This window comes from Sinohyriopsis cumingii, chromosome 2 (genome assembly GCF_028554795.1).
Source record: "Sinohyriopsis cumingii isolate HCF-2022 chromosome 2, ASM2855479v2, whole genome shotgun sequence".
Classification (NCBI taxonomy): Eukaryota; Metazoa; Mollusca; class Bivalvia; order Unionida; family Unionidae; genus Sinohyriopsis; species Sinohyriopsis cumingii.
Window position 1 is genome coordinate 51,066,055 of NC_142962.1, and position 72,089 is coordinate 51,138,143.

At 36.5% G+C, this 72,089-nt stretch overlaps 1 protein-coding gene and 1 pseudogene across 8 annotated transcripts; one reads left to right on the plus strand and one right to left on the minus strand.

Moving 5' to 3' along the window:
- The first annotated feature begins 25,122 nt into the window (after positions 1–25,122).
- On the plus strand, positions 25,123–60,097 carry LOC149804832 (uncharacterized). 7 transcript variants are annotated; one of them, XM_089945078.1, is made up of 3 exons: positions 25,130–25,393; positions 35,954–36,691; positions 37,187–38,967. In XM_089945078.1, exons 2-3 carry the CDS (start codon positions 36,465–36,467, stop codon positions 37,488–37,490), a joined length of 531 nt encoding a protein of 176 aa, XP_089801204.1. In that variant the 5' UTR covers positions 25,130–25,393; positions 35,954–36,464; the 3' UTR covers positions 37,491–38,967. The 7 variants fall into 7 exon arrangements, 4 of the variants coding, with proteins under 4 accessions (XP_089801219.1, XP_089801204.1, XP_089801200.1 ...); XR_016416800.1 differs by lacking the exons at positions 35,954–36,691; positions 37,187–38,967 and adding exons at positions 54,930–55,816; positions 56,859–60,097 and having other exon boundaries at positions 25,174–31,578; XM_089945074.1 differs by having other exon boundaries at positions 25,174–31,578.
- Positions 39,111–41,883, minus strand: LOC149804833 (uncharacterized; annotated as a pseudogene). The gene is made up of 3 exons (XR_016414172.1): positions 41,186–41,883; positions 40,616–40,798; positions 39,111–40,489 (listed from the first exon to the last, which is right to left on the minus strand). The product of XR_016414172.1 is annotated as an uncharacterized LOC149804833 (transcript).
- Positions 60,098–72,089: the final 11,992 nt, after the last annotated feature.

The following is a 72,089-nucleotide window of genomic DNA, read 5'->3' on the forward strand; positions in this document are numbered from 1 at the left end:
TAACGTTAATAAGTTTGGTTATCTTAAATTCAAAACCGGAGGGTATCCAAGAAAAGATTATCATAATCACAGATTTATTAATGAGTGTTTTCATGGACCAATCAAGAATGGTCTGTGATCGATCACATCGATCGGAATCCACTTAATAATTATGTTGATAATCTTCAAGCTATCACTCAGAGTGAGAATTCTGCAAAGGGGAATACTGGTAAATTTAGTAAAAATTTTAAAGCAGCTAAATCAATTAATGTGGAAACAGGAGAAGAATTATATTTTCAGTCTATGAACTCTGCTGATAAATATTTTGATATTCATCGAGCATCAGTACGCAGAATTGCAGAGGGAATAAGTAAATCAGTGTTTTCATATAAATTCGGTAGCTGGATCAAATTTTCTTATTTTCCTCTGATATTAGATAAATAAAATTATTTATAAATAATGAATCAGAAAAGTATTGATTAAATAATTAAATCCATTGAAATATTAAAAATCAAAGTGATACCATTATCAGATGAATTAGATACTGATAAGATCATCACAGATTTTGAAACCATAATACAAAATAAGCAAGAAAGTAGATATACTCTGTCGTCCGAGTATAGATTCATCAAAAAGATTCAGTCTGCTATGTATAGATCATTTATTAACATTGATGAGACCGAGATAAGTGATTTTACTCCACTAGCGCGCACCGTTGAAAAGATTCGATCAGCGTTATCTGATGAATACGAATCTAAACAAACATGATTGATACACGTGCAAGACAGCTAAGAAAGCTGATAGACAGTGAAAATCAATGAAAAAATGTAAAAATATATATTTTTTTACCCACATAATTTAAGATTTTATTAACAAATTTATACTCAGAGTTTCTCCACGTAGATCAAGTAAATGTTCCGATTGATCATTTAGTGAAAAGTTTACTTGCTGCAGCAGATTATTATGACATCGAAGATAAACAGGATTAATTGGTTCTTGTATGATTAAAAATCTTAGTGCTTCTTTTGGTGAAAACGAATAAAGAACAAACCCTTGTTTGGCTTGATCCTACACCGATGCATCAGCTATATAACTGTTTTCGACGATATCACAATTGAGATTAACCGCGACGACGTTAGTTATATTAACTATTTCAGGTGAGATGTGTCTGCCGGTACCATCCTCAACGTTATCACGTTTAAGAATAGCTGGTGATGGTGATTTTTTTCTCCATGCAGCGTGTAATTCAGAAAACTTTTAATCGATTGTATCAGTGAGAGATTTTTCTAATTTAGATACCTTATAAATTGGAAATCTAAAATTTGGTAACATCTCCTCGGTTAGTGAATACGCGTTTAAAAAATTTGTTTTTTTAGTTGATTTATCATCGATTATTATCTGGATTATTCTCTCGTGTATATATTTTATGTCATGTATGATCTGATTTAACATTTCTATATGTCTAACAATCTCATTACATGACCTTGATGTATCAGAAATACATTCATCAAAATATTGCCGTAATCGTTGTAATTTTTCATTATAAACCTGATTATATGAATTTGATAAATCATTAATCCTAACTAAATTATACGTTTCATCAATATATCTACCAAATCTTGGAAACGGTATCCAACTCAAAGTCCAAATCATATCATCTTTTTTTCTGAAGATAAAATCAAATTTTGTTGATTCTATTAATCGATTTAATCTATTTTCAAATTCTATCAAATCATGATAAGATTTTTTATCTGTGACAAAGTCAAATTTTTTAGGTTCTGGTGGTCTTGGTCGTTCTGGTGGTTTAATTTGAGGCCAACATAATACGGTTCTTATTGAGCTTGCAGAAATATCAACCTGGTAATCTGAACTTATTTCAATAATTGATTTTAGCGTTGGTTCGTGTACAGATATTTTTATTCCAGGATCCTGTCCAGTTATATTTTTTATTCTGTGTATGAGCTCGCTATTAATTTCCTCGATCTGATAGTTACCTGTTAGTATTCCGACCACGTTCCAATCCGGAATATTTTTATAAGCAAAAACAAAAGAATTATTTGATTGTAATCTACCAAATGATTTCGATCTGATATTTGGCCAGCTGTAGTAGACGCGTAAGTGAGCTAACGCTATTTCGCTGATAGAAATAGGAGTAGGAAAAATAATACTAAACTCAGGCTTAGTTGAACTAGCTGATATCATTGTTGTTTTTTGTTGAATCGTGTTCGTCGCAGTCTGTTGCAGTAGCTCGGTCATTATTTATTTTGGTATCTTTAATCGTTTGATTATAAATTTTAGTTATCAATGCAAACTCCGCCTCAGATATGATTCCATCACTAAGGCTTTCTGATAACAGCGAAGATAATTTTGAGTACACTACCATTGCCGTGTTTAGTTTATCTTTATACTCAGCTAATTTTGTATTGGTGCACGAAGATACCTTCGTTGTTATGATGTTAAATACACCAGTCAACGTAGTGGTTGCAGAAACAACTATGGTAACAGTTACCGGAGCCATCATTGTCAGCGCAGATAATATTATTTCGGCACCAGCAGCAACAGCTGATACAGAATAAACGGTAACATCAATGATAACTAGTCGTCGTTGGTATTTTTTTATTTTTACCTGGTAGACATCGATGATACTATTCAATGAAGCCTGCCACGCACGAGCCTGATTATATCTGTATTTTGATGCGCTCATTTATTTACTAATTGATTGTTTCAACTAGAAGTTCTATCACGTATGAATAAGATGCTTTAGTTAAACTCTTATCTTCAGGGTTTAATATAATCATCATTGTGATTTTTTTTGTAATTCAAATAATTCTGGTGTGGTTATGTTATTAAATTTTATTGGACTGGTTACTGTTAATCTATATATACCAGTAACAGTTGGAGTATATCTTAACGCAGCATCTGTTTTCGTCCACGTTACAGATAAAGATGATGCTACTACACGAACCACATTTATGTTAACTATAGGAGGTATACCAAAAGATTCTTCAGTTGCTTTATTTGCTCTCAAAGTATTTGTTCTAAAACTTGTAAAGGTTCCTAAATGAGAATCATATTCTGCGCGTAAAAGATTAAAATTACCCACGTGAGTATTCATCTCGTTTAATTATATCACCTATTTTAACATTACTTGTTTTTAGCTTACCGTGTTCATCTTGAAAGACAGCAACCTCATCAGGTTCTGCCTCTGCTAGCGATAAAGGATTGTTAATATCGTCTTTTGTTGCGTATTTAGATAAATCACCAACATCAATTTTTTCTTTTCCTAATATATTTTTTATTGTTCTTGTTAACAAAGATCTACCAAAAATATCAACCATTATTTGTAATTGTTTGATTTAATTTATCTGACGTGTACTCGTGGACTGTTTTATGATATGGTTTATCAGACTCGGATATCGCTGCGAGAATATTAATTGCTTCATCACCACATATCGGAGGATCAGTTAGTGTTTGTGCTGGTAACGTAGAGTACCACGTTGGGGTATTTAACTGAGCTACATAATATAAAAACTCACGAGGTGGAGCTAATCCGTACGAGTCAGCGTAAATGATTTCATGTGGATTAATAGCGTAAGCAACCCAATGAGTACCTGGTCCGGTGCTGTTATCAAGATTTATGATCCCTGTTTCATATTTATTTGGATGTAATGGTAATCGATCTCGCATAAATACTCCTCTGAAAAACTTTGCTTTTAGTTTTTTAGCAGCCTTAATTAGATCATAATTAGATATCGGCGTTATTATTTTCCGTACCATGACGGAGGTGTTCCTGGTAGTCGAAGACCTCGTCCTTTTTTTTGCTATATCTCCCACCGAGCATTTTTTCATAGCCATACCAGATGTTGTCCCGATAGCACCTAACGCAGCAGCTTTTGCTACAGCTGGTGCAGCAGCGGCGAATAGCGCTGGTAACGTAGCTAATAGTGGGAAAAATCCACCTATTTTAACCATATATTTTATGGCACTCGGAGATAAAGTAATTTGTACTCCAATGCTAGATGATTTAGCCTTATCAAAATGTTTCTGCTGTCTTTTAGTTATCGATAATTTATTTGGTCCACTTTGAATCTGACCATTTTTTTAGTGTTAATTTTACCCCACATTTTTTTGCTGTATCTGATTGAAGCTTTTTGGTCTGACTCGGAGTCAGAGTCACACTAACATGTTCATATGGCATTTTAGAAATAACATGATTGATTTAAATTACATTTTCTCCACAGGAGCATCAATGACTCTCATTCTGCTATTAATACCCTCAAGAATCATAGTTCTATCGCTAAGTATAACAGCAACCGCTCGAAATTGAGCAGCAGCTGCGTTAACTACTCTAGCTTTAAAATGTATATCAACGACGGACTGTTTTATCAGATCAAGATGTTCCAGTGAAAAATAATAAATCGGATAATAATTTTTTTAATCCATTTGAGAGATCTGTAAACCAGTATCAATATTTTGATCTCGTCCTAAATAACTCCATAACCTATGATATCCACGTGCTATTGAATTATTTTCATAACTCAATGAAATTTCTTCAATTGGTTCTTGATGTCCATTTATTCTCAGTGAAATTTCACTAGCATTAAAATTATCAAAAATCATATGACTTCGAAGTTGATTATCTAGTCGATCAGCGAGCTGAAGAGCTATAAAGATATGTCTTGGTGCAGAAACACCTTGCTGTGATGCTATATGCCAAGTAAAATTACCATTAATATTACTAGGAATACTATCTGTGACTGTTGTTAGCCATGACATTACTGATTTACCACCCTGATTCATAAAAGATAATAATTTTAGTTCTTCATCTGTTGATGGTGTCATTGATGGCATCCACAAAGTGAGCTTAGTTAACACAACTTTACCATCATCACCTACACCAGTACCTGCTTCTCTCCAGATAGCGTCGTTGCTGCTACCCTTTCGATAAAAGACAACGGTGTGTTTAGCGCCAAAAATAACTTTTCTAAAATCTCTACAAAATCCAAATATATGTGATAGTGGAATAGCACACGAAAATCTTCTGCGAGGATTTAATAACATAGTTCTGCGTGTATTAAATCGAAGATTAAAATCTTCATTAACTTGCTGAATTGCTGTAAAATCAGCACCTGGTTGAGCTATTGTTCCAGGTATTGCAGCAGCCGTAGATGCAGCAGCTAATCGCACCTTGAGATGTGGTTCATGATCAGCGTGATCAGAATTATCTTTTATAAACATCATACTAGCTCCAGCTGATCTAGTATAATCATCAGAATATCTTGCTAGGCCAATAATTGTTGTTGCAACATCAACGTTATCATTAATTGATTCAATCTCTTTTCCATCGATCATATACACGGCACTCTTAAATAATGCCATGATACCATTATTAACGAATCCGATTTTAAAATCATTTCCAAATGTCTGAATATTACCAGCAGCAGGAGTAACTCTTATAATTTCACCAACAACCTCGATAAATGCCTCACATGGCAAAAAATATCTTGTTGTATCTTGTACTTGTAATTCAATTCTACTACTACTATTTGATGTTATTGCGTCATATGAATAATACTGATAATCTCGTACTGATTTATCTTTTTTGACTGGTTCATCCATATTAAAGGCATCATCAGTTGTTTGCAAAAACATTTTATAATAAATTATTTACCTTCTAAAACGAAGATTACCTCCATACATGCTAGTATTTGCTACCTCATTTTGAGCCAACGACGCTAGTTTTTGATTAGCTGAGTCATTTATTATTTGACTAATATCACCAGGCATCTCAGTGGTACTCTGTAATTTAACAGGTTTTTTCGTCTTATTAATCTTAATATTCTGTCTCTGATGGCGTCGTATGCTTTGCTAGCAACATCACCAACAGTGGATATGGCTTTATCACGAATGACACCTATTGCTTTCATTGATATTTGCTTAGCTATATGACCAACTTTAGGAGCTATTCGTGTGAATAATTCACCTAATCCTGATCCATAATTGAATTTATATACAGGTAACCTAGAGTTTACCACACGAATTTGCACCGGTCTCTGATGACTTTTATGCACAATAATTTTATTTATTACTTAATCTTTAATCGCTGTAGTCGTCAACGAGCTCATCAATAAGATCACGATAAATAGTTACATCAATAATATTTCCTTGAAATAATCTTCTGCAGATATCAGTCGCTTCATTAATTATCTCGTGCGAATTATTTCCAGCTCGTTTTCCCCCTATTAAAACCTCTAATCGAGATACATCGTTAACAACGTTATCAGGACAGATATTATAACCACTACCAGTAGCACCAGATGAAGAACTTGAACTTGGTGGTTGTGATGGAGAACTTGAACTTGATGGTTGTGATGGAGAACTTGATGGTTGTGATGAAGAACTTGAACTTCATGGTTGTGGAGTATCACTAGATGAAGATTTTAATTTTGGTGGTCGTAGTGTAATTAACGGTGATATAACCCTTTCTGTTAACCCATGTTTTGATTCTAATGCTTTTTTATTGAATTCTTTAAAATCTGGATCATTTAAATCAAATTCTTTATTTTTAGAAACAAAATATATTACCGGAGACCACATAATTTCTGGTATTTTATCAAGAAATCTATCGTGTACATAAATTTTTTTATTTTTATATCCATATGCAGCTATTGCACGAGCTTTATTTTCATCTTGAATATCAGTTTTAGTATTTGGTTTAAGCATCATAGAATAATATGCTAAATCCGACTCAGGAGGCTTTTGTCTTAGTGAAATTTTTTTTTTGTGATTGTTGAACTTCTTTCTCCAGGTGGGGTGATGATGATGATGATTCTTCCCTGAATTTTTCCATCATTTTAATTTTCTCTTCCTCCATCTCTTTCAACCTTTTTCCTTTTCTTCCATTGCTTGTCTTTCTTCCCTAATTTTTTCATATCTCATTAATGCTTTTTGTTCTAATCTTTTTTCTCTTTCTTGCCGTTTAATTCTGCAGCTATTTTTTTTTTGATCTTCTGATTCAAGTTCAAATCCATGAATATAATTACGTAATATAGCTTGATCAACTTTATCATCATTTATTCTATCAATATTTAATTTTGCTTTAAGAACCCAATCTCTCCATGATGCAGCACTACTAACACTTCTCAAAAATTGAGAATCAATATATATTTTTTGTCTTGCATTTTTCTGCGTGCAAATTTACCAAAATGAATTGCGTCTTCTGTATCATCTAATGGTTCATTCAGAATTTCATTCATAAAATCCTTGTTAAATACTCTTCTATATTTAACTTCGGGTTCATCACCTGCTTCAGGTTCATCTCTAATTATTGTTTTAATTTTAGGTCTAGCTCCTACAGGTTCATCTCCAATTATTGTTTCAGTTTGGGTTTCACCCTCAGCAATTGTTTTAAGTTTAGGTTTAGGGTTTTTGATTATAACTTTGGGTTTTCTGATCTTAAATCCTTGTCTAGGTCACACAGGTACAGCAACAGGTTGAGGTCTAGTTTGCTCCTCAGTTCTTTTTAACACAGGAAGGATACCATGTTTTCTCACCTCAGGATCATCCACATCACCTAACAGAACTTTTTCAGTGGTTTCAGTTACTGGTTTAAATTATTCTTGAGTTGCTTCAGCAAATCCTTCTTTTGTATCCTGAATAGCTTGTATTTTTTGTTTAACTGATTTTCGTAATGGTACATATTTTTTTAATGTTTCTAATCGCTCTCGTGCTATTCTGGTTCTTAGTGATTCTCCTACGTCCATTAATTATAAAATAATTATTAATTTCAATTTATATATCCTAGATTAAAAATTAAATTTTTTGTAAGCATCTGATGTTAAAATCTTCTGACTCATATCAGTCAACATTACTATATCAGCAGGGAGGCGGCTACCCATAGTTGGTCGTATAATGTTAAGCAGATAATAAATAAAAACGTATACAACTTTATTCTGCAGCTATTATTTCGAACTAAGGGTTTATTTACAGGTTGGGGTTCAACAGCGATAAAACCCTCCCAGGAAGCCTTTATTTGGTGAATGGAGTCCTTCTACGGATGAAATTTCTGTAGAGGCTTTATTTTTTTGTCGAAATCCTTAGTGTCTGTTTGGTGAATGTCCCGGAACCCACAAGCAAAGATGTCACCCTCCAGAAAACATTCCTCTTCTAAACCCCAAGGAAAGAAAAGGAAAGGACTGCCTCCACGTTTAGTCAAACATGGGGACATGTTATCTGTCATGTCCAAAGCTTCTCCACCCCTGCGAAAAAAAACTCATTCAATCGGCCTCCAAAGAGGTCATCGATACCGTGTGCGAATGTTGTTTGAACGTCTTGAAAGGCACATCCCTTTGTCCAAACATCAGAAACAATGTTTAGGTAAACATCGTCACGTTCTTCGCCAAATGGTTCAAAAGAAAATCCCACTTCGTCAAAAGAAGAAGATGTTGGTCCAACGTGGAGGAATTTTACCACTCTTGTTAGGCCCGTTGCTGAAAGGAGTCTTGGGAACCGTGTTGGGAGGACTGGTGGGAGCAAGATAAAAAGGACCTCTGAAGTCCCAAGATATCAGAATCGACCCCTGGCATCACATGGAAGGACGAAAACTAGCTTTAGTGCCTTACAAACGATGGATGGAATACCATCGTTGGCAAGAACAACGCACCCCGCATTTACCTCCCAATCCCAATTTGAGCGAGATGTCCCAGTTGCAACACGAATTGCAAACCTTGATGGATCGCCAAGATTTGTCCGAAACAGAAAAATCGCAAAAGTACGACCAACTCTTGCAACGACTGCAACTCTTTCACCAAAAAGCTTTAGACGAAACAGCTCTTCCCACTCTGAAAGATTTTAAGACCTTGATGAAAAGTCCATCCCCCACACCATCACCACCACTACTACCATCCCCAGAGGTCACCAGAGACGCTACCCCACGAAGGCCTGAGGAAGAAGAGATACGAGAAGTGTTTCAAACACAGTCAGCAGCTCCCCTTTCTAGTAAGATTGCAGCATCCTTGTTGACCCCGTTCCCCACACCCCAACGAGAAGAAAAGACAGCTTGTTTTAAAAAGATGATGTCCACTCCTCCTTCGACAGAAGTGAAAAACAAAGAAGGGAAACCAGAAGTGAAAAAAGAAAAGAAGACCAAAGCCATTCCATTGCCACCTACACCACCACTACCTTCGACTTCTACTCCCGTAGCCCATCGGACACGTAAATCCGTTTCCAAACCACCCTTTCGTCCCACCCAAAGTAGCATCCTCGAAGAGTGGGCGCCTTATTAACAAACCAAAAAAAATGGAGAAGGTGTTAGCCAGCATTTACTACGATCCCTCCCGTCCTGCAGGTTACGCAGGAGTTCAAAAATTGTATCGTGCTGTCAAAACGCGACTGAAAAGTCTCCGTTTACGTCAAGTGCAACGATGGTTACAAGAAGAAGCTACTTACACTTTACACAAACCCATTCGACGCAAGTTTTCCAGAAGTCGCACCCGAGTGGAAGGCATCGATCATCAATGGCAAGCCGATTTAGCCGATGTTTCTCATTTGGCCAGCTACAATCGCGGCTACAAATATTTGTTTTGTGTCATCGGTGTCTTTTCGAAATTTGCCTGGGTCGTGCCCTTGACTTCCAAATCCAGCAGCGAGTTAGTGCGAGCCCTGCAACGAGTGTTGAAACAAAGCGGTCGTCACCCTCTTCGATGTCAAATGGACAAAGGTACCGAATTTCTGAACCAAGCTTTCCAAAAAGAATTAAAGAAACGTGACATTCACTTTTTTACCACCGAGAATCCTGAAACCAAAGACAGCATCGTGGAACGTTTTCAACGCACCTTGAAAGAACGCATGTGGAAATATTTTACGCATCACCACACTCTGAAGTACATCGACATCTTACCGCACCTGGTGCAATCGTACAACCAATCTTACCATCGAAGCATTGGACGTGCCCCGCAAGAAGTGACTCTCGAGAACGAAGTGCTTGTGTCTGAGCGCCTGTTTGGTACATCCCCGACGAGAGCTATCCCCAAGAAAAGTGGAGTGTTGGCCGTAGGAGATTGGGTACGCATTGACAAAACCAAACGCACTTTCGACAAAGGTTACTTACCTAACTGGACTACCGAATTGTTTCGTGTCACTGGACGCGTGCATGGCCGGTATCCTACCCTCTATAAATTGGAAGACATGAACGGGGAAGTGCTCAAAGGAACGTTTTATTTACCCGAGTTACAACGTGTCACCAAAAAAGAAGACGACGTGTACGACATCGAAAGCATTCTCGAACGCAGAACCCGTAAAGTGGGCAAACGACGTGTCAAAGAAGTCAAATTACATCGGAAAGGATATCCATCCAGTTTCGATTCTTGGATCGACGCTTCGCAAGTCATCGACTATAAAAAGAAGTGACCATCATGCCTTTTCATACAGACGCAGCTACGTCGACCGCTCCATCACCCAGTTCTTCTCTGCAAGATTTACAGAAACAACCCTTGTGGGTGTGGTGTGAAGAACGTGTGCCTAAAACGCAAATCGTCTTTTTCTTCCAAACCTTCGTGGTGTATTGTGTCATCGGGGCAGCCATTGTCAATTTGAGTTTGCAACCAGGAGACAAACAATTGTGGACCATCTCATCGAGCAGTTGCATCGGTTACCTTTTTCTCAATCCCTCCCTAAAATTCTCCTCCTAATGTCAGCAACGGGAACCTTGTGTCCAGTGCCAGTGTCAGTCACCACTCCAACAACAACAACAACCCCATTTTGGGCGGAGATACGCCTCTGACGTCCAGTAACCCTTCGGACAGCCACAGAACTCTGGAAGTATGAGTCACCAAAGCCAATTTTACTTAACCTTACCCAGTGACAGTTCCATGGAGGTGTTTCCCAACAACACGTTGTGCTGTTACACGGCCAAATTACCTCAGGCCATCCAATTAGATCACGAAGCCCATTGGGAAGTGGTTTTGGTACACACCTCCGTACCGTTACTGCGTGTCATTCCTCTCAAAGTGAATTTCTGCCATGGCCACTGACGAGGAAGGTGGAAACACTTATCACGTTCACCGCGAATGTGTACATCCTCATTATTTGCCTGTCAGCAAGTCTTATTTGGACACGGTCAACATTGCTATAAAAGGAGATTTGGGACAAAATATTCCATTCACCAAAGGAAATGTCACGGTGAAACTCCATTTTCGAAAACGGTTCTCTCACGAGTTGTAAGTCATGTATCCGGTGTACCGTGGGGTTGCTCGACAGCGAGGACACGGTTTAGGAGATATGTTGAAATCGGCTTTTCGTTCGGTGGCCCCAGTCTTGAAACCGATGGTTACACGCGGATTGCACGCCTTGAAAGATGCGGCACTGACACAAGGCAAAGAATTTCTCCAAAATGTCATCATCGACAAACAAAACCCCAAAGAAGTCTTCTTGAGGGCAGGCAAAAATGTCTTGTTGCAAACGGTTAAAGACCTTTTGGGCCGACGAGAAACACCTATAAATGCCCTGCACGCTACCGAGTCAAGCATTCTCGCTTCCCTGACTCCACAGCAAGGACAAGACAGAAAGAGACGACGAAGAAAACACCCTTTCACCAGACTTCACACTTCTAAAGCTAGAAAGACTAAGAAAAGAAGAACCGTTCGAGACTTAGACGTTTTCGATTATTGAGAAACAGAAAAAAATGATGCACCGAGAATCTTGCGCTTGTTCCAAGTCGGAACTGGATCTGTTTGCCATGCCACCCACCATGATGACCATGCAAGAATCCCAGTGGGTGGAATTTCATCCCGTCTCCTCTTTGACGGATTCCGCTCCCGTCGAGTTTGAAATCAAAGGACAACCCGAAGATTACATCGATCTGAATAGCAGTTACCTGTCTTTAAAAGTCAAAGTGATCAAAGCGGCGGAGAACAACAATCCTGGAGCCAATGATAGAGTAGCTCCTGTCAACAATTTCATGCATTCCTTGTTCAGCGAAGTGGACTTGTACTTGAATAACAAACTGGTCAGCAACAGCATGGATACTTACCCGTATCGTGCCTACCTGGAAAATCTCTTGACGTACGGAAAAGAAGCCAAGAATACTCATCTGGATGCTTGCGTGGTATGGAAACCTGACACGGCAGGTATAAACACTTTAACGACACAGCCCTGACAGAAGATGGGAATCCTCACAATGTGGGGTTTAACACACGTTGAAATAAAATTCTGCAAGGGCGAAGTTTAGAACTGATGGACCGTTTGCATTTGGACATGTGGTTACAAGAAAAGTATTTGCTTAACGGGGTGGATGTCCGCCTGAGACTGAATCGTAGCAGTGCCGCTTTACATTTGATGGCCCATGCCAATGAATACAAAACTATCATTCAAGAAGCCCGACTTTAAGTGCGTCGTGTGGAAGTGTAACCCAGAGTGGAAACGACATCAGTCAAACGTTGAGCAGAACGACCGTCAAGTATCCGATACGAAGAGTGGAAGTGAAAACGTTCACCATTCCCGCTAACCATCATTCCATGATCGAAGATCATCTGTTCCAAGGACAGTTACCCAAACGTTTGATCGTTGGTATGGTCAGGAATTCAGCTTTCAACGGAACCTACAACGAAAATCCTTTCCACTTTCAATACTTTGGCGTGTCCAAGATCGAAGTCAGTCGCGATGGCAAGACCTTGTGTACCAGACCCTTGGAGCCTAACTTTACCCAGAACAATTACTTGAGATCATACTTGTCCCTTTACGAAGCCACGGGATAGTTAGGAACCAACAGCAGTCATGGCATTACGTACGAAGATTATGCAGGAGGCTACGCTTTGTGGGCTTTTGATTTCACTCCAGACCAAGGCAGCGACGAGGGACATTTCCACCCTATAAAATCCGGCCAGATTCCATTGGAAATTCAGTTTGCAAATCCACCTCCAGATCACACGGCGAACGTCATCCTGTATGCAGAATTCGACAATACCATAGAAATCAACAGTTTGAGAGAAATCAATCTAGATTACTTTACTTTTTACTTGTCAGACATTTTCAAGCAAAAAGTCAGGATCGAATTGATCACTTATCATTAGCTTTGAAGAAAAAAAACCACACAAATAAATGGATACCTGGGAACTGTATTATCTTTTGAACCACAGTTCGTACACTGCTTCTTGGAATCCTGTCGTCTGTGCTAAAGATGAACTCTCTCATCGCAAACCTCAAGACCATCAAGCTTATGTGATCAATACGGATGACAGTCATCTCCCAGGAACCCACTGGGTAGCCGTCTACTTTCCTCAAGAAGGATGTGTGGAATATTTCGATTCGTATGGATTGCCCCCTTTGGAAGACGATATCATTGACTTTATGAGAAGAAATGCTCAGACCACCCGATTCAATAATGTGAAATTACAAGGCACAGATTCCTTGGTGTGTGGACAATAATGTGTGTATTTTCTGCATCATCGCAGCCTGGGCTATTCCTTAGAACATTTAGTGACTCATTTTGATCCTCGTTCTTCTTCTAGAAACGATGTGAAAGTAGATCGATGGTTTTGTGACCAGTATGCTTATCTTTTGTCTCAAGCTAGGAAACGTAGTGTCCATCAATGGCCTAATGACTTCCAACAGTGGAAATCACAATTTCATTCACAACGTTGTCAACCCTGTCCAAAATAATGTGTTAGTTGAAAAAATGTTTGTGATTTAAAAAATGTTTGATGTTATATTGTTTGGTTATTGTTAAAAATTGTATAGTTGTTTGTTAGTGTTAAGTGATTTTGAATTTAAAAAATGTTGTTTTGAAGAAAAAATGCCTTTGTCTTTTGTTTGGCTATAAGAATTTTGATTCATGCTGTTTGACTTCTTACTATCCCTCCCATGACACTCATTGAACGGTCCGACTCGAAAACCGTGTAGGGATGTTTTCTTTCAGGTCCGCGCTTTGACTATTAAAACCAGGGTAGTTTCCAGTCTAACCATCCATTGTCGACTCATCCTCCTACGAATATGTGCTCCAGACTGGCTAAGCTAAACGAAGCCTACGTGAATTTGCATAGGGTCAGACACAGTCTGATACCGAAGCCGGAAGAGATAGAGAATGTGAGAATGTTAAAAGTCACTGAACACCTGATAGAAGAGCTCTTCAGAGAAGAAATGAACAGGGAGAAAGAAGAATGGACAGAGAAGTACAGACTTCAGAAACGGCAGAGAGAGCAGCAAGAGCAGCAACAACAGCAGCAGCAACCTGAACCTGACAGAGGCTTTGTCGATTGTCGTATCGACACCAAAGAGTTCTTCTTCTCTTTCCGAAGAAGCAGACCTATCGTCAGAAAGCCTATCATCAGAGGACGTCGCATTCTTAGAATATAAAAGATCACCCTAGCTTCAACTTCACGCAAGCAAAAAAACAGCTCTTTTCAGGGCTACCCCAATCTCTAGAAAAGAAATAAGAATCGATTTGCCAATGTGTGTATGTAGAGTAGTGTGAATATAAACACTTACTCTTTTCTGGTGTGATTGTATCTGTGTGTGTGTGTGTGTGTGTGTGTGTGTGATTGTAAGCTAGTTAGTCAGTTAGTTGGATTATAGTGGTTTTCGTTCTTTTGAACATGTACCACTTGTTTATTCACGCACTGCGTGATTTTTAATTACTCCTGGGGGAAGGAAAAGGAGCCTCATCCCCCAATCTTTTATGTACTCAAAGAGTACTTTTTAATTTAGCCACTCAGGTGTAGGACTAACTAGTCCTTAACAACCTGACTGAAAGGCTAATAAACATGAGTGGGAATAGTCACACCACACACTCGTGTTTCTTAGCTGGAAATAGCTGTGGAAGCTTGATTTAAAAGTTCAGCCAGATGTTGTCTAAGAGACAAGGAGACTGTTAGGAGTATTTTTTTCTTCTTTCTTTTTCTTTTTTTCTTCTTGATTTCCTTATCTATTTTGATTCCTTATCTTATTGGTTTGGAATGAAAACTTGTTTTATGGTTGTTTGTATGTTATTATGGAGTCCTGTTTTAATTAATTCCTATTTTCCTATTTTAATTTTTGTGGCCTTAATTGGTTTTTATTATTCGGTCTATGAACGGCTGTGTCAGTCTGTGAACCCATGAGACCGAGCCGGCCGTCATAATTCCCAAACAGTGATTTGTAATATTTTTGACTGGTCTTTGATTTACTTTCTTAGATTTTTTTGATTAGATTGGATTCGTGTATAAAACTAATGATATTTTTGAATGTTAGATTAATACTGGGGTTTGTGTTCATCAAGAATTCTGGGTATGTTGCAGGGGACCCAATAGTATGCTGTTTAACTTTAAACTTAGCCCTTTCTTTTTCAAGTGTATGGCAGTTGTTAAAAATATGCTCTATGTCTTCTGGGACCCTGCAGTGGTAGCAGTTAGGGTTATGTGGTTGTGGTCCTATGTACTGTCCGAAGCTGTTAGCCAGCTTGGTTTTGCCCGTGAGTATTCTATTTATGAATTTTTGTTCACTGCCTTTTGTTTTGGGTGGTTTCCTATTTCTACATACTTCTTTAATGATGGTTTTTAGTTTCCTGCCTTGAGTGCTTGTGTTCCATAATTCCTGCCATTTATTATCAATGAGGGTTTTAGAGATGCTATTGAGTTCGCATATGCTTAATCTAGGTTGATGTGAGTGGTTTCGTTTAGTTTTTATTTAGCTGTTATATCTGCCATATCGTTACCTGGAACGTTAATATGGGATGGTATCCACATAAATTCTGCTTGTTAGTTATTATTGTTCAGTATTTTTAACAATAAATTGGTTTGCCTAAGATAGTTTTCTCTTGATTTGGTGTTGTTATTAAATACTGAGTTTATGACGCTTAGCGAGTCACTTATTATTACCGCTTGGGGTATTTTGTTCTCTTTGATCCATTTGAGTGCTTCAAGTATGGCCCAGAATTCAGCTGTGTATATGGAGCAGAGGTTAGGTAGTCTTCGTCCTACTTTAATGTTAAGTTCTGGAATTACGTAAGCTGCTGCTGTTCTGGGTGGTTCTGTAATTTTGGATCAATCAGTGTAAATCTTAATGTAGTTGCAATATTTTGAGTTGATTTCTTCTGTACAGATTGTGTTTAGTTTGAGTTCCTGTTCGTTTTTATTGCCATATTTCGTAATGAGGGTGTTAACTGAGGGGTTGATATTTATCCATGGTTCTTTGTCATAGTGATTTGCAATTTCTGCTTGGAGGTTATCTATAGGAAGTTGTTCAACTAATTGATGGACTAATTTCCCTGCTGGTATGTTTTGTGATAATTTAGTTCTAAAAGGTATGTTGCATTTATTTATAGCTAGCCGGGTGGGGTGTTTGTCGGGGTGTGTTGTTAGCCTGGCTGCATATCTGAGGGTGAGTTCTTGTCTTCTAAGGTGGAGCGGCAGTTCTCCAGTTAAGATTTGAAGTTCCACTATTGATGTGGATGGTAGTGCTCCAGTGCAAATAATTAGGGCCTTTCTTTGTATGCTATCTAGTTTGTTGAGGTTATTTTGGGGTGCCGAGTTGTAAATTTGGCATCCGTAATCTAGTTTAGATCTAATTAACGATTTATATAATGCTAGTAAGGTTTCTTGATTGGATCCCCAGGAGGTTCCTTTAAGGGTTGTAAGGAGGTTAAGGTCTTTATTGCACCTTTTGACTAGTTCGTTTATGTGGTGTCCCCAGTTTAGCTTGGAGTCATAATGCATTCCTAAAAATCGTGCTACTTTTACGAATTTAATTTCTTGATTTTGGATGGTGAGTTTGGGAAACTGATTTTGTAATTTACGTTTGGTGGTGAATAATACTGCTATTTTTTTTTTCATGGGATAATTTGAAACCCCATTTATCAGCCCATTTCCCTATTTTGTTTAAACTTGTTTGAATATCGCTGATTACTTTGTGGTTGGAGGGGTTTCCTGCTCTCGATAATCCACTATCATCAGCAAATTGTGAGAGTTCAATTAGTTTTGATGTTAAGTTGGTGTCCAAGTCATTAATCATGATGTTGAAAAGGGTTGGGCTGAGTACGCTCCCTTGTGGTGTACCGTTTTCAAGTGTGTGTGGTTCAGAGTAGGTGTCGCCGACTCTGGTTGATATTTTACAGTCAGCGAGGAAGTTTTCAATGAATTTAAACATTGGACCTGTGATGGCGTAGTGGTTGAGTTTGGCTAATAAGATTTTGGTCCATACAAGGTCGAATGCCTTTTCGAGGTCAATAAATACTGCAATTAAATTTCTATCAGCTTTGCGTTTGGAGTTGAACGCTAATTTGATTGCGGTTTCCAGTCGTATTAGTTGATCCGTGGTGGATCTTTTGTTTCTAAATCCGCATTGATTATCGGAGATTAAATTATTGCTCTCTAGGTGGTGTTTGAGTCGGTTGGTGACTATGGTTTCCATGATCTTACAAATGTTGTTTGTTAGGGAAATGGGTCTGTAGGAGTTAATATCGTTAGGGTCTTTTCCTTGCTTGGGTATTGGAATTACTATTGCGTGTTTCCATTTATCGGGTAGTTTGCCTGAGGTCCATATTTGGTTTAATAATTTAATAATTGTTTGTTTAATGTTATTTGGGATATTTTTGTATATTGTGTATCCTATTTGATCTTCCCCTGGGCTAGTTTCGTTTTTGGTTTTCAATGCTAGGTCCCATTCGTAATTTGTAATGTCTTTATTTAGGTTTTCGAGACTTTGGGACCGAGGTCTTTAAAGAGATTACTATGGGTTCTTTCTACTTGTCATTTGTAATTGAAATATTGGGGTGTGGTTGGTGTTGCTACTCATATCTGAGAAATGCTGAGCTAGTCAGTCAGCTTTTTCTTTATTAGTAATGGCTCCAGCTATTTTTGGGGTGGTGTTAGTTATCTTTCCTCTAATTGATCTAATCTTATCCCAGACTTGTTTGGTACTAGTTGTGATATTGATATTCGTGCAGTAGTTATGCCAAGTTGATTCCTTTGCCTGTTTAATTATGTTTTTAAGGTTTTTCTCCTTTTGTTTATATATAGTGAAACCAATAGAGTTTTTAGTGCGTTTGAATTTATTGAGGGCTTTTTTCTTATCAGTGATGGCTTGTTTGCATTCATCATTCCACCATGGGACTGCTTGTTTATTTGGGTTACCACTAGTTTTGGGTATGTTAGTGGTGGCTGCCTTTAGTATGGTATCAATCAGGTCTTCGTAATATTTATTAATATTATCATTTTCTAGGTTTTTGGTGTCTATATTGCTTAGTGTTTCATTAAATGTGGTCCAATCTGCTTTTGAATATATCCATCTAGGGGTTCTTTTTAGCGAGTTGTATTGGACCGTCATTTGCAGGGTGACTATTACTGGAAAGTGGTCACTGCCCAAGGGGTCAGTTTGATCCACTCTCCAGTCCGCCACCTGGGTTATTGATGGCGAGCAAATGGTGAGGTCGATGGCGGACATGAGACCGTTTTCTGGGTTAAGGCGTGTTTTTGTACCGTCATTTAAAATGGCTAAGTTAGATTCTGCGGTCCATTCTTCAATCAATTTGCCTCTTTTGTCCGTCACACCGCTCCCCCACCCCCATAGCTCGTTATGGGCATTGAAATCTCTACAGATGACGATCTGATCTACTCGTTTGTGATCACTTATTTGTTTGTAAGTAATTAAGTTAGCTGTGCCTGATGTTCCCCCTGGGTCATAAATATTAAATATTTGTATTTGACCCTTGCCTGTATGAATTATGAGGGACTGAATTTCGAATGCTTCGTTGCTACCTAGGGTTGGTGTTATGGTTATTGTTGTTACATTCGGGATGTTATCTGTTATATAGATGGCTAAACCCCCACCTCCTTGTCCCGTGATTCGATTTTTGAAGTGACCTGGGGCGTATCCTGGGAGTTTGGGTATTTGTTTGGTTCTACTTGTTATTTTTGTTTCTTGAATGCATATAATATCTGGTTTGTGTTCTAAGTTTTGTAATTTGGCTTTGAGTTCACTGATATTATTTATTAACCCTCTAGGATTCCATTGCCATATTATAATGTTCCGGTTTGTTGTATAATCCATTACTGGGGTGGTCATTTATTGATTGTTTTGTGTTAAGGGTTATGATGTTAACTTCAAATTTGATTCGATTTTGCTTATTATGCTTATTATCTGTGTTATTTTATCCACGATGGAGTGGTGGTTGTTGATAAGTTCAGCTTTGATCTCTATGAGTAACTTTTCTATTGTCGGGTTTGACAGTGATTTGTTTTTGGTGTTAGTGTTATCTGATTCTTTGGGGTGGAGTTGTGAGTCTTTGTGGGATTTGATTAAGAATGTATCTTGTTTATTTAATCTTGTTTGATCCTGTTTGACCTTGTTTGACCTCGGTTGGTTGGGTGTTTAGGCTGTTGTTGCTTCAGTTGCTGGTTTGTTTGGGGTCATGATGTGGTGATTTTTTATTACTGGGGGTTAGTTTTTTCGCCGCATGATACGGGATTTGCTTGTTGTTCATGATATCTATGGTTTGATATTCCTTGATAGTGTTGGGGCATTCGTGTGATTTAGGTAGGTGGGGGCCCCTGCAGTTGGTACATTTTGGTGTGGTTCTACGACATACACCTTTGTGGTTTCTACCGCATTTGTAGCATAGTTGGGTATATCTACATCTGTTAGAGAAATGTCCCCAGTGTTGGCAGTTGCTGCAGAACCTGGGTTTGTTTATGTAGGTCTCAAGGCGGTGGCGTGCCCCAGAGTGATCTAGTCTTATCATGTTTGAGAGTGGAGAATTTGATTCTAGTATCGCTGTATTGGTTTCCTGTCCTAAATGATTTTTGAGTTTATACGCCCTATTAATGTGGGTACCACTGTCTTTGAGTTTGGCAGTGAGGGTTTCATTGTTTATCCCTTTATTTTGTCCTGTGAGTTTTAGAACTGCTTTAAATGTGGGGTTGTTCGTGCGGGAGTGTGTGGCTAAGTCATTTGTTCGTGTGTTATTGTTTATTGTCATGAGGGTCTGGTTGCTATTGTGTGTTTTGGTTATTATGTTCTTTGTCCCTATTTGTTTGTGTCTTTCGACGTTAACCCTAATGTTGTTAATAATTTCAATTTCTAGGAATTTGGCCATTTGTCTGCGAGTGCTGCAGTGTACTATTATGTATCTTGTGTTTGGCCTAAATATTTTGAATTGTCCTTGATGAACCCTAAGGAGGGCCTGTGTGAGACTGTTAACAGTTAAGTTTATCAGTTTATTGGAGTTGCTACTGATATAAAGTGTGTGTTCTATGGGGTGGTATGAACATTTGGCCTGTTTCTTTGGTTCTTTGGGGGGGGGGGGGTGAGTTTGAATTATTTTGGGGGGCAGGTTTGTTCTTGGTAAACATGGGTCCCTTCCCTTTACCCTTGCCATCCCACACGTTAGGTTTTGATTTGGTGGTTGGGTTAACTTGTGTTTTGTTTCGGCAAACGACTAATTGTTCTTCAGTTAAGGGTTTTGATGGTCCAGGGGTCTGACTGTTATGATATTTCGGTTTGTTGTTGCTGATATGAATGGGTGGAGATATCGTTACCATGGGCGCCATTTTGGGTGTAGTTTTTCCTTCGTTACATGAGTTGGGCCCTATTTTCGATGGGTTTCCTATTATCATGGCTATGGTTTTTTTTTTCCGGGGATTGTGCAATGACCATGTATTTGGGGGTGGGTGGCTGGTCTTGTTTTTGGAGTGGCGATATTGGTGTTTCTATAGGTATTGTATCGTCCAGTTCATTGTTTGCCGATGGATCTAGTAAGAATTTGAAACTTACAGTTGAGTTGATACTTAAGTCGGCTGCTGATATTTGAATTTTAGTTCATTTCTCTCAGGGGTGGTTAGATGCGGTGTTGTTAAATCATTCCTTTCAGGAGTGGATGAGAAGTTGAGTTTCTTCTCGCAAAGTTCAAGGTGCTTGGAGTTTGCACTGAGATCCAATTTCCCCGTGATTATTTGCGGGTTTGGTGTCATAGGGGTGGGGGGGGGGGTTATGTGATTTCATTTCCTTTTCAAGCCTATTGTTTCTCAGAATTTGTTTTCTAGTGTTAAAGTTAAGTTTGTTTGTGATTGATTGAGACATTCCTACTTTGGTTTTGAAAAAGGTTTAGGTTAGTTATTGTTGTTAATAGTGGTTGTGGTTAGGAAGAAACAAGGAGAGATGAGATTCTGTTACGTTCCGTGAATCGGAAAATCTCACAGCGGTTAGCTTGTGCTTGTAACTTGTGAGATTCTGACCAGGCGTGGTACCAGTGTGTTTCCTAGTGCCTGTTTTCGGGAACAGTGCTAACAGCTAGAGTTGTTATTATGAGAAAAAGGTAGAGGTTAGTTGTGTAATTTGTCGTATTTATTCTCTATGATTGAAAATCACACAATGATATTTGGTGCTTTTATCATGTGTGGGTTCAATCCAGTCGGTTCTAGTATGGTTCTTAGACACTGTTTAAGAGAATAGGCGGCAAATTGAGTAGATACGGAATTTAGTACAAGTAAGGTAAAATATATTATAGTGAGATGTAAACAGCACAGAGTTTTAATTGCCCGCAGGGTTAGTAATCTTCCTACCTTGTACTAAAGTACGAGGTGGTATGATCCAAAATGGCTGCGTGGCGGGCTGCTTGGCTGGATTTCCTTTGTCTGATATATTACTATATTACTATCTTACTGCGTGTTCCTATCGTTCCTTTGTGAGAGTTCCTTTGTTCTGTGCACTTCCTTTGTTCACGGCTTGGCGGGTTGCTAATTGTTTCCTCTTCTTGATGATTATAAGCGCTCAATTACGTTTGTGTGGATAGTAGATTATGATAATGTTTTTTTGTTGTTTGAAGTGTGGGAATAGTAGATTTGGGGTTTGATTTGACTGATTTAGGTATGTGGATAGTATATTATTTGTTTAATGAAATTTTTTTTAGAATAGTGATGGGTAGTATAAAAAGTGAGTGAGTGTTTCTTTTAGGTCCGCGCGTTTTAAGTGATCTAGGTAATATAAGTTTTGGGTCTTAGGGGGATGTTTTCCTTCACGTCCGCGTTTTTACCATAAATTGAAAACCGCTAGGCAGTCTTCGGACCGCATCAGCTACCTATACCGGCTAACCTGCAGCTCCAGAACGATAGCTATCTATGAAGTACAAGAAAGAAGAAACAAAAGATAGCTACCATTGCCTTAATGATACACGGCTTTCATTTGGTAGAAAGCCGTATTTGATAATACTTTATTTAAACCAGATTTGACCTTATTGGTACCGCCGTAAAAAAAATTTATACCGATTATTTACATATGCGTGATTCTAACTTTTTTAAGTCACTCCGACTTAACTGATTGGTTTATTTTTTGGAATTTAATAAGTACACTATGTATACAAAAAATTCAACTTGTTCGATCAAACTTTTTTTTCAAAATTGATATAACTTTAAACTTTGGCTAATTACAGATGTGGCTTACACATTATTGGTTTTTATTATTGTCCACTAGTACAACTGGACTTGATTTGAAATAAGTATGGGCTGGCGTTTCGGGAAGTACACAACATCCAGGGCTGGCTTGCTGAGCACCTTACCTCCTTTACCACGCTCGGATTTCGTACAAAAGTGGCAAGATGTGGAACGATTTCCACTTGCCACAAGCCCAGGTGTCCTAATGTGACGTCAAAAGCTGGCCAATGGCAGCTGACGTTACATACTGCTTGGGTTGACACCTGGGACACTCAATAGCAAACTGAATTCATGAGTGTGGGTTTGCACTACTCCTACTCATATCTTAGGCCTTACATTTAGTTCGGTTGGGCAAGCAACTACCGTCTACGAACTAACGGCCCAATCAATTAGTACTCTGTGAGTACATAAATGCCTGAGGGGTGCGGCACCATTCCTCCCCTCAGGAGCAATCAATAAGTGCACCGTGTGCACACAAACCAGTGGTACATGCACATTATGTTGCGAACACCACTATAATTCAATTCAACAACAACAACAAGTCTAGCTACCCTTGTTGATTGATCAACACTACAAAATGAGCAGAAGGCTAGCGAAATTGCTTGAATTTCATGTGCACCTGGAATATGCCAGGCTCATACTGAATGAGCTGGCCGCAGAGGCTATAGTGGAAGAAGGAAGGATGAAAGAGGAGGAGAGAAGAAAAAAAGAAGAGGAGAGAAGAAAAAAAGAAGGAGAGAAGAAAAAAGAAGAGGACAGAAGAAAAAAAGAAAGAAGAAAAAAAGAAAAGAAGGAGAGAAGAATAAAAGAAGAGAAGGAAAAAGAGAGAGGAATGGCTGTACCACAGACAAAAGGAAATTTCAGAATCCCAGAGACAGAAGATTGGGATTCTGAAGCCACTCATTCCGCCTCTGCACTCCCAGCAAAAAGAGTGAAAGGTGATTGGAGTAGGAGATGTGTTTGCGGTGCCAGGCCGGGGAGGTACAACCATTAACCAGGTGCCCTGGAGTTCAAAACAAACAGCCCTTTTCAGGGCTACCCAATACTCTAGAAAAGATATAGTAATCCATTTGCCAATGTGTGTATATAGAGTAGTGTGAATATAAACACTGACTCTTTTTTCCTAGTGTGAGTGTATGTGTTTGTGTTTGCAAGTGATCAAGTAAGTTTGTGTGGATAGTAGATTATTGGGCTTTGTAAGTGATCAAGTAAGTTTGTGTGGATAGTAGATTTTAGATTTGTTTATTGCTGATTCGCGTATGTGAATAGTAGATAATATGAAATGAGAAAAGTAGGGGATGTTTTCCCTCACGTCCGCGCGTTTTAAGTGATAATCTAAGTAAGATAAGTTTTGGGTCGGGGGATGTTTTCCTTCACGTCCGCGCTTTCCGTATAAGAACCCACAACGTTCGTCATTCGCACCATTCTACAAAGAATAAAAAAGAAGATGGCTTCAAACCACCTTGATAAAATGAAAAAAATGCAAGACGTCCTGGACAATTTAGGCATGATGGAGCAAATGTTAGTTAACCTAAACGAGGATCACTATTCTTATAGTCCCCATCGAGTGAAGATGGGGATCAACAATTTAAGAAAACTAAAGGAAATCATAAGTGATCTGTTGAAAGAAATAAAGGAGGAGAAGGAGGATGAAGATGAAATGATAAGGATGCGAGCACGGAACGAAAAAATTGAAAAGGAAGAAGAAAATGAGAAGAGGAAGAAAGAAGAGGAGGAGAAGCAGAAAGAAGAGAAAAAGAAGAAAAAGGAGGAAGAAAAGAAAGAAAAGAATAGAAAAAGTGTAGGACAGAAAATAAGAAGCTGGTGGAGAAATAGAAGAAATTAGAAGAAGAAGAAAACCAAAGGCCCTTTTCAGGGCCATTTCTATCTCTCGAAAAGATTTTGACTTTTCAATTGCCTAGCCCCATTTGTTTATTTTTTTGTTTAAAAAAAAAAAAATAGAGACCCCTCCCTGTTTCAATTTTCGCTTGTTCCCTTTCCAATGACCCATCTGGTCGGGACCGTATTAAAATAGGGTCCCGACCCTGTTCCATTTCCCCTAGTCCCTAGACAGTCCCACGATTTATTCCCCATGTTCAGTTTCCCTTGTCCCTAGAATGGATATTTTTCTCCCATGTTAAATTCCCCTTGTCCCTAGAATGGATATTTTTCTCCCATGTTAAATTCCCCTTGTCCCTAGAATGGATATTTTTTCTCCCATGTTAAATTACATAGTCCCCAGAGTGGATATTTTTTTCTCCCATGTTAAATTTACATAGTCCCCAGAGTGGATATACCCTTTTTAACATGGAAGTCCCCTAGTCCCTAGACCGTCCCTATTCACTACTTCCATACCTCGTATGAGATACATATATCTGGCTAAATATCTAGTCCCCACATCTCATATGAGATACATATATCTGGCTAAATATCTTGTCCCCACATTTCATCTAAGGGGCATATACCTATTAGGACAGACCTTTTGAGTACAAGTAATAAGACTGAAATTTTCTCTAAATTGTATTAAAAGTAAGTTTTATCTAAATTATATTGGAAATAATTTTCTATTAAAATATATTGAGATTAAATCCATTTATTTCGGTACTACAGTTATATACTATTTAGTAAAGATTGTGACCGTTTTGAACAAAATAAAAAAACCCTTTTGTACATATATTTCCCTTGTGTCATAGAGTCAGCAAAAGCTACACTCGCTAAGTTGTCTAAGTTACCGCATTGCGGAAAACTTAAACTCGTAAGCTGTAAGCTCCACGCGCTGACGTGGTAGAGTTGTCTGTCTAATGGCGTACATTGACCTAGACGATAGTCTGTAACAAACTATGAAGCCTCATCTTGAGATTCTGGTGAACACATGAGCTAGGCACATGCCCATATTTGGCTTGGTCGTAAGAAACTGATATAAAAAGCGTCAGAGCCACGCATGTGCCAGTTTGGAAATATATAAACGGGCAGCAGAGTGAACACTCAATCGTATACCAAGCGCAATGAAGTCAAATGAGGTAAGTCTCTGTGACTGTGAGTGTGACTCTCTCTCTCTCTTTCTTTTGTATATATATATATATATATATATATATATATATATTAGCCAGTAGTACAGTACGGTACAGCACAGCTCAGGACGATACAATACAATGCCACCAAAGCAAGCCAGTCGAAGCAAAGGGGCCAAAAATCATTAACATAAAAATATATCTGTGAATAAATCAGTGAAATTCGTATCAAAGGATAAAAACAAGGATTATCACTCTCCATAAAAGAACATTATAGGACAAAATCTTACAAGGACAAGGACATTGAAGGATTTTATTAGGAGGACAGAGATGATTTCCACTATCTATCCTCTTCACACTTTACAAAACACTAGGATAAAAACACACCTTACAATGGCAGCAAACACCACGCCACAAACTTTTAATGCCGAAACCTTCCAACGGGAATATTTCTGGACGGAAGAGGAAGAAATAGAGCAAAGAAGGCTCTACAAAGCATATCAAGATCCCTCTGTACAGGCAATAGACCTATCAGAAACAATACAACAGGACCAGCCGACAGCACAGCATATCATTGCTGCCCTGGCGGCCAGGGGCCTAGGAGGGAAAATAGACACCCTCTACCACATTGGTAAGGGGGTCTACCTACCATACCCCAAACAAAAGGAACCCCTCCTAAAAGGGGAAATATTTTGATCAATGGTATCACGGCCAAAATCACAAAACCACCACCCTTGACAAAATTAATAGACCGTAAATACACAGATGTGTATATATCGCAATTCCCCAGAGAGATCTCCCTCAAGGTCTTTCAGAAACGGTTTGAGCACAGACTGGACATCAAAGTCCATAAAATTAAAAGGGACGTCTATAAAAATACGATCGACGTCTACAACGGCAAGATCGTAGTCCAAATAGACAAAACAGAGACACATAAGATCCCAGAATACTTTAAAGTACTGGGACTTTTGGTACAAACACATTTCTATGAGTCCCATTTAGTGCAGCCCTGCAGCAACTGCAATGAAAAGGGCCACACGAAATGGAATTGCCCCAAACAAGGGCAAGGGAGAAAAACACTACTCCCCACCCCAACCACATCAACAACACCACACAACACGCCAACATCTTTTGCTGAAGCTGTCACAAGCTTATTCAGCAAATTGCAGACAACACAAAAAGAAAGCGAAACAGATGCATACACCAACACCCAAATAAACCAAAACGAACCTGAACAAGACACGGTAACACAAAATGAAAAAGAAACGATACCAACCATACAACTAGCACCACAACCAACCACCACCCTCATTGGAGAGATGGAAACGACACAGACGAAATGTTGACCGCAACACCAACAACAACAACCACACAGACTTGCACAGAAACAAGTGAAATACAGGAAGCACCAGCAGAAACACCAACAACACTAACAACACCCAATCAATCAGACAACGAACACAGCGACATCGAGATAGACTTAGAACTTTCTTCACAACATAGAACTTTCCTCACAACACACACACCCCCACACACAAAACAAAAGACGAAAAAACAAATCACCAAAAAAATCTCCAATTGGAAAAACACCAAAACGACTACACGGAAACTCCACATCACAAACCAAAAAAATCAGGAGCATAATCAAAGAAATGGGGAACCAACCACCTCTGCTTCCTCCTCATGAAATAAACACAAAACCACAAACACCAGCAACACCACCAAACATAAAAGTACTCACACAAGAAGAAAAAGAACATATCGACGCCACACTCAACCCCCCCCCCCCCAACAGCCCGCGCCCAAGGAGCCCGGCACGCAAACCATATAAACAACCTCAACCACAGATAACAGAACAAAAGAAACCCAACCCCCCCAAAGGGTAAATAAAACCCACCGAACCATAAAACCAACAAATTAAACTGCAAAACACCTACAATAACCCAAATATAAAAACAAAACAGACACAGAAATGGATACAACACTAAAGATACTATCACTAAATGCAAATGGAATAGATTTCCAAAAAGCTAAGAAACTAATAGAAAAGCTCGCTCATATGATATTATCTGCATACAAGAAATCCATAACCCCATACAAAAGGTGATTAACTTTATAGAAGACCAACTCAACGCTATATTCTTGGTGCAAAGAGATTTCACCAGCAATAGATCGGGAGTCGGAATAATCATCAATCAAACTGTAACACACGCTAACTGGAAACAATTAGCCACACCGCCAGAAATTCGCGGGAGACTACTCCACATTAGCCTCTACGATACCAATATTATAAATATATACATGCCACCTAGAACAAACAGAAAAAAACCATTTATATACAAACTATCAAACTATTTACAACAATATAACATAAATAACACAGTAATCATTGGAGATTTTAACTCAGTGACCCATGATATAGACAAAACAAATGGACTAGCGAAATGGGACAAAAGTATATTGAACCATGTAAATGGACTAATCCACAACAACAATTTAGTAGACACATATAGATTACTCCACCCAACCGAAAGACAATACACCTATCACCGCACAAACAATGCAACAAGAATAGACCAAGCATACATAACAACTTCCAACAATATATCAGACAAAGCGACATATTAACAGACAAACTAGCAGACCATAACCACATCGAAATAAAAATAAAAATAACAAATAGAGACAAATGGGGAAGGGGATACTGGAAGTTCAATAACACAGTCCTGAATCTATCAAAATATCAGGAAGAAATCCAAAACATCCTCTTCTCCATACAAAATCTAAGTACATACGAAATTTGGGATGAAACAAAAGAGAACATCAAAAGAATTAGTAGGAAATATGCAAGACTACAATCAGAACAACAACATCTAACTGAAAAAGAATGTCACAACATAATAAATTCAAACAATTATACTGACGAAGAACATAAAACAGCTGAGCATATTCTGAAAGACATACAAAAAAACCCAGACACAACGGAAATAAGATACGAGCAGGAAAATTTGTTGACATATACATGATAGGGAAAAACATATACAAGAAAGAAGAAATAAAGCGAGGTATGCAAAGAAACATGACAAAACTAAAAGATGACAAAGGAAATACATTAGAAACAAAAGAACAAATACTAAATCACGCAAAAATATATTACACACAACTATACCAAACACAAAAAATAGAATGTCACAAAATACAACAATACTTAGACACAACAATCACACCAACCATAGATGAAAAAGATAAAGAAATACGCGAAGAACCTATATCTATTGCAGAAATAAGCAAAGCTATAGATCAATTAACAAAAAATAAATCACCAGCATTAGATGGTCTTACGCCAGAATTCTACAAAGCTTTCAAGATACCTATAACACAGGTATTATATAAACTATACAACAACATTCAAACAAAACATGAAATGACAGAATCTATGAAAGCTAGTTTAATAACTCTACTATATAAAAACAAAGGGGATAGCACAGACCTAAAAAACTGGCGCCCCATATCACTATTAAACACAGATTACAAAATACTAAGCAAATTACTCACTAACAGAATCAAACAAACACTAGGAAAACTCATCAATTCAAACCAAACTTGCGGCGAAGAAGGGAGAAATTTACAAAACAACATATTATCAATACAAACCACATTAGAACACATGGAAAGCAAAAACACTCCTGGTGCGATTATACTAATCGACCAAGAAAAAGCCTTTGACCGAATAGAAATTAACTACATCGTAAAAGTGCTAGAGAAATTCGGCTTCGGAACAAATTTTCACAGATGGGTAACAACTCTATACAATGATATCAATTCTTCAATACAAATCAATGGGGTGCAAACTACACCTTTCCCAGTAAAGAGATCGGTAAGGCAGGGTTGCCCCCTGTCCATGCTGCTCTATGTCCTGGGGATAGAAATTTTGCAAAATAACATACAAGTAGACCCCAACATTACAGGGATAAAGACTCCAAACTCTAAAGAAGAAAGTAAAATGTACCAACATGCGGACGACTGCACCCATTTCATAACAACAATAACATCTTATACAACAATATATAACCTTTGGTACGACCTCCCCCCCTTATGGAAACACAATAACAAAAGAAAACAAAACACAGAACAAAACACAGAAACAACTAAAATCCGGCAAAGCTGAACAAGCTACTATAAAGAAGACCGGAAAAATAAGGAAATTAAAGAAATATTCCCAATTAAAAAAAAAAGGTAACACACCTAGCCAAATGGCACCTGGGAAACAAAAAACAACACAACAACAATAAGAAAGATACAAACAAAACACAATCCATCAAGATAATACTGAACAAATGGGACTTCCCCACAAAACACAAAAATAAACAATACTCCCATGCAAAAGGTAAAACAAAATTACCTAGCAAAACAGCAGCAGGGAAGTAAAAATAAAATTAAACTAAAAATAAACCTAAATAACCACAAACTAACTCCTCTTTAATAAATAATAAAAATAACTCCCATGCAAAAGGTAACTCTCCTAGCCAAATGGCAGCCAGAAACCAAACCACACAACCACAATAAGAAAGATACAAACAAAATAAAATCCGGCAAAGCTGCCAAGTTAATACAAAAAATACCAGGAAAAAAACAAGACTATTCATAAACACAAAAATAAAAACAACTCCCATGCAAAAGGTAAAACAAAAACAATACCTAGCAAAAAGGTGGCAGGGAGGTAAAATTCAATACAATGAACCACAAACAGACTTCAAAATAATCCGGAAAAGCTACAAAAGCTACTACAAAACATACCGGAACACAGAAAATCGACAAAAAACAATAGCACAAACACAAAACAAAACCCCAAAAAAAAAAATCCCCTGAAAAAGGTAAAAACACCTAGCAAAAAAGCAGCAGGGAGTGAAAAGAAATAAAATAAAAATAAAAACATAAAAAAACAAAGCACACGCAAAATAACAATGACAACAGTTAAAGAACAAACAAAAAGACAGAACTCACAACAAACAATTTTATTATGCGATTCATACAGATGCACTAAACAAGCACCATTTTTCTCTACATCAACATAACACACAATCTCTTCAACTCAAACTTTTTTTTTCTCTCTCACTCTAAATGTCAACCACTCCAACGTTTCTCTGAACAGAAGATACAATCTGTGTCAACAGCCACCTGCTCCCCTGGGCATTCAGATGGACCCCATCTACATCCATATACAAGGAATGGAAGCCGCGAATGTTGCAAAACTTTACACACAAGGAACCGTCAAACACCCGGGCTAGCTCGGCATTAACTTGTCTCACAAGATGGGAGTAGCGGCTCCGACTCAACCCCAGAGGCCAGAAAATGACCACACACCAATAATAGCATCTTCATCAAGAACCGAATGATAACTAAAATACCGCTACTATAGAAATACCCCAGGCAATAATCAATGCAACGGGAAATGACGCAAGGAAAATCCAAAACCAAAACCCCAGCCCACAATAAACTTGTACCCCAAGGGACCGCACTCACACACGCAAACCAAGAAGCAACCAAAATTTAGCGACAAATGAGAAATAACACATCTTTGGAAAACAAAACTAAAAAAAAGAACACTAAGAAATAAGACAACCTAGAACTAGAATTTGGAACGCAGTCCTTACAAATCTATCAACATGACAATAAAAATAGCACCACACAAAGCACCACACAAGGACAAAAACCTGACTATACCAAGTCACTTCACGAAAGAAAATATAAAAAAGGGGAGGGAAACCACGTCACGGACTCTAGTGGTCAGTGGGGGGAGAAGTACCAACCCAAGTTCCGGGTATGTATGACCCACCCATGCCCCTCAATGAATGCCTAAAATTGAGGGAAACGGGGAGGGACACCATACCCACAACCAAACATAGAATTGGATGAACAGAGCAAAGAACAACCCTTCCAAATAGCTTTACTTAAGAAAAGAAAAAACAAAAAAAAAATAAAAAAAATAAAAAAAAACAATTTCATAATCTTTAAAAAAAAAAAAATTTTTAATAACCTCTCAAATGCACAACACAAAACAAAATAAAGCAAAAATAACACGTAACCCAGAAATAATTCGATATACAAAAAGGTGCCACATCTGTGTCCTACCTAGCTAAAATAGCTAGGATCGGAACCAGGCTGTGCCAACACTCGCAATGAAGTCAAATGAGGTAAGTCTTTGTGTCTGTGAGAGTGACTCTCTCTCTCTCTCTTTAATATATATATATATATATATATATATATATATATATATATATATATATATATATCTTAGCCAAAATGCGACCTTTGGCCGACATATGCTCAACCTTTAGGCGACCACTGTCGCCTAAAGGATATATTTAGTGTTGCCCAAAAGTTAGACAATTTTTTCTACTGTTTCTGTTAAAATAAAACTGTATTGGTCACTTGATATATATAAATGAGATAGTAATAAGGTTAAAACTTATTTTAAGTCAACTTTATTTAAAAGGATGCTTAGATATTTCGATTTTAAATTTTGTATATATATTCGCGGTGCAACCTTTCGGCGACATCATGTATATTACGTATATCTTTGTTGGTAGCGTGTATGTTTATATCACTAAGATAGATTTTAAGTTTATTTTTGATCATCATTGTTTTACATATCGCACCGTTAGGATATATAATGAAATACCATAGCCACGCATATTATCTAAATATTTTGCCCACTTCTAGGTTTAACTTCGAAGTGATACCTTCGAGCGTAATGTGCATGCTTATTTATTGGCCTTGTCAGCTTTCGGAAAAAGCTGTCTCTAAATTTTTTAAAATAATCGCGGGTTTGCAGTTGCCTTACACAAAGCGCATTGTAATTACTGCAAATGTAATGCAGGGATTTGTAGATGTAACAGGGATCTAGCAGTGTAGCCAGTAGGAAGAATATTCCAAAGTATAGAAGAGGTTGGTTGATCATGCAGTTTGACTGAATGTGACTGTTGCTTGTTTATTCCGTCAATAACTCCAGTTGCAAACTGGGCCAAAATACCTCGCAGTGATTTGCATCATTCTTAGATATAGTGCATACTGTAGGTTGAAGATTGCCTTTTGATTTAATCTACATACAATTTAGGTGCTGGAGATACTACACAATGCCACACCATTATAGGGGTGGGGTGTGTGTCTCGTATCGTTGCTTAGGGTAGTTTGCCTATAAATGACTGACTATTTGGAGTAACGTCGTTTTCGCCCGTCGGACATGCACGATGATTACCTATAAAGAATATCGGGTACAGATAAAATAACCCCAGAACAACACCCACCTCCCACTTCTTAAAAATAAGAGACAAGACATAATTTCCTCCCCCAGTACAAGTTATCCCCTTTTAAACTTTTTTTTTAAACCAACACAATATATATACACTGCTGTCGGGCATTTCTGGGCACCTAAGGTTTTTGTTTCCAATACTGAAGCAGAACGCATACCGAAATCGAACGATTGCCAAAAATAAAATGGATTGTTTTCACAGACGTCACAATTGAGTACACACAAACCCACAATGCAACATGCGTGCACCTTGCGCAGCCATTTTGAGTCCCTAACAAACCTTTGTCAACATTAGTCATCATGTATATTCAAGATAATAATCTGATTTAACTGTCGATAAGGACATTTACTTCATCGAAACAATACAAAGATTGTACTTGAAATTAAGTGCCCTATAGCATGAAAATAATAAAGCTGGAAGTTCCCTTGCTTACATCGAAAGACAGAATAGTGAAGTTGAACCGTAATCGTGCATATAGCTATCAAATAGAAATGCAGTTATTTTTTATTTTTTTTTACAAACACATTATTGACATTTTTAGAAAGTGTTTCGCATCATATCCCTGGGCTTGTCATCTTACAGTAATGGTTGCGGGCAATGATTTTTGGGAAACAATATCAGTTACGAATTAACATTTTGTAACATGTTTTATGTCAGAACTTTTATGCACAAATACTTTTCGCGACAACAGTGTTGGTGCCAATGACAGTTGACAAATCAATTTAATTAGTATAGTCAAATATTGTATTTGTGACGGATATGTTGGACGTAGGATAATATTGAATGAAAGCAATAACCGTTCAAAAAAGTTTGATCTTCAGTGTATTCAAACGAAACACGTGCCAAACAGAACATGACTTTGTGTCAAATGTCAAAAAGTGGTATTCCTTAAATGCTTTTAGAAAAAGTGAAATTATATATTAACATTTAGCCTTTTAACTTAACGATAACCAAATGATTGATTTCAGCCCGTGACAATTAACAATCATTACGTGTTTCTACTTGTTTGTGTCTCCATTTGTTTATGCGTTGGTTTATTGATCGATCTATTTTGTTTATGAAAGAATAACAATGATGGTTGAAATTTAAATGTTTTACTTGAAGAAAACAAGTAGAAAAGTCACGCGTTCAGTCTCATGTGGTTGACGTGCACAACAGAATGTGATGTATTGTTATAATCTTACACACAAATTGAGACGTGTCTTCATATTTATGCAGGAAAAACAATGCTATTAGGTGCATGTTTGCAGGGCTAGGGACTCAAAATGGCGGATATGGACGTACACAAGTTTTGTTATGTCACATGAAAACAACGGATACAGCAATGCTTACCATTTGAAAAGATGCAATTGTTACCAGAATATTCTTTCAAAATAATATTCATTTTGGACGCAGGGGATACCACCCCACTGTTTTCCTGACTCGCGATATGTTGGCCTATTCTGCGCATAGCTTTGAAAAGATGTAATGTTTATCCATATTGCTATAGAAATGAAATGTATTACTTTGGACTGTTTCAGTCAGCAAATTCAGTCGAGTAATTAGGTCAGGTTTATAGTGTGTTTTACAAAATTCAACGTAAAAATGCCAATAAATGACAAGAGATATTAAGCAAACTAAACTGATCTTGTAAAAAAGTTAGTAAAGTTAAACATTTTATGTTGTTGTTGTAGGGTTTAACGCCATTTTTCAGCACACGATAGGCTATACATGGCAGCCAGTACTAATGGTGGAGGAAGAACCCTTGAAAACCTTGAAAAAACCACCGACCCACTGGAAGCTACTGGCAAGCTTTCTCACATAACCACATTAACCGAATCCGAGACTCGAACCCACACAGACAGAGGTGAGATGGCAGTGACCCATAACAAAGAGCGCTTTAGACCACTCGGCCACTCGAGGACCCCAACATTTTATGAAAAATAAGCTATTAAGTGTAAGAGAAACAACAATAAATAGGATGTAATGTGTTTTTGTCTTATTGATGGGGAAAAAATAATACATAATTTAGAAACAGACTATACGCCGGGGAATTTGTTGAGAATTTGTTTTAACGGCAAGTAGACACGTTGGGTAGCAGATGATTTTGTACATTTGGGACAACTTCTTGCAAAATTGGAAACTTGGATAAAAATAGTTTTGTTTTAAGGTACACATTTCCATCTTTTATATAATGTATTTTTTTATATGATTCTAAAAGATTCACAGTAAATCAATTTTTGGGGGTTACAGGTTCAAGAAGGTCTTGAAGTGGGTCTTCACATTGCCATTTAGAAATCACATTTTTATGTGCATTTCGAGTCAAAATGTGGGATATTTTGTACGCTTTATGAATATCACTTTTCTTAATTAATGTACAGTTCTTCTTTCTGAATACAAATGGATTTTTGACCCAAAATAGCACATGATCAAATGTTTATTGGAATGACGTATCGTTGCGCAGAATTACCCAACGTGCAGAATAGGCCGGTATGGCGGTATACATCTTTTTGTGTCTCCATGGACCATTTGATTCTCAAGCTTAGTGCGGGCCTCCTTTGAACAGATAAATTAAATTTGTTTTGCCCATTAGATGTTACTATTGTTAGATAATGACTGTAATAGATAAGGAGATTAAGATGCCTAATGATATAAGGACTTATTGCACACACTTTTGTTTTTCACCTCACTTTTATAAGCATCATTACACACACTTTTAATCCATTGCATTAAATCCTTTAGCTGTTCTTTAACACGTGCATTTTTAAAGTATACCATATCCATTGGAAATACAGCATTCCTAGCACAGAGATAGACTAAGAATTGAGTGTGCTGTATTTGACTATTATTTTATGAATTACATAAAATCTGAGCCATAATATTATTGTATTATCATGAAATTCCTTAATTAAATTAAATATTAATATTTCTGATTTCTTTTTTTCCCCCATCCCATTTTAAAATAGGCTAGTATTTCTGATGGTTTAAAAAGTTAAAACTTGTTCTGGTAGAGGGGATTATGTCCTATCCTTCATTTCTTTGTGTGGATTTTATCCTACACTTAGTAACATGGGTTATTAAGTATAATTTGTCGGTATATCGTAAGCAACAAATATGTGTCTATGGTGCCAGGAACGATAAGGTTTTTCACATGTCAGAAAAATGGCAGTACAATTTTAGTTTTAAGCAATGGGAATTTTTTTAAACACTTAATCCCAATAATACAATGTAAGGTGTACACCCTGATATATTAGCTAGATATTTTCCCCACTTTTAGGTTTAACCTCCGAAGTGATACCTTTGAGCGTGATGCACATGCTTATATTGGCCAGTTCGATAAGGGTTGTTACGTCTCTTGACTTATTAAGCCCCCTAATTTACCCATGATGCAACGCTCTTCCGGCGAGCAAATCTATATGCTGCTATGGAAGCCAACAAAGATATCAACAAAACCTGTGACCTGGAAAACCTTAATGTAAAGTGCCTAAAGACATTTACGGGATAGAGGTGCCCACCTTTCAGGAAATAAAGCCGAGCTACTGAAAAGGGCGAAAGGAGTGGCAGATTTAGGTATTAAGACGCTGAGAGAAATAAATGTACAAGACCGAATAAATGAGAAGTTTCAAACCATTGAAAAATTCAAGACACCATTTGGGGAGATATTACCTGATCCGAACCAGCTTCGTGATAATTGGACATGTAATGTGGAAGACATACCACATGTTAGTGATAATGACTTATACAATTATCTGGTGCTTAACAAAAGGCGTACATTTGACTCCGAAAGTATGAAGGCCAAAAGACAGCTGAAGGCTCGTGTCTTTTATGAAGACCGCCATGTACATAGTGTTAAATTCCATCCCGTATTAGAATGCACCGATGGATTTGTTAAGTGCAAAGTTATTTCTTCCCTCCCGACTCTGACGGAAAACAAGAAACTGGACTATGATGTTTGGATTTGTTTATCCAAAGAAACCGGGAACGTTCATTCTGCTGGTTGTACATGCAGTGCTGGGTAAGAGTATTTACTTTTTTAAACAAAAATAATAAATATTAATAAGAAGAAGAAAAAAAACTTTCTTTATTGTGCACACTCTCTGCAGCATCAGTTAAAATTAAAGCTGCTTTTATATTGACCTTAATTTACTCCACCGGATTTTAAGTCTAATGTGCCCGCACTGTTGCAGTTTGTATATATCTAACGAATATTTGTGGGCTTTGAGTCCATTTTCAAGTATCAGGCATTACACAACTGAAATGTCAAAACAAGTTCATATTCAGGTTACATATTTTATAATAAATATCTTTTCTGTGACCTACATCCAGTGAAATAGTTTAGATTTCATCGGTTAGAATCATCGGTTTCATAATTTTCTAAGTGAACTTTATGTAATTTGAGTGCATACTTTGTGTGTAACAATGACAGATTGATTCACCATTATTTGCCTAAATAATACTGAATCACCTAAGATCAGCATTTAAAAATACTAATTTTAAAAACAAATTTCAGGGAAGGAGAGTCATGCAATCATGTAGCAGCACTAGTGTATGCCTTGGTTGACATATCTTCCAAAAAGAAAGATGGCTTCAATTCACCAACTTCGGATGCTTGCAAGTGGAACAAGCCAAGAGCAAGGAAACTGAGCCCAAAGAAGTCCCAGGACCTTACTTTTAAGAAATTAAAGTTCTCAACAGAATGGAAATTAGAAAGAAAGTCAGAGGCAAAGTCCAGCATTAATATCAGTGCTGACACGCCTATTGAGCCAGTGGATGTGATGGAATTTAGTAACAAGGTCAAATTGGTTAACCCTTAAGCAGCCTTTTTACAAAGTACAGGTGACTATGTTAAAGCACCCTACCCAAAACACGAAATACCCAAATTACACAACATTGATCTTATGTATTATGACAAGGCCAACTTGCAGAGTGATGAATGCATGAAATATTTTAAGGACTACTTTGCATCGCTTCATTGTGAAAAGGAAGAATATGAGAGAATTCAAGACATTACTAAAGGACAGGCAAACAACAAAAACTGGTTGTCAGCACGTATTGGCAGAATAACAAGCTCAAAATTTGGACGTGTTTGTAAATTGAAAAAGAGTACTTCGCTTAATTGTACTGTAAGGGAAGTCATGGGATATATTCAGTTTGACGGTGACAGTGTAAGATGGGGTAGAACACAGGGTAAGATGGGGTAGAACACATGAGCTAGCAGCAAAACGCCTATACCAGATTAAATCAAAGGTAATCCACACTGACATTATTGTAACAGAGAGTGGATTATGGGTGAATGAGGAATTTCCCTATCTAAGTAGCAGTCCCGATGGTTTGGTGACCTACAAACACTTTGAGGAACATTAGGGTTAATAGAAGTGAATGTCCATTTAAATTTAGAGACATGACACCATTGGAAGCAGCCAAAGACCAATCTTTTTGTTGTGAGGTGATTGGTGCTGAACTTGAGCTTAAACAAGGTCATGATTATTATTATCAAGTTCAAGGTCAGATGGGAGTTTGTGATAGAAAACGGTGTGATTTTGTGATATGGACCCTTAGGGGATATCATGTGGAAAGAATTTTCTTTGAAGAAAGATTTTGGATCCTGATGCTTGAAAAACTGAATTCATTTTATTTAAAGGCAATTATACCAGAGCTCTTCTCTGAACGAATCAAGCGTGGCTTGTCATTATATAATCAGTAATCAGTATGTATAATGTGCATTAGTCTGCTTTTACATCAAATGACATTATCAAAGACTGTATAATTCTTTTTTTACCCGTATATATGTGCATCACTCAGCTGTATCTGTCAAATGAACTATGACTATTTCCATTGACATTTAGACATTGAAACATTGTGTCCAAAATTATGCCATGTTCAAGTCATTCTGAATACGAACTTTTGGTGTGTGTCAGTGTTCTTAATATCGAGCTTTATTATACTGCTGTACATAGCTGAGGAGTTGGGGTTGGATCGAATTAATGTTTTAGAGAAAGCACTTGTGGAATATAATTTTTAGGAAATATTGGGCCAAGTTCATGTGTGTGTGTGTGTGAGAGAGAGAGAGAAATCTTAAGAAAATTGGTATCTGTGTGAAACAGGAAGCACATGTGTGCAAGAACATAAGTAATAGTGTAACAAGTGCACGTGTGTTTGTCACAACAATATAAATATGTTTATCTTGTGATATGTTAACTCTGAATTTAATTTAACTTAGTTTTCTATATATAATAGAAACATAATGTTGGATCATATCATGCGCATTCAATAAAAAAGGATAGAAACTGATTTTTTTGCTTGTTTTTATTTAATTGTTGATTCCTCAGGCATTCATGTAATTCTCTCTCAATACACAAACACTACACAGCAATGATAACAGACAACTTGTTGACTTGATCATGCATTTTACATACAAAAGTATAATGTTGCTGTGACACTTATAAGACCACTGATTGTACACTTACTTCTTATGAGTAGAATATGTAATTTATTTGCATTCTTTAAAGGAAGATTATGCATGGGCCACTGTGGCTTATATATTCCAAGACTTTATTTGAAGTAAACATCACGCTAAATAGCATGCAAGAAAAATATAATAAATTTTGACAATATAGATTTTGATTTTGATAAATATGGATGTTCAAATTTAATCATGATATATACATGTAGGTAAACAAAATCAAAATGGTTACCATGGTGTTTTTACACTCAAATATAAAGAAAATGTGTTAAACCAAGTATCAAATTGTGACCTCTTGCTCACATAGCCAGCACATTGTTCATAGTTAATCAATCATTTAAATCAATCATCATGTTCATTATCATGAACTAGTGGTTGTTGGAGATTTGCCAATGCCACACAAATTTTCCAAATGTTGCTAGCCTGATGTGCTACAGTGATAGGCATGACACCCTGCAGAATGTGAAAGTTCTTGGCCCTCTCAACAGCTCTTTCTACATCTATTCTTAAACTTGCTATTCTTCTTGTTTCTTCAACCTGACATCTATTAAATCTCTGAAACTTCAGTGGTGGAATGATCAAATGGATTCCTCTTGGAGTAGTTAGGTCAGATATAAGGAAACCTTTATCAGCCATAATTGCATCTCCTAGTTCAAACCTTTCCAACATCCCACTAGCCCGGGTGAGCTGTTTATCGCTGATACTTCCAGCCCACAAATCTGATGCAAATGTTATTAGACCAGAAGGACTAATACCCATTAATGTCTTGTATGTCATATGTGATTTGTAGTTTGAATACATCATTGACTTGTTTGCAAGTGGTTGAGGTGTCTCTGTGTGTATTTCTGTACAGTCGATTATTACTCTGCAAGAAGGATACTTCTTCTTGAATTTGTGAGGCATATACTTATTAACAAGTGCACGCGATGGCCAGGAAATCAAAAAGCACCATTTTTCACTCAAATATGATATCCAACTGTTTGTAATGTGACTGCACGTAGTCTTTGAAATATGAAATCTTCCTGCCAAATCTTGCAGCAGAAGGCCAAGCCGTAACCTCATCAAGACTAAAATAAATTCATCCATTGGTTTTAAAGATCTGGGGCGACCCTGATTTTTGCCATCTCCTTTTCGTTGTGTATGTACTCCAGCATCATTCAATGCATCAAATAAAAGACGAATTGTGTTAGGATCTGGAATTCCAGTGTAAAACATACACTTTTCATTGGATTCACTGATATCTTCAAAGGCAATGTCAGGTCTTTTTACTTAAATCCCAATTGATTTTGTTTGCTTTTCCTGAATGTCTGTAGATGAATCCACCTGCATAACCTTACCAAATGTCTCACTCTGACATGAACAGTAATTATCATCTGTCTGTGTACCAACAGTAGTGACTAAAGGCTTTGAAACTGTTCAAACTCCATTTTCATTACAATCTACAGTAAATGGATATGTCTGGATGTCTTTCTATAAGAATCTACACATATCTTTTTCTTCAACTGCTCCACAGTAGTCACTGAAAATAAGGGAGACCTGTTCTGTGCAACAAGTTGTCTTCAGTGTTGTTTGGTCTTCACTTTTTGCAAAATCACTCGCAGCATCAGCATTGAGATCCATTGTATTAGGCTGTGATGCAGCTGACTTCTCCAAAGAGCACTGAAAAGATATGTGAAACATGGCAATACTGGTCATATATCATTTGACATTATTTAAGTTTTCAATAACTTAACAAATAATTTCTGGGCAAATCATTATGTGCTTTAACCTTAAACAAATATAACCCAAGATAATTTATTCATTAACATGTGACATTAGATTTAACATTCTTAATTCAAGCATGCATTTGAGATACAAGATGCACAATCTTACTACATATTGGACAAAACTGATTATTTGCTGGTTTTTTTTTATATAAATGTATCATTATCTCTCCAAATTAAATGTAACAGATACCTGTCTTTTTTATAAGCACAAGAAAGCTTTCAGCAATATAAAAGCAGTTTTCTAATGGAGTTATTTGTTAATAAATTCAGATTAAATTACCTTGGACAATGCAAATATCTTTCTTTTTGACTTCATGTTGAAAACCGATGGAATGTTGTGTTCTTTGGTAAATTTTCCATCTAAGAAATGCGCTGAACACAGGCAGTCATGTCTGTTGTAAGCGGATTGTGGCATCAAAATTTCAATACGCCTTATCCATGCTTTTCTCAACCTTTCGTCTGCAGGAAACTTGTGGAGAATTATAGTTTTGTTGGCAACAGATTTTCCCCGATAATTGGAACAGACACTGCAATAATGTCTCTTCCTAGTTGCTTTTGGCACGCTAGTTGATGCATTCATAACGGGAGTATTGCTTGCCGGAAATAGGGATTGTAAATTCATGAAAACGGTTTCTGGTTTCAGTGTACCAAAGAGCTCTGCAAGGAGCCTATTTTCAGCAGAGGTAACAACCCTTATTGAGCTGGCCTATATTGGCCTAATCAGCTTCCGGAAAAGCCGTCTCAGTATTTTCAAAAATAATCGCGGGCTTGCAATTGCCGTACTGAAAGTACATTGTAATTATTGCAAATGTAATGCAGGGATTTGAAGGCATAACAGGGATCTAGCAGCGTAGCCAGTTGGAAGAATATGCCAAAGTATGGAAGAAGTTGTTTGATCATGTAGTTTGACTCAATATGACTGTTGCTTGTTTATTCTGTCAATAACAAAAATACAATCGTATCTACCTGAGATACCCATTTCACAATTAAACTTGCATAATAGTAGGCATTTCAGTTTAAATTCAAAATTGTTGATATCACATATGATGGATGTTCATGAGGAATTACAAGTACCTGCAGTTACAACATGAATTTTTTATATATAAAAATGCCCACTATATGTACATACTGATTGGCCCCCACCTTGTTTCTGTGTTGTTTACATGCATCTCTTTAGGCTTTTAACCTTTGATTATTACTGTTTTTAATTGAACTTTTACTTTACAAAGTAATGGTCGCAATAGTTATAAAAGTGTTGATCCACAATTTCAGATCGTTACATAAAAGATGGTATTGTTTGGCTGTTGAATATTTGTGAATATCTTTGAAGTCCAGCAAGGAACGAGCCAATAGTGGGGAAGGGTGCTTTCAGTAGGATATTTTGTTTTCTTTTAACTCAAGATTAATTTGTTTTTAAAATAAATAAATTTGTTTTTAAACTAATAGATACATGTATTATGTTGTTGTTTTTTAGCTCTGCTGGTCATATACCAGAAGTGATTTTAGATGGTCTGTTGATTGTCTTCAGTAGTCTATTGTTTGTGTTTGTTAACACAAGTTTTTTGTTACTGCTTCTCCTAAGCTACTTATAGGATTTACCTGAGACTTTACAGTCACATTCATCCCAGGGTCTAAAAAATGGTGCGGCTCTGACATCCAATATGGCGACCACAGTGTCCATCTTAAAAATATTGTTATCACTATTCCTAAATGGATGGTCTTATCACCATTCTGTTTTCACTTGACATCTAGTTGCTCCCTAATGAAAATGGTACCACCAGTATGGCTTCTACTGACCATCTTGAAATGCTTGTTACTGTTACTTCTGAATGAATGGTCATTCTGCTGCTGGCGATTTCACTCTTGATAAAATGATGCCAGTCTGACTTCCGGTATGGCCCAAATGACAGCCATCATGGAAATCTTGTTATTGCTACTTCTTCTGAATGTATGTCCATATCAACATAGGGTTTTCACTAAGAGACTTTGTATAATGTCTGCTTAGTCCTAACTAAAATGGTGCTGATCTGATATCCAATATGGCCACTACATTAGACATCTTGAAAGTCTTGTCATTGCTACTTTTGAATGGATGGTCATATCATCATGGAGCTGTAACTAAAAAAACATCTTGGGCTTAATTGACAGTGGTACTGATAATAAGTTCAGTGTGGCCACTACAGTGGCCAGTTTTAAAATATTGTTATTTCTAATCATCCATTATGGATGGTTGTGTCAACATGGGGTATTCACCAAAATACTACTTAATATGTCTAGCTGATCTTAAATAAAAATGGTTCTGATCTGATATCCAGTATGGCCACCATGGCAGCCATTTTAAAACTTTTGTTATCAAATCTCTACTTAAACAGAAAGTAAAAATGAATTGGGGTTTTCACCATATGCCTTTGTATGATGTCCAGTAGGTCTTATATGAAAGCTGTGCTAATCTGATGACCAAAATGTCCATTACAGCAGGGCTTATCATTGGAAAAGTAAAGTTAATTTATTTGCTTGATATATTTAACAGTTGAAAGTATTGTGCATTTTCATTCGGCCCAAAATTATGGTAGCTTTCCTATTGGGCTATCATATTAGCCATGTGACACTTTAGAACCCACACTTTATTTTTCCTAACATCCATAAAAAAGTACTCAGTTAATTAAACACCCTATCACTAAATACTAAAACCACCATCATTCAAATAACACCTTTTCTTTTCTTATAGGGTCCCCGAGTGGCTGAGTGGTCTAAAGCGCTCTTTGTTACGGATCACTGCCATCTCACCTCTATCTCTGTAGGTTCGAGTCTCGGATTCGGCCAATGTGGGTATGTGAGAAAGCTTGCCATTAGCTTCTCGAGGGTCGGTGGTTCTTTCCGGGTATTTCCCGGGTTCTTCCTCCACCATTAATACTGGTCGCCATGTATAGCCTATCATGTGCTGAAGAATGGCATTAAACCCTACAACAACAACTTTTCTTATATGTGTGATTATTAATATAATCCAAGATAATTACTGGCTCACTTGGCCACTACATGTATCTGTTGTACCTGACTTGACCATGCTTCTGGTGCATGACCTTTGTGTTTGGATTTGCGCTGACATAATTACATGATTGGCCTGCCATTATGGAGTCCACTGGTATCGTGTATTATATATTTCAGTGATTTCCATTATCAACTCATAATGTGTGACACATATTTTCAAATTAAACAAATGATGAATGATCATTCTGAAAAATGAATGCTGCACCTTCAGAACAAGCATGAAATTACCCAGCTAGCCCCATCTAGAGTTGTCATTGATGATCAAACATTGGTGATTCCAAATCAGATAGTGGAAATTACCTGAAGAAAGATCGTAAGAAAGAAAAGACAGTTTTCAGTAGTGAATGGGAGATTTAATATACTTCAGTGAAAATCAGTGGATCACATACATTTTCTATACTGCTAAACCTTTGTTTAGATTTGCTTAGTTTCATATGGGTGATGGGGCTGGGTTGGCATGGTTTACACTACTTTAGGCACTATTAAAAATTGTTATTAGCTTTACTTGTCATAGAACAGAAGAGGTTACATGATTGCCTATCATGCATCGTTTGTTACCAATCCATTTGGCTGTTAGTGCTAATTTGTTGCCAAATCTCCTAAACTACATTGATGATGGCAGTGAACCTTTTCTTATACACACATTCATCTCATGGACTAGTTGGTCCTAAATGAAGACGCTGCTACTCAGACATCCAATATGAATACAGAGTTTTCACCAGAAGTCTTAACATACAGGTATCGTCTAGTTGAAAATCTTGTCATTACTTCTAAACGGATGGTGATATAATGTTTTAACTAAAAGACTTCTGATGATGTCTAGTTAGTCTTAAATGAAAAAGGGTGCTGATCTGAGTTCGATTATAGCTGTCACAGCCTTGATCGATCTTATAAGCTTTTTATCATTACTCCTCCATAGCAAATAGTTTTCTGACAATGATGCTGTTCACAAATCCAATATGGCTATCATAGTGGCTATTTTGAGAACTTTGTCATCACTTCTTGTGCTAAATGGATTTCTTATTAACATGTGGACTTTACTAAAAACTTAAGGTGTCTAATGAGAATGGTGCCACTCAGGCCACCACAGTGACCAATTTACTGGTCAATTCAGCATGGTGTTTTAACTGAAAGACTTGTTTTGATGTCTAGTTGGTCATAAATGACAATTACGCTAAACTGATGACCCAATGGTCATTTGGAAATTCTTGCTCTACTCTTCAGTGGAAAGTCATTTTGAGATGGGTATTCGTCAGAAGAGTTCTTCTAATGTCTAGTTAGTCCTGAATGAAAACAATGTAAAATGACTCACAGTATGACCACCATTCTGGCCATGTTGAAAGTGTTGTTATCTCTGCTCCTCCTAAATGTATGCTTATATCAACATAGGGTTTTCACCAGCAGACTTATGATACCTAGCTGTTTTTAAGTGGAAATGTTGCTATTGGCTGTCTTGAAAATGTTGCAGTCACTACCCCACCCCCCCAGCATGGATAGTTATATTGTCATCAGTATTTCACTAAAAGACTTTTCATGTTGTCTTGTTACAACTCTATGGTCTTCAACTAAGTAAAAGAAAAGATAAAAAAAATCATCAAGTTTTGTAAAATTCAACAGATAATTTATTTCCTTTTAATAAAAGGAACTTAACAGTATTGTGAATAAAGTCCCAAATAGTCCTATAAATTATATCACATTTCCAAAAGTGTAATGTTCCAAATGAATTCCAGTGGTGTTCCAAATAAATTCCAATCTTGCATGATCTGATATGTGAATGGTATTAAATTTGCAAATGGTCTTGCTGTTTCAGATTGATGTAACCTAGAATATGCCCTTGAATAAATTCACAACAATCCTTAAATAGTGATTTTATCCTAAAGTCAATGAAAACTTTGTAATTCCAATGAATACTGGTAATTAAAATAAATAAATCTCCTCAGATAATAATTGAACACTTCTAAAAGACTAATTCCACTACAAATGTTAAGATAGGAATTCTAATTCTGATTTAAACAACATTACATGTATGATGTATTATACCTTCTTTCTTGACCTATGTTGCAATAAACCATTTTTGGGAAATAGTCTGTCATCTTAGTAGAATTTCCATCAAATTTGTATTTAATAAAAAGAACAGAAAAAGGTCATGTCTGTTTACATAAATATTAGCAAGCTGTTAAGAAAAGGACAGGTAGATCATGTTTTTCAGAGGGTAATACCAATGTCCTGAATTCACATCCATGTTAACATGTTTACAAACAAAATTACATTATCTTAAAGTAAAAGCCCACAGTAACGGACAAGATTACTATTTACAAAATGACCTGGGGCCCCGAGTGGTCGAAAGCGCTCTCGTTATGGATCACTGCCATCTCACCTGTCTGCACTGGTTTGAGTCTCGGATTCAGCCAATGTGGGTATGTGAGAAAGCTTGCCAATATCTTCTCATGGGTTGGTGGTTCTTTCCGGGTTTTTCCCTGGTTCTTCCACCACCATTAATACTGGCCGTCATATATAGCCTATCGTGTGCTGAAAAATGGCATTAAACCTCACAACAACTACAAAATGACCCATAACAGTGTATAATCATTTAAAAAATTAATATAGTATACATAACAGTCTACTTAGTCTTTACCAAAAAATGGTATTGTATTAAAGTCCTGGAAATTCTTCCCAGAAAAGCATCAGTCTATTCTAGATTTTATTGTAGTAAAAGTATTAAATGTTGTTATAGTTGGGAGATTGTTATTGTTATTTTCTGGAATATGACATTGAATTTTGTGCATGAAAATTAGATGTTACTCAAGAGTTGCTCTTATTTTTGCATAGTGTACTACCAGCAAGAGAAGAAAAAAATACTTAGATAATAAAAAAAAACTGAAATGCATGCTGCACTATGAATTTTTCTTTTGTATATCCAAGTAGGAAAAGGTGCAGTTTGGATCTTCCAATCCACCTGTTTTGAAAACACAAATAAAAAGTGAGGGATTCTTCCTTAATTTATATTGAAATATTTTCCCAGTGATAAGCTACTGTAGTTGCAATTGGAATTTTTTACATGATAATTAAGTGTTGGTAGTTTTTAATGAGTATATTGCTGCATTAATTGGCATCATCCTTTCATTTGTTAGAGTCATAAATGTGAGCACAAAAACCTCAACCAGTGAGCTGTTTTTATAATTTTAATTTTATAGTTGCCATAGATGAACTTAAAACTACATTATGGATGAACTTAAAACTACATTATGTCAGACGTTTGGAATAAATATAACTTGGATAGTTTAAACATTTAAATTCAAACATTAATGAGTTTCGACATTTATTGAAATTCAAAGATTAGTAAGTTTTGACATGTCAGAAGTGGTTCATATAAAAAAAATAGTAGCTAGTTGAAATGTTGGAAAGAAGAAGTAAACGATGTAACAATCTAATTTGTATTAAACTGGCTGACTGTAAAAAAAAATTGCATTATTAATTATTTTACAAATTCCGTGGGGCCAAAAGTGGCAGAGTGGTCTAAAACGCTCACTGCTATGGATCTCAGCCATCTCACCTCTGTCTGTGTGGGTTTGAGTCTCAGGCTTGGCTAGTGTGGGTATGTGAGAAAGCTTGCTGGTAGCTTCTCGTGGGTTGGTGATTCTTTCTGGGGGTTTTCCAGGTTCTTCCTCCACCATTTATACTGGCTGCCATGTATAGCCTATCTTGCGTTGAAAAATGGCTTTAAACCCTATAACAACAACAACAAATTCCATATGTCGTTGCAGGCTGCAGGAAATGATTCCATTGGCCATCAGTTTGAGACCTCTGGACTAGGTACATGTAAGCTGTACCTTCTAGTAATGCATGGTAACCTTAATGTTTCTTCTTACGGTTTATATACAACAACCATTTATTAATATTATATGTGCACCTGTTCTACAGATGTTAGTCTGCTTGTTCTTTATTTTGTCAGGAATAAGTTATGCTCCCTACCGTCTGTGGTTACCAAACAATTTGATCAGCATGCCTTTGGGAAGAGTCTGATTAATTTTAGGTATCAAAAGTCAGGGTGACTAGGACTAAAAGACTGAAGATGGTTATCTACATGCATACTAACTGCTTTGACCAAACCATGTAAATGGCCCACATAGGAGATGAAAAAGACACTAATTGATTGAGAGAGAATGCCCCACTTGTTACATGGCACTTTTGTTGGTTATTGTTGTCTAGGAGATGATTGACTGTGGTGTTATTGCCCAGACTGAGTAAATAACAATGTCAAATATGAAATTAATGGATGGAATACCAGAGATCTGAGTAGTGGTATTGAACAGGAAAACACAAGCCCCCTCCCCCCAATTAAAAAAATAACAATTTAATCAATTACATAAACAGTATCAAATTGAACATGACATTGGATATACTTTCTCTTAGAAATAGAATTTCAAAATTTATAAGAAATGCAGTTATCCATTCTGTTATACCAATAAAACAAATTTGATCATAGAGTCGAGTTAACAATTAAACTCATTGCTCAGCATGCCGGCATAACCTGTTTGCGTCTCCTTCCAAATTCAGTGTTTGTGAAAGGTCAGAGTCGCTGTATTCCTTTTCCTCTTTTCTCTCTCTCTCCAGCCTCATTTGGGTCTTCCGCCATAACCTGGTTGTCTGTTCTCTTTCCCCACTGGTTTACATATAGAACTCTTTTCCCCTTATGCTTTCCAAGACACGCTGTCTTTTCTGTGACTGAATGTATTTGTGTCCCTCACTTCCAGACACCCATCCCATGGACAATGTTTTAATGAGAAAACATACTTGCTCTTTTTTTTGGAGTGGGGCATCCACTTTCTCAGAAAAATTTGGACTGCCAAAACGTTTGGGGAAGAATATTTAAAACATTGAATTTTGTCATGGAAGCACACTCCTCATTTAACTTAGAATAATTCTCTCTGGTCCGCCTTTATTAATAACTCTTCAGGAAAAACTAATTTTAGACACTTGTTTCCAAATGACACCAGACTGCTCCAGTGGCCTAGTGGTTATATTGTCCACCTCAGATGCAGGAGTTTGAGGGATTGAACCCCAGCAGAGTCATACCAAAGACTTACAAAAGTGTTTCTAACAGCTGTATTGCTAGGCGCTTAGCATTAAGAGGTTACTGTTAGGACTGGTCAGCCTAGTATAATGTGGCTGTGTGGGACATCATGCAGCATGTCCGTGGCATGATACCCTAGTGCTAGACATCACTATAAACTTCCATACTGCAGAATTGTAGCAATATGACTGTAAAATTGTGAAAGCTACATTAAAATTCCACATCACACGCGCACAATCCATATGGCACAGAATTGTCTGTGGTTTGTCTACGTTGCGTTTCCTGCCACTTAACCCCACGTTAATATCACCTCTTCAATATCTCTAACCATTATTCCAGCAGGTCCTATTTAAAAATCAATCATGCCCTATCCCATGCAACAGAACATCCAATCTTTAACAGGCAGTTATTTGTTGCAGGCCAAGCCTATATGCTAAAGTTAATTGTTACATGTCACCTTGACTGCAACAAGATTCCACTTAGTTATGGTACAGTAATCATCTTCCAAAATTCATACTGTTACATTGATTTTGAAGTCAGGGTCACTGACCATTTAGGGAAATATAGTTTGCTGACAATATCTTCTGTTCTTTGTTACCTACTATACACCAGAGATTGTGGATGTCATGCATTTGAGACTAAAGACACGTAATGATTTGGGGGCAAAGATCCCCAAATACAGTTTCAACAAATTACTTAAAGTACTTTATAACCTAATTTGACCAAAGTTTGAGGATGACTCATATTTTAGACAAGAAATACATCTATTGATTTTGTGGTTTTGAGCTCAAACTCCAAGTTCACATTGACTAAAAAAATATATGTTACCCGCCTTGACACATTCTTGAGATCTGCATCCCATACTCTGGTCAAAAATTGTGTTGGCTTGCATCTCATGCTTTAAACAAAGAACTGTTTTGATATTGGAGTTAAATGGGCACAGTTACTCCATGAAGAAAATTGGGTTGACTGTGTAAAAAGGATCAAAATTGTCATTTGATTGCATTTGATTTGTGAAAGATGAGATATTTGATATTATAGTAGGTAACGACTTTTGAGGTGCCCCCCACCATAATGGAGGTATGAGGGCTGCTATTGATTCTTGGGGAATGCACTGAAAGATGCTCATAATTTTGGGAATGGATGTTTGTTATACCATTTATCATATCATTTGGTAATAACAAAACAAAACTTAAAGCATGTATCTCTGAACATGATCAAGTGGATTATTCCTACCCACCATGCTTTATTGTGTGTCAGAAGCAAGATATTGCCTTTTAAAGAGTTAAAAATGGTTTTTCATTTCTAATGAAAAAAGTAAAGTGTCGTATAATTTCAGCCATATTTAGAGATGTTTCCATTGAAACTTTTACAAAATATAGCATGGGACATCTGTCACATTGCCATATGAAACATACTTTGCATAATATCAGGATCATACGGAATTGAAACCAAGGCATGCAAAATATCTTTCCTACTCAGGATGTTGGAATAAAGGCCTAGTGTGATGTCTGGTGAAGGAAAATGAGGCTTCTTGCTGCAAATAAAATGGCTTGGCAGACTTTGGGTGATGCAGCAACTACTGACAGTTTTTAAATTTGGCCACAAATGTTTGTTGTGTTTTTGCTGTTGTTTGTGATTTTAGTTTATATATTAAGATAATTATCACTTAGAGATAAACATGTTTACAGATGTTGAGTTACGGGTCTGTTTCCTTTTTAAATGAAGAATGTTCTGGAAGCAACCTTGCAGACTAATGCATGACATACAAGCAAACCTAACAACTTGCTTACCTCCTACAGCAGAACAACTTGATAACTGCCAGCATTCATTGCTCGACAAACATGCCCCAGCTACCAAGTGCAGAGTATCAATTCAAAAGTGTTCTCCATGGTATAGCAGTGTTAGGGACCAGCTTTGCACTGCTAAAAGAGACCGCCGTAAAGCTGAAAGGTTTTGGTTTTCCACCAGACTCACTATTTATAAGCAAATCTATAAAGCCGCTAAGAAGAATGTCACAAATATAGTCCATGCAGTGAAATCAGCCCACTACACTACTAAGATCATGGAAGCTAATGTCAAGGAAACAATCTACACCACTTCCAACTACCTTCTCTCCAGTCGACCCTCAGGACATGTTTGCAGATTTCTTCTGTGACAAACTACAAACCATTAGACACAAGGTTGACACCAGTTTCAGTTGACTCATCACCATACAGCTGGGATACAGAAGCAACCATTAACAGCATTTGAACCTGTCTTTATGGATTTCGTACATACAATCCTGATGAAGAGTGCACCACAGTCATGTGAATTTGATCCAATTCCAACATCAATGCTGCTTGAGTGCTTAGGTCCAGTATTGCCTTCACTAACTGATGCTATTAATACCTCTCCCTCATCCGGGGAATTTCCATAATTTTTCGAAACTGCCATTGTAAAGCCTTTGCTGAAGAAACCAACACTCGACCATAACGATTTAAAGAACTACTGCCCAGTTTCTAATCTCCCATTCATATAAAAAATCTTAGAGAAGGTTGTTCTATCCCAGCTTGTATCTCTTCTGAATTCAAACAGTGTTTTTAGCAATGTACAATCTGCATATCACCCATGCCACAGTATTGAAACTACTCTTCTAAAAGTAGTTAGTGACATTCTGTCTGCTTTGGATAATGGAAAGATTACAGTTCTCACCCTCTTTGATTTGTCTGCAGCATTTGACACAATGACCATGATATATTATTTCACGTCTCCAGCATGTATTTGACATTCATGATACAGCCTTACTGTGGTTCAAGTCCTACTTGGTCAACAGGACACAAATTCTGTCTGCAAATGGAATACACTAAAGCCCAGTTGATCTATGTTGTGGTGTTCCACAAGGGTCTGTTGTTGGACCTGTTCTCTTCATTCTATACACTTGGCCACTCTCAAGTGTCATATATCATCATCCAGTGTCTCACCAATTGTACGCTGATGACAACCCAGATATACAAATCTAGCCACCCTGCTGAAGTTGATGCTACCGTCAAAGTTGTAGAGAGGCACATTTCTGGTGTGAAATCATGGATGATTTGTAACAAGCTGCAGATGAATGATGATAAAACTGATGCCATTCTGATTACAACACAAAGACTTTCTCATTCACATCCTTTACCTCAAACAATAAATATCAGTAACACCAACATTAAATTCACACAATCAGTATGAAACCAAGGTGTTACTCTGGACAGTACTCTCACATTGCACCAACATCCAACATGTCATGAACATATGCAAGGCTGCATATCTTGAGCTGAGACACATCAGCTCAATTCGCAAATATCTTTCAGTTGATGCCACGAAAACACTTGTGTGTTCATTTGTACTTTCAAGACTGGACTATTTTAACTAAATTCTGTCTGGTTCTTCTCAATATCTACTCCAAAAACGTCAAAAAGTTCAAAACACAGCTAATGTTGTAAAGCGCTTAGTGCTTTTACAGATTAGGTGCTATACAAAGTCCTCATTATTATTATTATTATTGTGAATTTAATGGGAAAATGAACTTTTCACCGTCATCCAGGTTATGTTATTGTGTCTTGCCTTTTGTTATATATATATTTTGTTTACTTCAGAATAATTCATTCCATATCTTAACATCAGTCTAGTGGAATCAGTTGTGTTCAGTTATATTTTGTGAAGATTTAATTTTTTTATTTCAATTATTGATTGTAATTACAAAGTGCTCTTTGATTTTAGGACTAAATTACTATCTTGGAATTATTGTGAATTTATTCAAGGATATTTTGGATTATATTGTTGTGTTACATCAAGACTGTCAGCACCTTTTTACCTTTCCTAACTTCTGGCACATCAGTGCATTCAGTATCGAATTTCTTTTGGAATACTACTGGAATTCATTTGAAATACTTGATACCCATTGGACTTAAATTAGAATTTTTGGGACTATTTGGGATGTAATTCACTGTAGTGTATGTTCCTGTTAAACTTTCACTTTGTGTTCTAGGGAAATAAATTATCTGTTGAATTTTATGAAAAGCTTGTTGGTTTTCACCATATTCTGATACTTAGTTTAAGACCATAGAGTTATAACACCAGTTACTGTTGTGTTTGGGGTGTAAAAGAGATGTACAATACTGGTATAATGTAGTGTCATTTTTCTTTGCATAGAACCTAGTAATTGTATGCTTTTTATAATTATGAATTTATATTTAAAAAATGCATCTAGATTGTACTATTTGCAAATTGTGATATTGGTTCTTTAATTAAATTATAAATAAATTAAAGGATACTGAGTTTCTCTTAAACAGGTTTAGCATATTGTTGCCAGGGGGAGTAGGGTCAGATCCCTTGAGTTGTGATCATAACAGTTTATGGCCATGACATTAATTCTGAGTTGTTTTTGCATGATTTTGTAACTGGCAATATTATGTGCCCAAAGTTTAAGCATGTCAGTGCAGATTAACAGTACATGCATACAAGTTTTGTTATCTATCTGTTTATAACAGCTTGAACTCACTAGACAACACTGTGGCATGCAGTTACAGAAATCTATCTATTGCAGTGTGAACTGTGTGTGTAGCCATTAATTGAAGAACTTCTGGTACCATGAATGAACACAGCATTGCAAGTTTCTCAGATTTTACTTTTCACACAAGATTTGTTTAGGATTCACGTAGAGCTTAAAGAAAAAAAAGAACCTGATAGCACAATGACTAGGCTCCCTCTAAATCAAGATTGTGTCCCTGATGTAAGCTACCTGTCTGATCTGTTCACAAAAGGTGCTGTATAATTTGCCTCAAAGAAACCTTGATCCATTTGTCGAAATTATGCATTTGCACAAAAACTTCAAAGTACAGGACTGGTATAGTAGTAAAATGTACCCAGCTCTGAAAGTTTTGCCAGGCTAGCAAATTCTTTCCCCCTTCCAGCTGAAAGTGTGCGCCCCCCCCCTCCAAAGAATTGGTTAGGTGATTATCCCCCCTGCCAATTACACCATTAGAACATTTAAATAGCAAAACTAAATTTATGAAAACAGATACTTAGTTTAAAAAATTTATAAGAATAAATCTCTGCCTTTCCAATGAATATATTAGTTTTTAAAACCAATCATATTAAAATAGATATTTATGTTACAACCTTCCATATTAACAAAAATATAAATGTCCAATCTTCATTGAGAGGGTTATATTTTTTCCATATTTTGTTTGGATTTTATATATAATTAGAATATAAGATGAGGAAATATAACTTTTGTAAGGTATCACTTGGAAGAAATATGATTGTCCCAATTTGTCAGTTCTTATTAACATGTATAAAATGATTTTGTATTTTATTGAAATTGTAAATTAAAAAGAAAACAATAGGAAGTTTGCAACCAGTATTGTAAGTATTCTAGGTGTTCCTTACTTTTATATTTTTAATAAAAGTGTCACAGGTGTGATGATTACAGGTGAATGTTATTGTTCTAACTGATATTTTGGGGGTTCAGTGGATCAGGGAATAGTGGTCAGATTTTGAAAACAAATAAAGCCACAAAACTTGTCTATTGCAAAACTCACCAGAAATGTCATATGTTCTATATGGTAACGTCTCATTAGAGCGCAAACCATTAGAGCTTATCACACTAGAGTGCAAAAAATATTTTTGTCTTACTGGAGCTAATCTTATTAGGGTGCATCCCATTAGAGCGCGAATAATGAAAAACACATTTGTTAACTGTAACTTTATATTTATTTTAAATGGGTTGATTCAGAATGAAAAACACATTTGTTAACTGTAACTTTATATTTATTTTAAATTGGTTGATTCAGAATATGGCTAATACCAGTTATCAGTTCAATAGCATCAATCCTCCCATCGTTGTACATTACTATTAGTATCTGAATGCATTTTTCAGTGTCCAAATATTTCTTGTTTGGACGTACCACTTCTTGTCCTGCAGTGATTTGCAGTTGTGTAATGTCAGAACTTGCCTGCTTGTTACGAATTGATGTAAGTAGATGCAGATGTTCGGATGATGTTTGTTGAAATATACCCGCCAACCAGCCAAAATATATCTTAAACAATTTTAGGCTGACGGGACGGGAATAACACAAGCGTCATACATGTACTTATCAAAAAAGAATAAACCGATGTAAGGTATAATAGTTGTATAAAATTATGTATTGAAGGTTCTCTAGTTTGTGTCTAGTAATTATTTTCTAATAGTGACGATACCGCCATTCTTGTACATGTATATTATAATATATATATCACATCAAACGTGATGGCAATTCAATCTTGTTGAACTTAATTTTTTTTCTCCGCGCCCTATTGTGAATGCATTCTAGTGAGATTTTTGGTCCCTTAATGGGATTACCCCTAATGAGAAGAAAAAAAATTTCAGCACCTCACTGAGTGGCACTAAAATGGGATGCGCTCTAGTGAGACCAAACCATTCTATATGTAGTAATTATCACAGGTAATTCCAGGTGTTCCCTACAGGAAATTGGTCTATAATCCCATTTATAAGAACATCTGGTGGCATAAAATCTTGGTATAAATAAAGTTGAATATCCTTAATATTACTTCTTGACTCACAATCATGGATGACAAGTTATACATTGATATAGTATCGGATGCTAATGATGGCACCTACCCAGCAAACATGGTAGCTTTCAAAGCTCACAGTAAGAGAAAGAGTGAATTGGGGTTAAAGGCTTTACTGCAAGCAGTGGTATACTTTATAAAGATGACTTCTTAGAAGAAATGAAGTATCAGCAGTCCTAGCAAGCTTTCATTTTGGTAAGTGTACTTTAACAAATTATTAATCATAATATAATATTATTGCAAAATTCTAAGATACTCGGATAACATGTACAGAGCCTGGGTCTATTGGCTGTAGTCCACACACAGAAAAACCAATATAACACTACTTGCTAAGCTACTTAATATATTGATACATCCGTACTCTATCAAAATCAATTATCCATCATCATTCCAGGAGTGGAATCTTTTTGTCTCTGCTCTCCGTCTTCCTCTGTTTTTCTCTATCTTAATAACTCTCTCTCTCTCTTGCCTCCACTCTGTCTTTCTCACTCTTCCTCTTTGTCATCCTTGCTTCCTATCTCCATATTTCTTGTTTTCTTCTCATTCTTCATCTTTTCTTCCTCTCTCTCTATCTTCATTTCTCTCCCCCGTCTTATGTTCTCTTGTCTCTCTTTTCCATTGTCTTTTTTCTCTCTCTCTCTTCCTTAAGTCTTCCTCTTTGTCTTCTCTCATGTCCTCTTAATCCCTTTCCCTTTCTTCCTCCCTCTTGTCCTATCTTCCTTTCTCTCTCTCTGCCACTTCCTCTGTGTCTGTCTTCCTCTTTCTTTCTCTTCCTCTACTCCCTTTCTTCCTGTCTTCTATCTCCTCTATCTCTCTCTCACATTTCTTCTACGTCTATTCCTCTCGCTCTCTTTCTTCTCCTATCTCTTTCTTCCTCTGTCTTCTTCTATCTCCTCTATCTCTCTCTCTCTCTCTCTCTCTCACTTTTCTTCTATGTCTATTCCTTTCACTCTCTCTTTCTTCTCCTATCGCTTTCTTTCTGTCTTCCTCTCTCACTTTTTCTCTCTCTCCTTTCACCATCTGCCTCTAGAACTCTCATATACTCTTCTTCCTGTCATTCTATCTCCCTCTGTCTCTGTCTTCTTTTCTTTTTCTATCTAAATTCCTTTCTCTCTAGCTCTTGCTCTTACTCTCTTCTTTCTCTCTGTGGTACACAAAGTACATAATTATAAATTGTAAACATTCTTTTCTTGTACTTTTGAAATATAATTGAATTGTTATATTTTTATTTTAACAGATAAATACACATGGTGGACATGACAAAACATATGAGAAATGCCAGGAAGGGTATTACTGGATGGGGATGAATCAACATAATAAAATATGTCAGTGACTGCAATAAATACAATAGACTGAATGTAGGCCAATACAAGCAGTACCTCCTCTGAATTCCTTACCAGTGCCATCAAAAGTGTTGAGTTTAGTTGGAATCAATATTATCTGTCCTCTTCCAATAACAGACAGTGGGAACAAATATATTATTGCAGCCACAGATACATTTTTTCAAATGGTCTGAGGATGAAGGTCTCCCCAACAAAAGTGCTGATGAAGTAAAAAAAATTCTACTTAATATCATATGTCGCCTTGGTTCTATCAATCAGGGAAAAGAGTTCACAAGCCTTTCACTCAGTCTGGAATTTATTAACAAAACCTTGCAAATGACTATTTTAATATAGTATTAGGCTACTACTAAGAAGTATGAACAATAATTAAAAGCTGTATTTTATTCCATGTAGGTGATATTTGAAATGTTATTAGTCTGAAATTGTAATCTGTATTAAATTTAATATAATGGCTCATTTGAAATAAATCCGATATGAGTTTGTTACATGAACTTATTACATGTATTATATTTCACATGTCCCCCCCCCCTCCAATTTGTTAAGTGACCCATTCTATGTATGGTATTTCACTTGTAGGCCTTAAGTATATTACGATAGAACCTATTAATAATAAGAAACTATGGGGGGGGGAATAATCAGCTAGCTGATTCTGGCCCTCCCCCCCCCTTCTGTTAAATGACCCATTACATGTATGATATTTCACATGTGGACGTTAGGCTTATTACCAATTAGTCTGGGGGTGGGGTGGGGGGTGGAATTGGCTAAGCTAAGTTATCTATGTGAACAAATTAGTTAATCAGTAGGTTACACAAACTAGGCATCGGTGATGTTGTTGATAAAACTTTTTATCAAGGTTTAAATATGAAACTGTTCCCAAAGTTGTTTTACTTTTTTATTGTCTCATAATGAGTTAATTAAAATAATATATCTAGACTGATCAATAATAGATTGTTCTGAGGAATGATAAAGTCCTAAGATGACCAAATATCGGGACCAGGTATTTCTGTGGCTCCACCTTTTGTAAAGATAACTGGCTACGTTCCCTCATTGAATCATGTTCATCCATAATTGTTGTGTGCTGGGTAAAACATGCTGTTTTATTAATGTGACCAGGAACATTATATTTTTATTTCTTCATACAAAATATTTGAAAACAGTTGAATAGATTCGTTGCACTTGGTAACCATTTTATTAGTCTTACATGAAATGAGGCTTTATATACAATACTTTAAAAAAATTTTAACTGTTTTATCATATAGTGTTGTGTTCATTTAAAAAGTTTTATAGAAATTATAACTAAGCAACTGTACACTGAATTTTTGTATTATTAGCTGAAATGAAGATTATGCTTAAGGTGGAGATCGAATTTAGTATTAATATATTTGCATTGCTAATATTCTTAATGTTTGGAAAGTTGTACCATCTTTAAACTGCATTGTTTGAGGAAACAATATGGGCATTTACTGGCATCTATTGGTCAGTATGACTGGCCACATTTATTTTCAAACCTTGGACAATTGCCTGACCTGGTATGGGAGTTGAAGATAAAAATACCAACTTTTTTTTTTTTTTTTTTAAATGAAACTCGCAATCTCTTGTTTGACAGTGGTGACACAAACAATTTTACTAAGACTTGTACAGTAATCAACTGACAAAGTTAGTCACAAAGACCTGGTCTCATCCTCCCATGACTACGTATATCACTATGCCTTTAGTTAATATTTCCTTACAAATTTTTTATACAGTCATGAAATTTGATTAATTATTTTAAGTTTGTTTTACCCATTTGCAAAAAAATTTAGAACTGTGACCTACATTTCAGGTTTGGTTAATTATGTTCTTTGTTTACATTAAGCTGACTTTCTGAGATCTTGGATACTGTTGCCTGTTGAAATATGAAACTTCTTTATTTTTATATTTATTAACTAACCCAATTATTAGCAAGAGTTGGTCAAAGCAACATATTATTGAACATTAATGCATATTTATCTGTATTAAAAAAATCGTGACACTAATCATCACATGTATATACATTTTCATTCATCACTGGTAAAAATAGTTCATATTTAGCAAGAGTTGGTCAAAGCAACCAAACAACTTTTTTATTTTGTTTGTGGTGCAGATCTGACATTAGATGTGACTGTTATGGCAACCATCATACAAATATTATTACTGTCATCTCATGAATGGAAAATCATATTGACATGTGGTTTTGCACCAGATGATTTATTATCAAGCTTCTATGAAAGTAAATGACAATGGTTCCAATCTTCCAATCAGCATGGCTACCATTGTAGCCATCTTGATTTGTTGTTTTTTTTTGCATTCTTCTGAATGGATAGACATTTGGTTTTCACCAAAAGGCTTTTAATGGTCATAAATAAAAACATTGTGGAGGTGACTCCACAATGGCCACTATGGCAGCCATCATAACATTTTAAGTTATTTATAATTCTCTCACATTGTTTGATTTTATATTTTATTTAAGTAGATTTATATTTTGGAAGACTTGAATGCTTATTTGGTTTTACCTGGTCTTGTTACCTAAGTTCAAGCCCTATGACGTAACGTTGGTCTTTAATGATGCCAATCTGCACAGACAGTATGATAGCTACTATCTTGAAAAACATTGTATCTCTACTCTTCCTAAATGAATGGTCATATTGACATAGGGTTTTCACCAGAAAACTTCACATAAAAAATGGCCCCAATCTTGCATCCATTATGGTTCTCATGGTGGCCATTTTGAAATATGTCTTTTTCCTCCAGAATATCAGAGATAGTTTCCACACCATCAGTTAACAGAAAGAAACAGTCGTTGGTTCCTGGAAATTCATTTCAGCCAGCGGAGTATCATTGTTTCAAGGAGCTCTTGTTTTACTTAACTTGGCTGTAAAGCCAAGTGAGCTTTTGCTATTAACGCCTTATTTTGTGCTTTGGTATTGCCTTTTGTCCATCGTGCATCATTTTGTGTCCCTCGGCAACTGCTATATTAATCTTGACACAAATTTCAACCAGACTTGTTAACCTTGGAAACATGTTTAGGTTTAAAACATTGCATGTTTGTTTTATGGTTTTGAGTTAGAGAAGCTCATTTTTATTATTAAATATGGCGATTTTTGAAAAAAGAAAAGGCTTTTTTATTCATTGAAAACAAATTGACATGCTCTTTCACCTTTCTTTCTTTTAGTCTTGGTTATGTTTTCTTTCTCATCAATCCAATCGGAAGGTTGAAATTCCTTTACACCTGTGCTTTTCCCATGTAAATTGGTAGTTTCATTAGTCTTACCACCAGTCATTGACTCATGAACCAAACAAAATAAGTAGATCAGTTGAGCCCAGGTACACATGCAAAGGGTCTGACAAGGTCTTATTCAGAAGAAGATGGACAAAAAAGACTTTCGTGACTTTACTTTTATAAGCAATTTTTCATTATGACCCTGATATGCATTAATGCATGTGTGGTAAAGAAAGTGACCCTTCTGCATTACACACAAAGCTGAAGTTTTCAATCAGGTGTATATTATTGATTGTGGCTATACTACAAATTCTTGTGTAAAGGCAGAAATAGGAATATTGATCACCACTACAATGATTTTATTTTCTGTGGCAGAGATAGTTTGAAATTATTTTCTATAAACTGCAGCAGAGGTAGTTTTTACGTTAGACAATTACCGCACTATATATAAAAGACGAAAAAGTCACAGATTGATATTATAGTATTTTGAAAGAATGTATTGACATATCAAATTGGTTTCATTTTACCAGATCAGTGAATTATGCACAATGCTACAGGTAAAGATTAAATTACTGTTTCACATAAATGTATCATAAAGTTTAGTCAGAGACTTGTTAAAGACATAGCCTGGACATATTGATAATGTATTAAACTTAGAAATTGTCTTGGAGTAGCAATGATGTACCAGTAGACATGACTTGGGAGAAGAAAAAATCCTGGAAAGTCCTTTGATATTTTATAGGAAAGAACTGAAGTAGTTAGCATTTAGAGAACCCAAAAATGAAAGAAAAGCTGCAATGATGATGATAGTGGTGACATTGAAAACATTAAGTGAATATAGTAGCCTAAGAGTTATGATCATCAAGAATGAAATAATTAGAGAAAGATATCTTTAGCATTAATATATTGAATTACGAACAACACCTTTACATGAATAATATGAGATTTTTTTCGACGATGAAGAATGTAAGCAAATGATGCAGTGTCATAAGTTTTTTGGAAAGACATTCACATGCAAAGAGAAAAGCTATAGTGTCAGTATACAAGCAGTGCTTTAAGAACATCAGATGTAATTGTACAAGCTTTGGTCATTTATGTTTTTGTATAATACATTGTGATCATATTAATCAGCACTCCGTGATTTGATCAGATACTTAATTAAAGAAAATTATGTTAAGACACACAATTATATTTGACATTTATCCTTGGTTGATGCCGACTGGTGTAACAATGTTTGTAAAATGCACTACCACAGGTTTGCAAATTACTTTCGCAGTGGTGTATTTTACAGCAAATGGCCATACAATCAAATACTGTCCACTGCGAGTATTTTGAAGACCATATGTATATGCTGAGGAACACATACACCTGATAATACGTACACCATCATTCCAACCAAAAAAAATTAGGGGCCCTGGAGGTGCCTAACTGGTCTAAAGGGGTCACTGCCATGTTACATTTGCATGGGTTCAATTCACAGGCTAGGCCAATGTGGGTATGTGAGAAAACTTGCCAGCATATATGTACGGTCTTCAAAATACTTGTAACAATTAGAAACATAAATTATGATTTTTATGAAAACACAGATGATTATTTCTGTTAGAATACAATTTATAAATGTATAAAGTTCAGTGGCATTGATATGTAATGACTCTAGAGGTGTTGGCATTGGAAAATGTTAACTATTAAGCAGAACTTGCCATTATGTATACTGTAAATTACATTTGCTCACATGACATGTTGGAATAGGTGTCTTAAATGTGGCATCCGAGTTAAATCACATAACCAGCCTTGCCGACCTTATGGATCTGTTCGTGAGTATTATTGTGTACTCCAACAATAATTCGCTAAGACATATGTCAATAAAAACACCCTGTAACATTAACACTGTAGAGGAAACACATATGTTGATGAAGTAACATCCAGGGTTGAAGCAATTACAGTTTATGATCCTGATAGAGTAAACAAACTAAAGCAAAATTATTCATGGAATTTGTAATTAGAGAAAGATTTTCCTTTATATTCCAGTACCAGTAAATGCAAAAGTTCAGTGGGATATTTCAATTTGTCACAGAGGTTTCAGTGCTGTTAGCAGTGGTAAAATCAAACATTTTAGATGGTGTCTTTATGCGTGGAACATGCATCGAGGATTCCACAAATAATACAAAATGGCATTGTTAACGTAGGTTTGACTATGGGACCTAGAATGCATTGGGTAACATACATACTAAGACCCAAACATATTTTATATCTTGACTTGTATTGGCTTGTACCACTTCCTAAAATTGTTAATTATTTAACCCATGGTGATAGCCCAGACTGACAGCCGTCATTGTCAAATGGGCCAAAATATTGTCATGTTGTTGTTAAAGAATTGCATGCACTTAAGCATTCACCATCCCAGCAAATGTGTATTGAAATTACGTTTAAGTTTGCTTAACATTATTCAGAATGTATGCTAATATTTGCACAGATGTTGTATTGATGAAAATCTGAGCAGATTTTCCACCAAAGCAGATTTGGCTGAGATTTGGCTTACTTTACCAGCCACATTGTTGCTGACATTGACCCAGACGAGATTGTGAATTTTGAAGATCGAACTGGTAAACTTAAAATGTGTAACATGTTATTTGTGGAATCGACACGGCAACAGCCTTTGGTTTGAGTGTGGTATGAATCGCAACCACATTGACTATTACAGCTACACCCAGTGGAATTGTCGAAACTAGTGTCACAGATGGTGCTGGTAAAATTATTTCGTTATGGCTGCATTCTGGAATACTTGTCTATTCCAGATTTTCATGGTAGCACAAAGCAGTTTCAATACAATTAATAACTCGATGGCTATTGAGGATCAAAGAATTAGCATGGCCGAGTTTGAGTTAGTCTTGGTGGAAATGGAAAACCACTGGCAACTCTGTGCACATGTACGAAACCTGGGGTTTGTTGATTTACAAAGAGTACAAGTCAAGTAATTTCCTTTTAAAATAAAATGTTTATAAATACCAAAAAGAAGAGCAGTTCGTTGTATTTATCATGTCACAATCATGAAGACGTGGTTTTCAAGTAGAGTTGTAAGAGCGGTATTTTGTTGGTTTCCAATATAATTCACAATATTTTACTCTACATTACAATCTTCTTGCATGGACTGTTGGTACCTTCATGGATTATAATCCACAGTTCACATGCATACATGTGTGATTTCATAAGATATGATGACTAAGTCATGTTGGATAGAGGGTTGTCACCTGTATCAGTAAATGTTACCAGTCTATAGTCAAAAACTAAGTCATAGAAGGAAGAAAAACTGAGAAAAAAATCTAAGAGTGACATATAATTATGAACTGAATCCAAAATAATCATATTAAGGTCCAAAAGAATGAAATGTTCAGAATAATTTTCAATACAAGAACATACTTGTTTGCCAACAATCCTGATGTGTCAAAATGGTGTCATTCAGAACTTGTTTGAATAATTCCCACTAGTTCCAAAACCAATTATAGTCCAACGAGCACCATCTATTTCCACTGAATAATCCAAACATTTCCAAAATCAGTTTCTTTTTAACTTTGTAAGGAGAGTTAATATCAATCCTAACTAGGATTTTGAAGTCTTGGCAAGAGAGACAGAACTTTATCACCAGGTTGAAAAAGTCTTACCTTTGTACTTTTGACCTACCTTAATTGTAATTTTGAGTGAGTAGACAGAAGAGTGTATCTTGCTACTTCACAGACAGAGATATAATTTAAAAAGATTAGTATCAGATTCCTCTGTATAAAAAAAGCATTTTCTTTTAACAAGTCCATGGCAGGGATGGTCCTGGCTTTTAAAAAGCTGTCGCCAAAAAAATCGCCAACCTCAATATTTTGTCGCCAATTTTCGAGAGATGAGATGCAGAGCTTATTTCTGATGTCAGTTTTTATGAAGTTCATCTTACTGAATCCACGTTCACAGTCTACAGTGCTGACAGGTGACACCAGTAGTCTCCAGCAGCCCCCTCCCCCCATCCCAAAGCTTGTAGTGAATTGCTTCCTAAATCCCAAGAATGATCACATAATGCGGTATAAATTTTCTCGACAAGGAAAATAGGATCTCCATTCCCACGAATGAAACACGAGTCAACACCTGGCAATATTGGACCGTATATATAAGCATTAATTCACACCCAATTTAGGGATTCTTTCACTCCTGTATTTTGAGAAATAAATAATTATTATTAATTATGCAAAACTTTTGTTGGTTTTTTTTGCTATTTCTTGTTGCGGAGTTTAAGTCTCTGCAGCCGTAACACGGAATTGATGGCAAAAGGAAAAGATCAATGAGTAAAATGCTGCACTGGCGACAGATATAATTGTGATTGAGATTTTTTCCATTTGCTTTGTATTTATACACAGTCGGTACTTCAAAGGTTATAAGTTTTCTATGAAGGTTTAGCAAAACTATTGTATTGGTATATGTATAAAAAAAAAACAAAAAAAAAAAAGAACACAGAAGGATTAGCCATACAATTTAATTGTATCTGTTCTATTCGCGTCTTCAGAAGTCGGTCAGTTGTAGGTATAGTGCGGTAGCATGATTGACTGTATCACAGCATACAGTACTCAGCCCAGATGTCAGCATAAGCAGATTATGACGTAACAATGCACTGTAAAGATGGGGTTGTCAATACGAACAAAGGATCGTTTGTGTAACAGATTGATTCCAATGCATTGCTTAGTCAAGTTTGTGGCTTCCTTTCGTTCTCGCTTTTAATTTATCCAGTCCAAATCCATGATTGTATGTACAAATTAAATAACCAAAAAGTATGTCGCCAAAAAAATCGCCAGATGGGATATTTTTGTCGCCAATAAGGAAAAAAAATCGCAATTTGCGACACTGGCGAAGCCCAGGACGATCCCTGCATGGATAATATATGTCCAAAAAAATAGTTCAAAAGAACTGAAACCAGCCACTGACAAATTAAACAAGATCTGCAATATTTGGAAACATGATGTAAGACGATGTAAAAATGATGCAAGAACTTCTGATAGGTTTCATTGACTCATAAATGACGAGCCAAGATAGTTTAATAAGCTAAACTATGAATTTCCTGTCTATATGACATAAGAGCAACAGTTTGATAGCTCACTGACCACTCTTCACCAGCGGGTGCCTCAGATGGTCTCGATTTTATCATAACGACCCATTTTCCAAAACTATCAAGTTGTTACATCTGCAGAATCAGCTTCACTAATAACACTCTGAAACAAACTGGAGATATCAGGATCTTTTTCCTTTTCGACGACAAGTAAATGTCATTTGCCAGCCTGATTAGAAATAAGAGAATGAGTAGTTAAAATATGATCACAATGAACAATACCTTTTTATCGATCAGTAACAGGGGGAAAGGTGTTCTCATCAAAAGTCTGACCAACACGTGTCAGGCAAAGGAATAATTTCCTCAAAAACATCTTTCGCAAGAGCGTTATTTTTTGCCATAGCTTTAGTAACTGCACAAGCAGGGTATAAATAAGGGATTTCGTTTTCAATAAGTTGTTGCCTATCAATTAATAAACATCCTCAATGGGCATGGAACTCACAGAGCTGATAGTCGTTGGTCCTGAAACTAGGTGGGAAAATAAATTAACGTTATGGAGTGGAATCGAAGAAAAGAGCACTCTACTCCCTAAACAAGAACACTTTCATCAGAAGAAGACTTCTCATACAAAGTACCTGATAATACAATATTGCGAGAAGCTCCTGCTTCCGTTAATATTTTTATTGGGATAGGATTGACCCAATTACCAATAAGTGATATAAAACCTTTTGACATAAATTGGTTATAATTCTCCAAATAATCTGACCGGGGTTTATTTGACTCCGCAAATGTATTTTCCCCATACATGACTATGACCTTGACCTCAAAGAAAAAAACTTTCTCAATAGCTGTCTTTATTCTTTAGCAATAATAAATAATGTACCTGTTATATTATACTGAATAATCAAAACAACTTTTTCTTAAATAATAGCTAAATACAACATAGAATTAGACTGCAAACTCATTTTGACAAATGAAATTATAATCCAAAATAAGAATGAATTTGATTGCTCAGTTCTCTTATATGAACCTTCAAGAGTCTTAATACAAATGTCTCGCAATAAACCCCATGGTACATATCTAACTACTTAATCTAACATTTCAAAATACCTGTTCACGTGATCTAAAGTATAAAATAGGAAATAACATTTCTTCTCAGAACCCACCTAACCGACCTGTTCAGTGGGAAACAACCCAAAACGTGTCCATAGATTTACTAATTTTGTTATTAGTAACAGCAAACACGCGCGTCAGCATCTATTTATAGATACTATGCAATTTTACGTTCATGATATCTTAATATAGAACCTATGAACGTGCGAATTTTCAACTAAAGATAATCACTGCCATTTTCAGTCATAAATAATATTTTTTTTAAAAACCATTTAATTGTAGATCTACATCAATCAAAAACCTCTATTATTACTCTACTGTTTGTATGTAAGTATAGCACGTATGCATAAACATTCCGACACTTTTCGCAGGATAGCAGGATTGTGTGCTTGAACAGTGATCCAAAAGCAGGATTGATTAAAATCAGATCTCCACTGTTGTACGTGAAGATCTGACAGCGACAACTTAGGGATCGTGTTCTGGTAACCTGTTATTACCATAATAGCTAATTTTATCAGCCAGTCAGATGAAGTCTTATATCTTTGCGTTTGGAGACTGAGCAGTGTGGATGAAGAATAACAATGTGTACGGAACGATTTGATTCACTGTCAGATTTTTTAAAGCTGCGTTTCTGTTGGCAAATTCAAAGGTCACCAGAACATGACCCTTAAACGGTCGTCGTCATATCTTCACGTTTGACAGCGGAGATCTGGTCTTATTGAGATTGCTGGATTGTAGTCTGTGTCTTTGGATAGTGATCAAAAAGCGGTTGCATGATTATGAGACACGTGTATCGCACTAAAAACAAAACGGGTAACTAGATTGTAAATGTGGCGTATTAGATTTTATTTTTTTAATAAAAATAATATCATTCCGAAAATTCCCGTTTGGCTCCAGGAACACAGTGTTAAATTACTGTTTGGCTCTAGAGTGCTACTTATGTAAACCTACAGTATGGCATAATTTTTAAAACAAACTTCTCATCTGTCTCTAGGGTGACCCATATATGAACTCGCCGGCAATGACAAATTTAGAACAAAACGGAAACGGATAAGAGCTGAATGAGTGTGTGTGTGTGTTTAAAATTTAAATTTCACACAACTTCATCAACAACATGAGTGGAAGCCTGACATTAGATTATAAATCATGCCGGAAATACATGGAGAAAAACAAGACGCACATGACATTTATACACCATACTAGTAGAAACCGATACAATGAACGCACAATTCTGCATTGTTTTAACTAATAGTGATATGGCTTCGCCTTGTATATTCCCAAAGGAGAAACGAGTAATACAGCAGTGACATGTTTAGGACTTAAAAAGTTGCTATATGGTTCAAACCTATCAAACACTTCAGGAGCGGTTGATAAAATCAAAATGTACTTAAGGCACTGAGTTGACACAAGTACTTACACACCTTTTAACAATCACTGGACATTTACAACATCCCAAGGATGGTATCTGGAAAATAAATGGCATGGCCACTACTGGGAAAAGGTAATCACGCAATGGCCAATAATTACCGCCCGTTGTCACTCACCAGTGTACTTGGCAAAGAGCTTGCACATATTGTCTGTTCTAATCATGAAACACTTGGATAACTATATGATAAAGATGATGTATTACGGAAATTTCAGAGTTCGAAACACACCTTGCTAAGTTATTAATGATCGGGCTAAATATGTGGATAAAGGTGACCAAGTAGACAATTTGTATTTTTGACTTGGGGAAAAAAACTTTTGACAAGTCCCCCATGAATTGTGGAATTGCAAGCAAAACTCAACGCTGGATAGGAGCTTTTTTCAACATCTTATGTAGTGACAATTAGTCCAAAATCTGGCTGGTGTTACAAGTCTATGCTCTTAAAACAAGTAACAAAAAAGTGAAAACCAACAAGCTTTGTAAAATTCAACAAATAATTTCTTTGACTTGAATACAAAGTGAAAATCGAAAAAGAACTTACAGTATTACAAATTAAATTCAAAATAATCATAATTATAGACACAAGTCCTAATAATTTAAAATTCTGAATAAACTTAGAAATCCAAATAAAGTTCAATGCTGAATGAGTTGGAGTGTCTGTGATGAACTGTATCATGCTGATGTGCCAACAGTCTTTTATTAAAACACTAATAAAATTCCAAAATACTAATGAATGTCTCTATCCAACAATATTATTTTTTTGTGAGCACTCTGCATTTCCAGAGAAAAGAATCATTGAATTAAATAATTTGAAGAAATAAATTCCAAAATAATAATGGACACAACAGTAATACAAATTAATTATTTGGCACGAGGGAATAATCTTTCCAGTGACAAGACTGTATAGTCCCCTACTTGACCTCGGTTCACAATGAAATGGGGAAAAACAGATGCAAAATAACCTTCTATAAAGTTCTGAATGATTACAAAATAAAATGTTTATTATTAGAAAGGCTGTTACTAAAATTATAATATATAACCTGGACTATATCAGGTAAATTGTTGGGGAATGCGAATAACATAGACCCAGACCCAAATAAACATATTTGCTTATATTAATAATGATCCTGATAATAACCCATGCATTTAGAGAATATTTTACTACATATTAGTTGTTTACATAATAAAATAAAAACATAAAAACAATTAAGGTCAAATAGAAAATAAACTTGATTTTTGACAAGGTTATGTCCAATATGCAATGTTACTTTACAATAGCATATAATGAAATATAAAAAATAAAAACTAACAAACAATGCAAAGTAAATATACATAATACTAGTACAACGTAGGTTATAGAGTGCCGCAAGGAACAATATTTTGACCAGCACTCTTCTCCTAGCAACAGCAGTGACATCCTAATTGAAATTGGCTAATAATGTCGACTATTCGCAGATGACTGTATATGCTACTGATTGATCAAAATCGAGCATGTTACTAAGATATTGCAAATGACATTAAAAAAGCTTGGACGATGGGTTCGAAAATGTGGCATGCGATTCCAACTTCACAATGCAGCACATGCTTATTGGCAAGAAAGAAATGCCATAAAACCAAAATGTCGTCTTTACTAGAATATACTATGTTAGAAAACCTCAATCAAACAAAATATTTAAAGCTCACAAGTACATGTGATCTGAAATGGAACCTTCAAATTTAACTCGAACTTTAAGCCAGTAAAGACGTATCGTATCTTGTCATCTTGCCCATAAAATGCGAAAGAACTCGCTAACAAAGGTTTAGTAAGACCTAATTTAGATTGCGCTTGTACAGTACGGGACCCCAATTCCCAGGATTTAGAAGATGAAATTGAAAAGATTTCGGAAAACGAGCAGCCATGTTTGTTACATTAAATTATGACTATATGCCAGGAAGTATGACCTCGATATTGGATAACTTGTCTTGGAAATCATTATAAATACTTAGATTGAAAAATAGATTAGTATTTGTCTGCAAAGGTCTAAAAGCAAACCAAATATACCCTTCCATAATTTAATGAAGCCTAAAAGAACTAGAGTGTAAATCAAGACAATATACATATATGATATCATGCGCACGAACCGATAGTTACAAATTCAGCTTTATTCCCTCCCCCCCACCACCCGCCCCAATATTAACCACAACTGCCGAATCCTCAGAAAACCTAATTAAGAAAGATAGTGGGGACACGTTTTTTAAAATAAAGTTAGTTCTTTTTTGTTGTTGTTTTAGGGTTTAACGTCATTTTTCAGCACACGATACATGGCGGCCAGTATTAGTGGTGGAAGAATAACCCAGGGAAACCCCGGAAAGAATCACCGACCCACGAGAAGCTACTGGCAAGCTTTCTCACATACCCACGTTGGCTGAATGCGAGACTCGAACCTACGCAGACAGAGATGAGATGGCAGTGATCCGTAACGGAGAGCGTTTTAGACCACTCGGTCACTCGGGGTCGCCAATTCTTTCTGTAATTAAGCAAACCCGACATAATGATCTAGCACCGAACGTATCAAGATACACGAAGAGCGAGCTTATAAGACTCCGGTGGCCTAGTGGTTAGAGCGTCCGCCTCGGATGCTAGAGGTAGCGGGTTCGAACCCCGGCCGAGTCATATCAAAGACAAAAATGGTACAAACGACTGCCTCGCTATACGCTCAGCATTACGAGGTTAGTATTAGGACTGGTAGGCCTAGTGTCAGGATAATGTGACTGGGTGGGACATCATGCTACATGTCTACCTTATGATTCCTCAGTGCTAGACATCACTGTAAACCACCACACATCGTAGCGATACGACTGAATAATTGTTAAATCTACGTTATAAATCCAAATCACACACACACACACGCACACACACACACACACACACATCCTTATCTGCGAACCTATCACTTTTCACTACAAGAGACACGAAATTATTGTTGACATCAAATTAAAAGTAAAGTCATAAAGCTGCTTTTAGATACTGCTAAGACGTTTTCTTGTTCATGTAAAACCTATTTAGATCCAAACTGAATCTATACTTTACAGTCACTATCAAAACTTAAATTCAATTTCTACCAATTGACATTATGTCATTTAGCCGGTATACATGTATATTGGATTCGCGGTACTAATAATATGCACAACTATGGACCAGTCTAGCAATGAGTGACCATAACATGGAGTATATTAGTTTTAATGGCCCATAATTAATTCTGAAATGTAAAGTTTTTGCGAAAGAAAGTGACAATATACTTTTGATGTAAATTTAGTATTTATATAGACTTGACTTAGGGACTAGCACCCGATTCGTTGGGCACGGTATATATAAAGCATTTCATGCGCATGAAGATGACAAAAATATCGTTGCAACCGGACATGTCGTTTTCACCACAGGGGCTCGTATCGTTGCTTACAATTGGCCTGTCATACATGTACTATATAATAACAACAAGGGAGGACACTTGTCTCCCTGCTCGCGCGACCTAAGTGCTGATATTTCAAGCTACGCTTTGCGTAGCTTAATAAATTTGATACCGATATTTAGGTCAGGCAGTCGACTGTGTATCCCTATCAATCGTTTTACATACGATTAAGGAATGTCAAATCATTTTCCCACGCTACTGCTCGACATGGCCGTGATCGCGCCCGCTTAATATGTGAGATCCGGCTGAATGGAATACTGTCCCCTCATTAGTTAAAATAAAATGCTGTCCTGTATTTATTTATAACTGATTTTCAATTGACCAATGATAAGGTAGTATTCCATTTAGCGCGTTGTTCTTGTGTTGGTTTTGCTTCTTTCTGTTACTTATTTTAAGGCCAATGAGTCAAAACAAGCCAGCTAACTTTGAAAATATGACTCTTAATTTTGATCCGAGTAGCAATAAAAAGAACAACAATATGTTGTTGTTATACATATGTAATATATTCAATTTTAAGTGATACTAACAATTTCAGTTGAATGTTCATATATAAGAAGTGAATTGATTCAGTTTTCGGATCCTTGGGGAAATGCATCTAGGGTCACTTGCAGATAGTCGTATTGCATCATAGCGATTGCCGAAATGAAAAGAAACCATCAGGGTATGTTTGCTGTTGTTGTTGTTGTTATTGTTGTTATGTCTGACTGCCCTTTCTGGAAATGCACCAACCCCTACCATCATTTCCCCCCCCCCCCCCGTGTTTCGGCAAATTTCTAATTTATTAGGTCAATTGCCGGTCCTTGGACGGGAATAAAAAAATAC

Coding starts and splice junctions, on each gene's coding strand:
- LOC149804832 (XM_089945078.1), top strand. CDS start 36,465: ATGAAGGCCAAAAGACAGCTGAAGGCTCGTGTCTTTTATGAAGACCGC. Junction 36,692..37,186: donor GGTTGTACATGCAGTGCTGG/GTAAGAGTATTT, acceptor AACAAATTTCAG/GGAAGGAGAGTCATGCAATC.